Genomic DNA, 72,089 nt, shown 5'->3' on the forward strand with positions numbered 1-72,089 from the left:
GAAGTAACTAGAGAATGATGCCAGAACCACAGGGTCATGAATACCCCTGCCCAGTATTCAAATCTCCTCTAAACTGAATCTCTCCCCCTTTTAAAAAAATAATATTCAGTGATAATTACCTTATCTCCCCTTAACGCAGCCCAACTTTTATTATATTCTAGATTAATATTAATAGCACTAGAATGAACAGCAACCACATCTAACAATCACTGAGTATGTACTACGTATCAAACATTGTGTTGTTAATTTGCATGTATTATTTCATTTTCATCTGTACAAGTGCCCTCTGAGGGCATATTATTCCCACTTTACAGATGAGATCACTGAGGATCAGGACAGTGACGTAATATGAACACAATAATAGTAAATGGCCAAGCTGGGACTCAAACCCAGGCCTATCTAATGTCGAAATCCTTTCTCTGTGATTTTTCTTTTTATGGGATTAAAGTTAGTTTCTCTGGAGCTTCAACTAGTGAATCTGATTCTGTTTTCTGGATTTTTATAAAAGGTGTTCTGATCATACACTTGACACTACAAATATTTTCCCAAGACTACATTGGTCTCTTTTGATTAAATGTCACCATGTCCTTTATTCTGTATTCACTGGATGTGCCATACAAATGGTCTCATGTGTTTCTATCGTTAGAATTCAGTGGCATTCTCCTCAAACTCCCTAGAAGTGGTATATGAGAACTGATCTGACAAGCACCAAGTGGAGTAGAATCACCATCATCATTACCATCCATGGACCGTTGTCCAAGGCCATTATCACCATAGCAAATAATATTAAAATTCAAATTAGAATTTACAAGTATTTAAATACACAATTTCCTACTTGGTTCCAGACACTATTTAATCAACTGAAGAACATTTAAGCTTTTTAAAAAATACATAAAATCCCTCCTTCTCATGAGTTGAATCCTATCCTCCTATAGCTTTCAATCCTTAGTCTCAGTTCTGCCAGAAGATCACAATGATAGTGAATGGAGGAGCTTGGGTTCCAACCCACATCTGCACTTCCCCAAAGCATGTACTCTTAGCCACATTTCAGTAATGCATTTAGTGTCATCTGAAAATGTAGTCAGCATGTCCTGCTCAAATAACGAACAAAATACCACTAGAGTCAGGCTGAGCAAGTAACACTGATAGATAATCTTAATGTACTTTTTTTTTTTTTCACCGAGGGTTGGGCTCTCATACCATGCTCCCTTTGCCTATCCTAGAACTCATGAGAATATTTGAAAAGCTAATTAGAATCTCTCCACACCACATGGCAAATTACATATCGCTGTTGCCAAGAAAGCTACAAAAATGGAGTCCTGCAATATGTTTGATACAGTGAAACAACTCAGGCCTCTGAAGAGCAGCAAATTGATTACCACTCAGGTGAGAGCAGCAACCAATCTTTGAACAAGACGAAATACTGGATTTTAGATGATTTTTAAAAAAATCAGTGCCAGCTTCTTATTTAAAAAGTAATTATTAATCCCTTGGAATTATATTTAGCTCTTTTAATACTAATAACTGAGCACAGCATCTAAAAATTATGTTACCTCTTTAATTTTTATATATCTATGACTCCCTTTTTCTCTCATAAAATAGGTAGGAGAGGTATTATTTCCCTCAAATGGCTATAAAGAAATTGAGACACAGGAACAATATTTATAATATTTATAACGTAAAAAGAGTTTCATAGTAATAATATTAACAAAATTAGGGTGACTTACAACAGGACAGATATTACTTGAACTGAGAGCAATGACAAAATAATAAAATTGATATAATTAGGATATGGAAAAGGGTATTATTGCACCAGAATATTCAGACTAACAAGAGCTACTACTATTTTCCATGAAAATTAACTCCAAGCTTATTGGCAGCCAAAAGGAATGAAGGAAAACCTATGTACTCCATAGGAAACATCATTTAAAGAAGGAAGGACACCAATTCATTGGGCAAGAGAAACACGGACCATAGAAGTCACAGAACTGACTGCATGAAATATAACAAGAAATTTAAATAAATAAAGAACCATACACTTTAAAGTAGAAAGGAAATTGAGATCTTTTTATGTAACCTAATAGTACAAACAGACAGACTTGGGCACAGTGAAGGGAAGTGCATTTCCCAGGGGCGATAAAGGCATGAAATGGATAATGCTAGCATCAGCAGCTCAGAGTCCCTCATGTTTTCCATGCTATTGCATTACTTACTTAACTTTGAAATGCACATCGCTCCTTCCTAAAAGAAGAAGGAAGAACTACACGGGTCTTGATTCCTTGTCCTTTGCTAAAAACTCAAAATATAAAACCAAACTAGCTCAGATTAAGTAAAGGTTCAAATAGCTTCCCCCTTTTCTTCTCTTTTAGAAGTCTAAATTTAGAGAGCTATGTTTAACTAAGTCTTGGTTGAGGAGTAGAAATGAATAAAAATGATAGGGCACAAAGTCTCTGCAATTCTCAAAGGAGAATATGACAAAGGAATGAGAACAAAAATTTTGTTTATACCAGTTTTAACCACAGAAACAGGAATTTCTGGTTAAAACTGGTATAAACAAAAACCAATGGTAGGTGGATTCTGAGTAAGTGCCAGGCACTGTATTAGGTACTTAAATAATTATCTAATTTAATCTTCATAGGATTTTTCTAAAGTAGGATCCCTATTTTACAGATTAAAAAAAAAAAGACAGGCAAAGAGATTATACACATTTTGTAGATAAAGAATTGAAGGCAGAGGTTATATACATTTTGTACACATAACTTAGGGATGAAACCAGAACTTGAACAAAGGTGTACCTGACTCAGAATCCCCACCTTTCTTGCTTTGCTGTGGCATGGCAAGAATCTAATTAATGGGAGATGGAGTCTATTTGTGTGGGGTGGGGGAGGGGTGAGATTGAGTGGGTGGGGAGTGGTAGGAAGAGAATCCCTAAGAAACCATACCAGGATCCTTGGTGTATGCCCTATGTTCACAAATGGGAGTAGGAAAGAAGTAAATTCAAAATTTAATGATTTTTTTTTTTCTGTTTTTACTTTTGGATTATTTTTTAGCTTTTTGTGCTTTCATTGTTTGTTTGTTTTTAATACATTTTTATTTATTTCAGACAGGAAGGGATTGGGAGAGAGAGATAGAAACATTATGATGAGAGAGAATCATTGATCAGCTGCCTCCTGCAAACGCCTTACTGGGAGTGGAGCCTGCAACCTGGGAATGCGCCCTGACCAGAAATGGAACTGTGACCTCTTAGTTCATAGGTCAACACTCAATCACTGAGCCACGCCACTGGGCTAGCTTTCTATTTCTGCTTTTAGTTTTTACTTTTCCTCACATAGAAACTAAGTTTCTGTTTCCGGGAATGAAATGAATCCTTACCCATATGGGAAGTACCTGTTCTTGTAGGGGAACCAACTCAGAAGTCACAGGCCATGCAACTAGAACAGCAGGACTGCTGCTCTGAGAGCATCAGGTGGCCCTGGTTTAGGGACCTCCCACCCATGTACCCACTGCCCATTGCAGTCATAGCCCTCGCACAAACTTTCACCACCAGGAAAGGACACAACGTCTTCCTTATGTCTGTCCTATCTGTTTATGTACCCTGTATATATTTTACATAATCACAAAATGAGATTTTTTTTTTAAATTTCCAAAATCAAGAGCAAAAGGAGACGGATGGATTCAAGTGTATGTCAAGTGCACATAATCGCGCAGAGAGGAATTACTTCAAGTGATTTTGAAGTGCAGTGATTTGACAGTACATCCTTTCGAGACATATCCTAACAACAAAGGAAACTGCAAAGAAGTCTCAGCAGCTTTTAATTATCTTCCTGTTAGTGAAAATACTAGGGCAATGTACTTCTGATACATTCATAAATGAATTATAGGACAGAGCAAAGAACATCCTCAGGAATCAAGAATTTCAGTATGAGAGAGATGAGTATAAATATAAAATCAAAGAAGTTAAAGTCCTGTAATCCTAAATTTGAATTAGAAATAATAGTTTATAGTCAATGATAGATCTTTGGCAAGAATATTCAGAAGTGGATTGTACAGCTCTATCTGGGGGCACATAATAGTGACTTATTTGTGGATAGGTCTTTTCCTGTCCACTGAAAAGACCTATATATGATACATACCTAGTAGCAATGAGCACCCCTAGTGTCCACATTGTAGCTTCCAAAATAATTCCCTAACCAAAAGGAACCAGGGTGATTTTTAAGAAAAGGTCGATTCTAGGTTTGAGATAAGAAATACATAAGACCCTAGAATTTCTTGTCATGTCGTAAATCAAAGAAGTTACTGATTACTATGAGGGGCATGTCAAAAAGATTCAGAAGACAATTTGAATGGGTCCAACTAGGGGCATTATGGGACATTGTTCAATAATATCAAAAATTAATTATAAGAATATCACACTAGGCAAAATCCATTTTGTTAGAAAAATATGAAATATGTAACTCATGAAAACAGCATTTTTTCAGATTTTAAATCTGATTTTTGAGTAGGTAATATATTCACAAGGTTCAGAAAAATTTAAGTACACAGAGTCATATAGTAAAAGTCCTCCTTTCCTCTTTCTTCCTAATCTCCCCACCTGCCTTGTCCCCTATGGAGTCACTGTGATTAGTCTCATGTATCCTTCCAGAGTTTTTCTAGGTGTATACAAGCCAATTTAAATACAGATTTATATCTCCCCTTAATAAAAAGATAGCATGCAATCAGAAATAAAAAATAATAACTGCAATGGCTTTAAACACCTATATATATAAAAGCCTAAGCGATCATCTGACCAGTTGCTATGACACGCAATTACCACCAGGGGGCAGACATTCAATGCAGGAGCTGCTGAGCTGTGGTGACTTGGCAGCTGTGGTTCTCAGGTGACACACCTGGAACCAGAGAGGAGGGAGCCCGATTCCGGGGTGTGTCACCCGAGAACTACCCTCTCGCAATCCGGGACCACTCAGGGTATGTCGGCAGAGAGCTGCTTTGGGCCCGATCCCCACAGGCCAGGCCAAGGGACCCCATCATTGCACGAATTCATGCACTGGGCCTCTAGTCTCGAATAAAATTACAAACATATCTAATAAATGTATAACTTTATAATAAAACAAAACAACAGCATGCAAGAAAAATATATTGGTTAGCTTTAGAGTATGATAAAAACAAACAAAAACACACAACAGTTTACCAGTTTGAAAACTAGTAAGTAAAATAAAAAATGAACCAAGTATCTATCTTGCCTTTTCTATATGAACAGAAACATCAGATAGTCAATGAGTGGAAATTCCAGCTGACCATTTTCAATCTGTTTGATGTATACAGCTATAAAATAAAGTCACTATTATGTACCTCCAGATAGAGCTATACATTCCACTTCTGAAGATTCTTGCCAAAGAACACTGATTGTGAAATCAGCAGAATCAAGAGAATATAAGAAACTTCATACAAAACCAAATTGTTTCCTCAACAAATAAGTTAGAAAAAAAAAAAAAGATGGAGAACCTATCAATCAAGAAACTTAAGAGATATAGCAATCAATTAAAATGTAGAGACCTTAGTTTTATGTTTTGAAGAATTTGTGAAAAACAGAAAAGAGAGACACAGGGACAGCTTTTGGGACAATCAACTAAGACAAGTTAAATATTTTCATAATTATTGTTTGTTTCTATTTAGATGTGATGATGATATTGCAGTGATATCTTTGAAAACAAAAACACAGGCATATTTGTAGATGAGATGATAGGATTTGATTTAAAATTACCCAATATGGGGGTATACAAATAAAACAAGATTGGCCATAGTTGTCTTATAAAAAACAATTTAAGAACTTTTCTTTTTTGTCTAAAATAAGCACTGAGATTATGTGATCTTTATACCTTTGGCATAGTTCCCCTGGGAATCATCTGGATCTGGTGCTTTTTCATATTTTTGAGAATTAGGAGTGGTGTAGTTTTAAGTGTATGCCTTTTGAGGCTATACATGACTTTGATTTTGTCCTGCTACTTCCCAACAGAATGCCTTTGCATTTGTTACTTAAGCTCACCTAGTCTCAGCTCAGTAGTACAATGAAGATAATAATGCCTAAAACCCAGGACTATTGTCAGGATTTTAGTTTTTTTCCATTATCTAGGATATATATGCATAATATTTATTCTTTTCCTCTCCTCTTCGCCTAGTTAATGCCTACTGAGCCTTCCTATGTCAATGCTCATTATTACTTTTTGGAAATCCAGCCCTTTTTCTTCTTTGCATGTTCCCATAAACCATACACCTCTCCTTTGTAGCTCTTATCACAATTTCGAGTTTGTATTTGTTAGTTGATACTTGAATCATATTCCCTGTAGACTCTAAACTCCATGATGTCAAGGAAAGTATCTATCATCAGCCCTGATTCTCCCTGGCAGCTAGCATATTCAGCAAACGTTAGTTGAATAGACAAATGAATGGATAGATAAATAGGCACATGAATAAAGTGCTGAGCATAGTTTCTGAATCAGAGCCAACACTCAATAAATGCTGGTTGTTACTATGACCTCCATTGTTATTGTTTTTGGTATTAGACTTCTGTAGTAGCTGAGAAGAAAGGGATAGGCCTGTTAAGAAAAACATAGGGTGTTAAATGTAGGGCATCGAATATAGGGCAACAAGATTTAGAGCAGTTCTCCAAGCTCAGTAGGAAACAAGAAGTTTATATGGTAGCTGAACAGAAACCCCATTGTTTAACCTTTTTATCATGGAGCTATGGCTTGGACGATCACTAGCCCAGGCACAGATATACTGGGACTATGGTATGACCTTAAAACCCAGTGTTCTCTCATCAGATTAGGTAGAATGGGGCTGGGAAAGGCAGAGAGTACATTCCTCACCTTAGTTACTCTACCCTGAGAAGCATGGTCTCCCCTAAGTTCTCAATGAGTGTGTTGAGTTGATTTTAAATGAGTTGTACTTAGTTGACCAAGAAACAATGACATTTTATCAGAAAATGCTGATCACAAAAGGAACAAAAGGTTAGGCCTCTGGTTTTAAAAGTTTTGTAAAATGAAAATATGTGAAATGAATGGACAGAGCCAGTTTCATGACTATTATTTTACCAAACTTCACCCTCTGCTTTGAGATACAGAGGAGATAAAAAAAATGAATATAATTTTTGTACACTGCTGAGAAAAAAACTAAAATATATCCCTATTCCATCTGCTAAAGGTTTGTTTTAATTCACCTAGTTGGAAATGATTTGTAAATATTTTATAAAGCATATAAGGCAGTGTTCTTAAATTTTGCAGGTTACAGTTCTCTTTGAGATTCTAAAGATAAATAAAGATACTTCTCAGAAAAATTCCAATACAAACACAATTTGCTTTAGGTTGTTCGTGGAATCTTTGGAGCTTACACAGAGATCCCAGGGCAGGAAGAGCTGTTGTGGAGCTATGGCTGTATGTCTGTGTGTGTTCTGTAGATTAAATCTAGCTTTTCACAATGTGATGGCTTTCATATTTGTAGGTCTACTGATTAATGGTCAATGTTCATTGGGAACAAAAACACAAGAAAAATACCTAAATATACTTCTCTATTAACGATTATAACATTTGGTTTAAAATAATCATTTCAATTCCTTGTTATAATGAAAACAAGCTGTATCTATATGTATCAATACAAGTTTTAAAATAATTTAGGTCAAACAGCATATGATTTATTGATTATGGTTTAATGTTATCTTCACACTCTTAGGAATATATATAAAATGCAAAATAATTATATATTTTATGGATATATAAATGTGTAGTAGAAAATAAAACATTCACAGAAATTGCATACACTCAAATTCATAATAATGTTTACTTCTGGGCAGAGAGGAAGGGAATTGAATACAAGTAGAACATAGGGGATTTTAACTGCAATGTTTTCTTCATAAAAAAGGAGAGAGAATTGGAGCAGATATGAAATTAAAACTTGATAAACATGGGCTGGTGGGTACCAAGTGGTTCATAATGTTATTATCCCTCATTGTCTATATAAATATTTTAAAAATAAAAATGACACACTGTCTAGCTCATAGGGATGTCATTAAAAACAAATAAAAAGGTAAGTGAAAGTACTTTGGAAAATACAAATGCCAAGCAAAATTTAGCTGTGTTTCCCCACCAAAATTTTATTCATCTTATTAAGTTCAACCCAACAAATATTAAGCAGAGTTACTATCCAATGATTAGAACCAAAGACTAAAATGAATATAAGATAATAGTCACAAACTCCAGATTCTATGGGGCCTTACTATTCAACGTGCTCAGTAGAATCCAAAGTTTTATCCTCATACTCTTAGGAAGATATATAAATTGGGGTTAAAAAATGTTTAATTTGTTAGATCTCTAGGCACTCATGATGTTTCAACCAGAAGAGCATCTTTTTTGTTATACATATTTTTATTTTGTGAAATATTTTGTTGGATGTTGGTTATACAAACTGTTGGATCCACTGCTAAAAATTTACTGAAAATTGTTGATTGAATCATTTCACTTTTCTAGGACCCAAGTACTATGATGGAAACTTGTTGCTTTTGCTTCCAATATGCCACCAGAGTCCTGATTTTATTTGGGGTAACACCCTTCACACATTGGATACTGTCTGCTGAGATGGCAGTGAAGACACTTCTGGGTGGGAGGGGAAGCTTATCCAGACCTGGAAATCAAGCCATGTTGAAGGTCATGGGACCCAAACTTCTTCAACTCAGAACTAATCCTGAGACTTCTACATGAGCATTTGGCAGAGAGGAGGTTCTTATTTCCTCTGATCTTAAAACTGATCGTGTAGCATGGAAATCTGAATCTTCCAGAAGCCACCTTGCCAATATGAGGGTCCAGAACTTGCTTGGGACAATGGCGCTGACAAATGGAGCTACCAGAGAAGTCAACAGAGTCAAGAAATGGAAAGGCATGAGGTCCTAATGATATTACATGAGCCTTAGATCTAGCTGGGACTGCACTATTGAGCCACCTGAAACAATAAATTCCCTCTTTATTTTATATACACTGAGTGGCCAGATTATGATGATCTCTGAATGTATAATAATCTGGCCACTCAGTGTATTTCTATATAATAAAAGGCTAATATGCAAATTGTCCCCTCGACCAGGAGTTCGACCAGCAGGCAGGCCCGCCAACCGCCCATGTCCCCTCCCCCTGGGCCAGATTTTATATATATATATATATATACTGAGTGGCCAGATTATTATGCATTCAGAGATCATAATAATCTGGCCACTCAGTGTAGAGTCTTGATTTGTTGTTGTTTTCACTTAAAATCAAAAAATGTCCAAATCAAGTGGCTCTCAATGATGCCATACCCCCATTTTACCCAAGTGTTAGGAACTTAGTGTCATATGTTAGTTCCACCTCTGGGCTGACTTTAGAAAGTTCTCCATGATTAGCTAAAAATTATCTCCTCTACTTTACACCCATTGCTCCCGTTCTTTCATTTGAAGTCAGATGTCTCATTGTTCATACAGACCTATAGATATTTGGATATTATACCCTGTCCTCTGGCCAACCACTGTCCAGAGTTTTTTACACATTAAAACTTCAAGCCTAAACTCTGAGCTTACCTTATCCGCAAAATATTTTTAATAGGACCTCTAAAAATGACTATTTTTGTTATGTTGCACAATCGTTGGAATGCAAATTCAATTATCTTTAGATGTCTACACACAAGTTGAGCTTTTTCCTTTCTTGAGCTTCTCAATCTGCTTATAAAATGTGACTACTTGAATGGGGAATGATTAATACATTCCATTTATACAGAATAGTGCAAGCCCACTTATCACAGAGCAACATGGAAACAGCTGCCAAACCTATTCACTTCATTCTTCATGGAAAGGGAACAGCTGCTGAGTGTTTCATAAATTCCTAGGGAAAGATAAAGAAATTGCAATGGAAACCTTTTCAAAGCAGAAAGTATATTTTCCCAAATCCTTGAAAAATAATCTTAAAGAGTAGTAAAACCAGGCAAGGTCTTATAAGTTAGCATACAAGTTCCAGAGAAGAGACTTTGCCAAAGTCAGACAGAGATAGCAATAGATCTCAGATCTGAAGACTTTCCCATTCTGTCTTGATGCTAATTTCACACAGCAGCATATGATCAGTTATCAAAGTCATTCCACTATCAAGTGCATTAGATGGTAAGGAAAGAGATAACAATAACATGTGTTCTGAAAAAGTAAGAAATGGAATCTATAGGCAATTTGTGAGCTTGGCCAATGGTTGAGATTTAGCCAGGAACTCCATCTCCAGTCTGCCTAAATTCCTAATCTGAACAGTAATCTAGGTAAAATGAGATTGTATGAACCAAGGGAAATTCTGAGTCACAGTTGCTCAAACATCCATGCCTGCATAGATTTATCAAACATTTCTGAGTACCAGAGACAAGGCACTGTGTAGAACATGTCATCAATGTTTCAGAGGCAGAAGATGTGAAGGTGGGTGGAATATGCATGGCCTCAAGAAGTTTACAAATTCTGAGAAAGTTCCTAAGATATAAATACATTTTCCAATAAACGTAGAGTTTCATTTACCTCATGGGGAACTCTTTTTGTCCCAAGAACATAGTAAACTACACTGGCCTTATGTATTTGCTAGATATTTATTAGGATGAAAAGTTGAGAATCTTAAATTATGGCTATAAATGCTGTCTCTTCTCCTTTTTTTTAAATCTTCAAATACTACCCATCTTTAAAATCTATCCCAATTCTCTTCTCATCTACAAAGTTTTCTTTGAAGTCTCCTTCACCAACATTAACCTTCCTAAGGAGCCCTTGTAAATGTATTTCTGGCTTTTTTTTTTTTAAAGTATAAAGCATATGCTGCCTAATGCAGTTAACTGCTTTCTACGTTAGGGCTTATTCCCCCAGCTAGATTGAGCATCTGGTAAATAAATGCCTTACTTTTTCTTCCAGTTCCTAGAACAGCAAAATTTAAGTGCTCTATGTATTCAGAGGAAGAAATGAGCCAAGTTGTGTCCCCAGGGCCAATCAAGTCTACTCCAGAAACCTTCTTCTGCTAGCCATCCAACCTCAGTCACGACTGAGTTACTAGATGATGCACCTTAAGGACAGGGGCTAATTTTTATTTTAGTTTTGCCAGTTTTCCTAGATGAGGAAAGGCCCTTGTTTCGCTTACTTTATCCACTATTAGCCTGAGGGATGTGTGGAGAAGAATGAAATTTGGTCATAAGAAATAATTAGCACCAAATTAGTCAAAATGCTATAATTTTTGTCTGATATTGAAGCACAACATATCCCAGGGAAGTATAATCTAAGTTAATAGAGCAGCCACTGAAAACTACAGCCAGCTCATCAACTATCTTACCTGAAATTGTAAGGAATTCCAAAAATCTGGTATGTGCAGGGAACGTGAGAGGTTTTCAGTGTTGTCAATGGATGTGTGGAGGCCCTGCTTCGAGGAATAGTTAAGAGAGCTTAGTCAACTGCAAAAGTGATGTCTCAGTAGTTGAGGAAAAGAGGACTGAACTGTAATGATCCTCAATAGGACCTTAGTAGATTACATAAATGTCAAATATGTCTGTGTGTGTGTATATATTTATGATATCTTACGATACTTTACCCATTAAAAAAAGGTTTTCATGTTTGATCACCTAGGTCCTGTTAGGCAAGGGACCTACCTGGAGATCTCCTCTTAGGCAGAGGCAATTTTTTAAAAAAAGACATTAGCCAAGATTAAATGTTTGTGAACTGCCCTCAAAGGAGCCACCTTTATGGAGAATTTTTATCTTTTTTTGATCTACTTCATCTTTGACATAATTAACATATGTTAACTGAAATAGAGTAAGAGGCAAAACAATACAACAGGGTCCACTTAGACCCAGTGCACAGCTGAAGCCTAGCGGAGGAATGCTAATTCGGTCATTAAATGGCAACATATATTTGTTCTAAATGAGTGGCTGGATCTTATGAAGTGTCAAGTCTTTGCAGACTATCACCTGCTAAAAAGAACTGGCTATAAGGAGGTGCACATTTCAATTTCTCAGGAAAGAGAGACAGTGTAATTTATCTGAAACCTGGGAGTAAGCAAAATCCTCACCAGCCTTCTCTCCAATTCACAAATGTCCTGTTCCTTTCGGCCTCTAACCCTGTGTACACATTGATATGTAGTCAAAGGTACCTTCCCTTCAAGCTTTAACCAGTGTTATCCCAATAAATTCAATTAAAACACACACACACACATGGCTGAGGTCCAAATTCCAACTTCAGTAGGTCTGGGTTGGGGGTCAAAATTTGCATTTTTAACAAATTTATAATAAGAAATCAAGTAAATGTTATTTAATTTTACTCATTCTCACTTGTTTTGCTGTGAATTACAGCAAATGAAACAATAACTGATATTATATGGCCTGTATTAGCATAAAAAAAGCTTTGCAAACAGCTAATGATGCCTGTTTATACACTATTATCATCAGTTGTTTCTAATATAAAATCATTCATTCTGATCATGATTCAATTTGTTATCCACTCATGGAATCAAAATAAAAGTTTTTAAACTATATCTGCCACTGGTGAAATGTGACATTGTTTTGATTAATTCAATTTAAAAATCATCACTTTGGATAATTTTTGTAGTGATAATAAAAATACACATTTTGCTAGGACATCCCATTATATTCTTATTGAATTGAGTTATATTTATGAAGCTGAAATGTACTTGGAGTTAGTTGTGAAACATCCTATATAATAAAGAGGTAATATGCAAATTGACTGTCACTCCAACACACAAGATGGCCACCCCCATGTGGTCAAAGATGGCTGCCCCCATGTGGACACAAGATGGCCGCCACAGATGGCCTGCAGGGGAGGGCAGTTGTGGGCAATCAGGCCTGAAGGGGAGGGCAGTTGGGGGTGACCAGGCCTGCAGGGGAGGGCAGTTGTGGGGGACTGGGCCTGCAGGGGAGAGCAGTTAGCAGCTACCGGGCCAGCAGGGGAGGGCAGTTGGGGGAGACCGGGCCTGAAGGGGAGGGCAGTTGGGGGGTACCAGGCCTGCAGGGGAGGGCAGTTGGGGGGTACTAGGCCTGCAGGGGAGGAAAGTTGGGGGGGACCCAGGCCTGCAGGGGAGGGCAGTTGTGGGGGACCAGGCCTGCAGGGGAGGGCAGTTTGGGGCAATTAGGCCTGCAGGGGAGGGCAGTTTGGGGCAATCAGGCCTGCAGGGGAGGGCAGTTAGGGGTGACCGGGCTGGCAGGGGAGGGCAGTTGTGGGGGACTGGGCCTGTAGGGGAGGGCAGTTGGGGGCAACCAGGCCTGCAGGGGAGGGAAGTTGGGGGGGGGACCAGGCCTGCAGAGGAGGGCAGTTGGGGGTGACCAGGCCAGCAGGGGAGAGCAGTTGGGAGGGACCAGGCCTGCTGGGGGGGGCTTTTAGGGGGGACCAGGCCTGCAAGGGAGGGCAGTTGGGGGTGACAAGGCCTGCAGGGGAGGGCAGTTGGGGGAGGAACAGGCCTGCAGGGGAGGGCAGTTAGGGGTGACCTGGCTGGCAGGGGAGTAGTATGGGAGTGATCAGGCTGGCAGGCAGAAGCAGTTAGGGGCAATCAGGAAGGCAGACAGGGGAGTGGTTGGGAGCTAGCAGTCCTGTATTGTGAGAGGGATGTCCGACTGCCCGTTTAGGCCCAATCTCACTGGGATCGGGCCTAAACGGGCAGTCAGACATCCCTCAAGGGGTCCCAGATTGGAGAGGGTGCAGGCTGGGCTGAGGGACACACCTCCCATGCACAAATTTTGTGCACCGGGCCTCTAGTCCACATTTATAATTGCCTCCAAAAAATGGTTCACAGAGCATGATTAATATTTCTTATAACTATAGCTAGCCCACTACTCTATTTCTTCTGCTAACAAAATGCAAACAAATCTATACTGACAGAGAGCAGATCAGTGGTTGCCTTGGGATAGGGTGAGAGTGGGTGATGGACAAGGAAGGGGTAGGTTGCAAAAGTGCCAAAGAAAACTTCTGGGGAAATGGGTATATTCATTATCTTAGTTGTGGTGATACTTTCACAAGTATACGCATGTGTCAAAGCTCATCATATAAACACTTTAAATATTTGCAGTTTATTGCACTTCAATCATACCTCACTAAAGCTGAAAAAAATCTTAAAAAGAAAAATCTAGTTAAATCAGATGTTATATCAGATGGTATAAACCAGGACTGTCCCAAACAGATAAAGGTGTATGGATAACACAATTTTATGAACACACATACCTACTTACATTGTTAACTTTTAATATTTTCAGCTCTTAGATTAATCCATATCTCCTATTCCTTCAAACAACCCATTCCTAATCATTCATGATTAAATTTCCTTTCCTTATGTTTGCTTTTAGCATCATATACATCTTTTGTTTCAGGACTTATCATATTGTACATTTGCATTTATTTCCATTGAATTAATGTCTATCTTGCTTCACTGGCTTGTAAGAAACATGAGTTCTGGAATACGTTTTTCTTTTTCCCCTCATTATTGTATTCTCAGTGTCTGGTACCTATGCCTAATTAATATTGGTTGAAGAAATAAATGAATCTGGCAACAAAATAAATGTGCTAAAAGGTGAGAAACATATTCTACTCTTCTAATTAATTCATGCAATCAATGAAATAATTATAACATGCTTTACATTGAAAACATTTGCATATGAAGAAATAATTCCCTATTTGCTATTCTATTTGATCTTTGTAAGAATTATATGAAGAATGCAAAAACAAATAAATGCATCTCCTTTTATGAATAAAAGGACTCAAGAGGTCACATGAAGAATCAAGCAGTGAATATAAGTCCGGAACCCAAAGATTTGGCACTAAGGCCTTTGTCTTTTGCACTAAGACACAGCTATTGCTTTAAAGCACTTCATCATCTCATTCCCAAATATTGCAAGTGCCTCCTAACACACTGATTCTCAACCTTAAATATTTGGAATGATATGAACAGTTGTGGGGCGTGTTTTTTTTTTTTTTTTGACAGTTTTTATTTTTTAATACTGATACTTATATCCCAATCTCAGAAATTCTGGTCAATAGATCTGAGATGGCTACTAGTCATGAAGAATTGTCAAACATCTCCACGTGACTCTAACATGCAGTTTAGAGCCACTGGTACATTTGGCCTCAGTCTGGAGAGTCGTACTGCCTCCAACTCATTCTCAACTCTGAGGCAAACAATGATTTCAAACACAAACCTGAGTATGTCACTCACCTACTTAAAAGCCTTTCAAGTTACCATACAACCTATAGGGTGTCCCATGGCCCAAACTCCAGACCAGAAATAAACTCCTGCCCAAATGGAAGAATCAGAAATAACTGATTCCATGGCTGGGATAGTGAAAAGGTAAGATGAGTTCAGAATATCTAGTTCCAGAAAGAAGGGCTTACAGAAAATGTAAAGGTATATCAAAAGGTCACAGGAGACAACTTGAAGGGACTTCCACTGGCTACTTTGAGCCTCGAAATTAATAATGACAGTAACATATTGCCTGAATTCAGAAACCAATTGCCTGAATTAAGAATCCATGATTCCACACTGATAACAAACAAACAAATAAATAAAGGAGGAGAAGGGAAAGCCCTTTAGTGTAATAGAATGCCAATGAATTCATTGAGGAGAAAATATAAAATTGGGGGAAGATCAACATTTTAACCATCACACTCATAAATGACTCAGGACAAAAAAAAAAATGTATCAAGAAAGGCTAAAATCAGTAGGCGGATGGGCAATAGGGAGGTGAAGACCTGGGGGTGGGTAGGTAGGGGCTGGAAGGAGGGGAGCAAAAGTGGGGGGTAATAAGAAGTAGTATTTCACAGAAGTTCTGTAGATATCTGTAATACTATCAAAAATAAAATAAATAAAATCAGCAGGTGAAAGTTTTATAAGGAAAACTGGATACTGACACAGTCTCGCATAAATTAGTTATTATAATATTACATTGTTGTATTTTCACAATGGTTAAAAATAGTAACCTTACAATGGACAGACCTGACTGCCAGCAATTCAACCAAGTGATTACAGTTAAAATCACCAATAAAAGGACATCTGGAGAGCACCATAGCACATATGTAATATTCCTGACCTCCTCCCGTCTCCAAATGTGAAATCTAGTCACAAAAAAAACAGCAGATCAACACAAAGTAAGAGATATTCTACAAAATAACCAGTTGGTACTTTCCAAAAATGTCGAGGAAAGCTGAGGAATCATTATGAATTAATGGAGACTTAAAATACCTGACAATTGAATGCAATGGGTGTCCTGGATTAGTTATTATTGGGTCAATGGCAAAATATGAGTACAAAGTGTGGATTTAATATGAGCATTACATCAATTTTAAATTTCCTGATTTTAGTAATTGTATTGTGGTTATTGGTAAGATAATGTTTTTGTTCTTAGAAATATACCCTTAAGTGTGTGAAGAGTTCAAAGAGCAATATATCTGCAACTTATTTTTAAATGGTCCCAAAATAAAATTACAGGGAGAAGATGGGGGAGGGGAAGGGAGGAGAGGTGAAAGGAAAGAGGGGGAGAACAAACAGGAAAACAATAGAACTTTGGATCATTCTGACAACCTCTCAGTAAGTTGAAATTTTATCAAAATAAAAGTGACAAACATCAAACAAACAAAACAGAGGGTGCCTACCTCTGCACCCTCTACTCTCCCAGACCCCCATATTCATGCGTATGTTCACACTCTACTAAGACCCTGCTGTTCTCTTGTTTATACGCAAACCAACTCAACCACCTGGAATGGGCAAGCCTCCATTTCACTTGAGTAATTCCTACTCATTCTTTCAAACTCACTGCAGCTATTCTCTCCTCTGCTGTTCCCAGGCCACGTCCCTTGCCTCGAATGCTCTCCCCATTCCTCTTAGTTCCAGCTGCCCATCCCTCTACTGGACAGTAAGTGCTTCTTCCTATAGTCTTTCATGATTGATTGATCTCCAATCTCTTAGACAAAAAAACAAAACAAATAAAAGAACACACAACACCACAAATAAACAACAACAACAACCCCACAACAATGCATGCTATCAAAAAATAATGATTTGGTGGTTGAATGAATGCCCTCCATTCAGCAAAGTACCATCAAACACTGTGTATTTTAGCATATATTTTAAGAATGGGAAAAGAAGATTGCTGAATTAGCTTAGTTCTGCGATTTTCATTCAGTATATATTATCAGAGCATTTTTATATGCACTTCACTGTATAGATGCTAATAGGAACCTTAAAAGTTGCTCTCTTCTGACAAAAATAATTATTTTTCCTCTTGGAGTTTCTAAGGCAACAAACTCCTCTAACAACCGAGTGGCATTTATTTGATGAGCATGAATCACCTTTCTGCAAACATCCTCGTATTGAAGCATGTTTCAATGATAGGCACAGGTGAGCTGTGGCAGAGTTGAATTATTCTGCCTTAGAAAACAAGGAGACCAAGAGCTGGGGAGGAACCTCTGGGAGGAGGATGGGGCTGATGGCTGCCCATGGGGAAGGGTGAGAGGGAGAAGGAGAGAGCCAGAGACACACATGCTGAAAAGAGAGCGATTGGGAAGAAGAGGCATTCTAGTGCATTGTAGGTATTCAATAAACATTTGCTAAATGAATACATGGGAGTGTGATATGTTTTTGGAAAGTGAAATTCAATGGACTGTAAAATCTTCATTTATCTTTGCTGCAAAACCTTCAGTGAGATAGCTACTTTTATTAATGTTTGGTTGAGCAAGCTGAGGTGGGGGCATGGATAGATTTGTTGAGCATGGGGGATGCTGGCAGGGGAGAAATGAGGATGCACACAGGATCCTGCTTCCTGCTTCACTTGGGGTACACGACATGGACACTCAGCTAACAGGCACAGATAGGGCCATAGTGACTTTTCCGTTGCTAGCATCCATTCATACTGGTCAGGGCCTGTGTGATATACCCGCGGTTAAATATTGTTAATGTCTCTGGCAATATGATGGAATACATATAATAGCATAATATAATACAAGAAGAAATATCCACAAATTAATTTAAAAGGCGAGATATATATTCGTAGAAAAAGCTATCTGGAAAGAGCAGTCACAAATAAGGAACCAAATTAGAGGCTCAGTCAGTAAGTGCCTCTGGGTTCAAGTATCATGAAATATTGGGACCAGGATGCTGAAGTGGGATCCTCTTATAAACTTTTTTTTTTACAAAGAGTTATTTTAATATATGTTCCAGATTATTATTACACATTCAGTTATGTTAAACACGTGCTAATTAAGTAGATTCAGTATCCTGAGCACTGAGACTCTACCCTCAAGGAGCCTGTAATCTAGAAGAATATATTAATATATAAGAAATAATCTAATAAAAATAGTATATTAAAACTTACAAGTGCAAATGCTTTTGACTCTAAAATTATTCAGACCTTAGACTCCAAAATAAATGGAGTCACGGAAACAAAATCTAAAGAGAAAAGAAAAACTTCACTGATCTTATAAAGACAATAGTGCAAGAATACTAAAATGTAACCATATGGCCAAGTTCTACCTTAATTTGGGGGTCAGATGTCCAGGCAGAGGCTTTGACTTAGTCACTATCTACCTGTGTATCCTTGACTAAGTCACTAAGCCCATCTGAATAGCAATTCTTCTTTTGCATAATGAGTCGCTGGATAAGATCAGGGATTTCAAATATTCTGCAGAAAGGCCCTGTGGGGTGAGAATGTGTCTATTGAACAGGACTCTCTGTCCTCCTCCCCTTTGTCAACCAAAGCAACACCACTTTTCTATATTCTACACATTGAGTTTCTGTGTCATTAAAAAGGTTCTACCACTAAAAGAAGAAATAGATTTCCTCTAAGTCATATTCTAGCTCATAAAAGACTCTGCTATTTCTTAGGGGGAAAGCAGTCAGAACTGAAAACTGGTGAATGTGTCCATAAAAAATTCACTTTGTCTTTAAGATATAATTTGATAAGCTCCCACAGAAATCCTTTCAGGTTGATTTGTGTTATAGTATGTATTTTTAAACCTTCCCCCAATTGTTCACACTAAATTGTTTTTCTCTGCTAGGATGAAAAATCTCTAGGGCTCTTCTCCAAAGTTCTAACCAATTAACAGCCAGGATTTCATGCAAGCAGAATCCAATTAACACACTTGATACATTCATCAACTATTAATTTAATTAGAACATTCAAGCAAATTGCCATCTTTGTTTCCAAACCTGGCTGAGTGCCTTGGATACTTTGGAGAAGTCAGGATTGCAACGTAGATGTGTTTTTTATCTTTAGGAATCTGATATTGTAAGAAAAAAACAAAAACCTGTTTCTTCCTTTTCCCTCTCAGGCAATTTGGAAAAGTTGACTGCCTTTTAAGAAATTCAGACCATCCATTGGGTTTTCCAAGTTGCTAGAACAACTCTCTCCATTTTCAAGCACGCATTTCATATTCAATCATGAGCTTTTGCCTTAAACTAGCCTTGGTTATGTTATGCTATGTTAGATTAGCTTCGTTGTTATTTGAAAATCCCTTCTGGTAAATAACTAATACAAGTTAAACTCTTTGATACCTTGCCCATAGCAGACATTACTAATTGATTACTGCACTGTTTCCCCTGCATGTTCTCTAAGACACCTTCAGCACCAGAGTCCACTCATCATTCTTTTCTAGTCTCCATTGAAACCCCAAGACTGACTACTTTTCCAAAGAGTAGTGATATTCAAACTCCTCCGTGGATGCCATGTCTGGACTCTTCTACTCCTATTTTGTCACTCTCAACTTAACTTAGAAATCATTCATTTTTCGTGATGCTTAACACAAACTTTACAAAGCTAGTTAGAGCAAAAATATCAGCATATTGTCACAGCTCCCAATTAGCAACATGAACTATAATTAAACTCTTTCTTTTTGTACCAAACCCCCTCCTTATATACTCCCCCTTTATCCTTCCTTCTAACTCTCCTTTCTCCAGGGATGCTCTCTTCCTGAAAGCTTAAATGTAGGCAATTACTTTATCCAGAGCAAGCCAACAGTGCAGAAATCACCTCTCCTCAGGCCAGATGTTAATTACAGAGCTGTCAGAGGCAACTAGTAAAGTGACTGTGGTGGGGAACTCTGGGATTGGGTGATTGGCTTATTTGAGCTCAGCAGGTTCTTCTCAGTCCCCATGCTGAAAAGGGGTGAGGAATTTGATTGATTCTAAGGCAAGGAAAACTATCCAGGGAGATGACTTAGCAAACCAGTTAGGAGTACAGGCTTCTCAGTCAGATAAACCTTGGTTCTAATCTCAGTTCTACCTGTGACACCTTCTAGTACAGGACATTGGTCATTTCTCTCTTCTCTTCTTCTCTTCTCTTCTCTTCTCTTTTTTTTCTTTTCTTTCCTTTCCTTTCCTTTCCTTCTCTTCTCTTCTCTTCTCTTCTCTTCTCTTCTCTTCTCTTCTCTTCTCTTCTCTTCTCTTCTCTTCTCTTCTCTTCTCTTCTCTTCTCTTCTCTTCTCTTCTCTCTCTCTCTCTCTCTCTCTCTCTCTCTCTCTCATACAAATCATTGTTAGTAATTATTTCTCACAGCACTGGTACCCAAATTAAATGAGTTAATGAAGGTAGAGCAACTGTATGGCACAGAGCAATTATACAATAAATTCATATCCAATTCTATCAACATGCAACTCCAAATACTAGTAATGATATGACAAGTTTGGTGTTTATTTTTGTTTTGTCTTTTTAAACAGGACTGCTAAACAAACAAACAAAGAAAACCCAACAAAGAATAAAACAAACAAAACAACAACAATCGAGTAATGTTTGACACACTAGCAGAATCACAGTGGTTCTCAAATACTCTCATGTAATATAATAAAGGTGAATGCTTAACACATACCTCACACTCAATCACCTATTTTTCTCCAAGATATTCGTTTTTGTAAAATTTTATTGCTTCTGAATTTGGGATGAGTTTTAAAATCGATGTATACATTTAATGTGGTACTATTAAATGTATTTCCTCTTGAAAGTTTGCATTGAAATCTACAGGGTATTTTATAATCAATGTGTTTTTAATTGCATAATTAAGTAAATAGTGTTATTAAAAATGCATCATCTCTTTCAAGAAATGAGAGCTGAGCAATGCTCTCAGAAGTCTAGTTGATTCTGCAGTATCACCATACTTTCCTTTTAAATTGCTGCTGTCCTGAGTCTCTCACCTTGCCTCTTCACTGCCATAACTATTTTCTGATTACTTACTATGTTCCAAGAACAGTGCCAAATGCCTTATGAACGTCATTTTATTTTACTTCATTCAGCCCTAGAGGTGGATGAAATTAAAGATGAGGATACTGAGACTCTGATGAGACAATGAAGGCAGATAGGTGGAGTGACATGGCTCTGGTTCACAGAGACTGATATTGGGGTCAAGTTCTGGTCTGACTCCAGAGCTGTGATTCTTAATCATGACTAGAGAGCCTTGATTATAAAGAAACTAGAGGCCTGGTGCATGGATTTATGCACTGGTGGGGTCCCTCAGCCTGGCCTGTGCCCTCTCGCAATCTGGGACCCCTAAGGGGATGCTGGACTGCCGGTGGTTTTGGCCCAATGCCTGCAGGCCAGCTGGGGAGATCGGGCCTGTGGGGATCGGGCTGAAACCAGCTGTCCAACATCACCTGAGGGATGTAGTAGTGCGCGAAGCAGCAGGCGGCCAGGGAGGAGCCCAAGTCCAGGTCGGGTGCTGCATTGCTCCCACGCATCCTGGCCCTGCTGCACCTGCCACCACTGCCGCTTGGTAAGCTCACTGAGTGGCGCTCCAGCTGTGGGAGCACACTGCCCACCAGGGGGCAGCTCTTGCATTGAGTGCCTGCCCCCTGGTGGTCAGTGCGCATCATAGCAACCAGTCAAACCGTCAACCGGTTGAACAGTTGGCTGGTCGCTTAGGGTTTATATATATATATATATATATATATATATATATATATATATATACACACACATATATATACATACACACACACACACATACACACACACACACACACACACACATATATATATGGTTTCAACAAGCAAAGCAATAATATAGTTCCCATAGAAATAACCTTAAAGATAGGGCATAGTGGTAAGCAGAGGACTAGGCTTATCAGGAGGAGAATGAGGTGGGCTCTCATGTTTAAGGTGAGATGCTGCTTATAAATTATTAAACTATCAGCAAAATGTTTTTCACCCAAAACCTTTTTGGCCTCCTATAATATCTGACATTTTTTACAATGGAAGCATTCCTTTGGTTTAGTTGTGGCTTGGTAGGAGTTTTCAAGAGTTTTTGTTAGGCATCCAGTATCTACTTCTTTATATATTCTTTATAGAACTCTACATATGTTCAAGTTGCTATGCATCTAGGACTCAAAGAAAGGTGACCTTGTCACAAATTTTTATAATTTTTAAAATATTTTTATTGATTTCAGAGAAGAAGGGAGAAGGAGATAGAAACAGAAACATCAATGAGAGAGAATCATAGATCAGCTGCCTCCTGCACACCCCCTACTGAGGATCGAGCTCACAACCCAGGAATCTGCAAAAGGTGTCTTCCTGGTTCGTAGGTCTATGCTCAACCACTGAACAACACCAACTGTGTTTACAATATTTTTATTTTTCAATTAAATTTTACATTCAATTTTATTCTGTATTAGTTTCAGAGGTACAGCATAGTCATTAGACAATAATATTTTTTTTTTCACAATGTTCGCTCCCTACTTTAAGTACCCGTCTGGCCTCATTCGTAGTTCTTACAATATTATTGACTACACTCCCTGTGCTATAATTTACATCTCTGTGACTATTTTGTAACTACCAATTTGTAGATTGGCCTAGGCCAACATCCCATGGTCCTTTCTGGATGACTGAAATGGTTTAGAAATGACCTTATTTAGTCCAAAATAAAGACCCCAGCCTATGCTTGTTTGACCAACTTCTATCTCAGTCTCAGTGTGTGTCTCTGTCTCTTTTCTGCAGGAGGTTAAATAACAAGCTACATAGACACACATATCTGTTTGTTGAGCCTCTCCACCACATGATCTGGCTTTAAAAACAAAGGCAAGTTGTTTCCTTGGAAATACTCAGAATCTGAGAAATGTGAGTCTTGTCAAGTCTCCTCCCCATCATGCTCAGAACTCTAAGGATCATATTCTTTATGCTGATTTTAATACCCAGAGAAGGAAGAGCTCCTACCCTATTTCCTACTCTGCCTCATACATCCTCATCAGAGGGCAAAAGTGATATTGAATATGGCCTGGTGTTCAGCAATCAATAATTTTTCCAACTGCAGATACATCTGTATTAAGAGGTTTCCAAGGTGGGGATATTTTAACAAAGTCACACAATTAGTTACAAAACCCCGTTTCTGTGGTTCAGTGCCTCTGGCATTACACTGCAGTGCTCTTAGGAATTCTATGCATTAGGAATCCAATGGCTTACAGTTAGAACAGGCTAGAAAAGCTTAAGAAGCAAAAGAAGTGGCAATGATTTTATATGCACAATTTTGCTTCATTTTGCCTATTGGAATTTAAATAAAATTTATTGAGGGAGTTAATATAAAATACAAAAACACTTTTCTCATTGGCTAGCAGATGTATATGGTTCCTTTCAGTATAAAAATGAAAAAAAAAGAGTGATTTTTTTAAAAGTACTATATAACAGAAGTGATTATTACCATTAGTGGTCTGGTGTATCTTTAAAATTCTGCTTTACTTTCAAGGGTCCAGGCAAAGAATCTACTAAAGGTAGATGTTTATTGGGCAAGTAGTCCACATGACCCATTCAGCCAAAAGAAATTTAACTCTAATCAGTCCTCTCCTGTCTGGGGAGAATGAAATTAGAAATTAGAATGCAAGTAAAAGAAAGACATCTGTCATGTGAAGATACTGCAGGTGAAAAGTCTACTACTTCTCTGAGGAGTAGCCCAGCCATCACAGGATAGGCAGGCAGGAGAAAAGGATGAGGCAAATGTCCGATGGTAAGCCATAGATGACATGTCACCATTTCCACCCCCACACATAGCAGAAAAATTAATCATAGTACTCTTTTTGTTAAGAATTGATGTGGTTTCAAAATCCTTTTCCAAAAATATTCTTGGCTGCTATAATGGCGAAACAGACTTGACACATGAAATGAGACTATTTGTAGAAAGTTGGGCACTAATAATGAGCTGAAAAGTCCATTATATCTGTGTTCCAGTCCCCTAGCTTGGCCACTGTACTGTGGACAAATTTCTTCCCCTCTTTTGGTATCAGTTGTCCCATCAGTAAATTGCAGACAAAAATCCCAATACTCTATTAAGTGAGGAAAGGATGATGAAGGAGTGCCTTGGACTAAGAGTTCTCTAAAGTCACATTCGTGAACCTATACCTGTTTGTTTCCATTATGATGAACCCAGTTTCTACTCTGAAGTTAACTAGATATCAACTAACCAATTTCTTGTGAGAACTTTCTTTGTCCACAACCTCATCTTTTTGTCTAGTCAATTTTTCAGAGTACAATTAAGTGTTGTGTGAACCCTCACCTTGTCAGTCATTATGAGGTTCCCTTTGATCTGACGTTTCCCAGAATCAATCTTCTCTATGCCTGCCTTTTTAATCTCTCTGCTGCCCTATCCTAGAATCTTTCCCTAACAAATTTATGAATGAAAACTTAACCTTCATGCACTGAAAACCGACAAATTTCTGTGCCATGCCAGCACAACCAAGGGTTCAGCGAGCCTGAGGGAGGGCGGTGAAGGATTGAAGAAAAGACAAAGAGAATAGGCTGGGTCTAGGTGGATTTCCTGTGCCTGGCTGAGGCCACAGAGAGAGATCCAGATGGAAAGCTGAGCCTTTATTTTATAGCCAGAGGTAAACAAGGTAGTGGTCACCATAGTTACAATGTTCTTGTGAGTTTCACTTGTTTTGGCAGCACTTGCTGCACCTCCCACAGCCCATTAGCTACCCAGATAGGATCTAGAGGGCATCATAAGGTCAAGCTTAATTATGCTAAGAGGGCTGTGCCCTCTAAGCTGGGACTTGTTTGTGGCTTTGCCAACAGGTCAGTCTGAGGCTTAACCCTATAGCCACTCCCTACAATTTCTAAGAATCCCTCCAAATGTAATGATCTCATCTCTTTTAATGTAGCTATCTCAAGCAGTTTCCCCAAATTAAAAAAAAAAAAAAGATTAAGAAAAGAGTTACCATATGACCCAGCAATCTCTCTTCTGGGCATCAACCTTGAAAATATTTATTCACAGAGATATATGCACCCCTATGTTCATTGCAGCACTATTCATGGTGTCCAAGATATGGACACAACCAAAGTGTCCTTTGATAGATTATAAAGATCAACGACAAAGAAGATGTGGTACATATACACTATAGAATACTATCCAGCCATAAGAAAAGATAAAATATTGCCATTTGCAACAACATGGATGTACTTTGAGAAAAAGCTAAGAACCATAAGATTTTACTCATAGTGAGATATAAAACTGCAACTTATAGACACAGACCAAAGTATGGTGGTTACCAGAAGGAAGGAGGGTGGAGACAGTAAAAAGTAAAGGGGGCCAAATACATGGCGATGGAAGATTATTGATTTTGAGTAGTGGGCATGCAATGCAATATACAGATCATGTATCATCAAAATATACACTTGAAACCTCTATAATCTCATTAACCAATGTCACCCCAATAAATTAAATTATAAACAAACAAACAAAAACACAGGGTTTGGGTTTGAATCCCAGATCTACCAATTATTGGATATGCAACTACAGAAGTTACTTAAGCTTCCTGAACCTCAGTGCCTTCATATTCAAAAGGAAGTTTTTGAATATGAAGGCACATGCATAATTCCTTGGATATAATAGTTACTCAATAAATTTCACCATTGTTCTTGTCATCATCACTATTCTTAACTCAGTCTGCCCCTGCCCTGCTTCTACTGCCTACTCACAGGTTACAATGCAACTCAATCATTGCCTCCTCCAGGAAACCTTCCTTACCTTTTCTACATCCTCCTTTATTAATGTGATTATACCATTTAACATGAAAAGTGATACTTTATTTATATGTTTTATATGCATGTAGAATATTTTGTACTTTATATAGCCCCCCCCCCCCCAAGATCTTAGAAACATGAGCCACCCAGGGTCACCCTGATGTAAGCCTAGAATCGAGGGATCCTTAGCTCACAGTTTAACAGCTTCAAAGACTCCCATCATCATGAGGCGCCATTTTTTAGTTGGATAATTCTATTTACTATATAACCCGCCACCTTTTACTGAGTGCAAGTCCACTTTTCAACAACTATACAGTTGGTAGTTCAAATTCTTAAACCATTCAGGATAAGTCTCATGTTTCATCCTCCCGACATCCCTCCAAACACTTGAAGTCAATGATCTTATTTCTATTTATTCTTCCTCTCAACTTGAGCAACACCACCAGGTTTAGCAGATTGCAGTAAAATAACTAGAATGGCTGGGGAATTGTAACAGGGAGGATTCCAGGCAAGGACAAAGAGTCCATCTCTTCAGGGGGGAATGGGTGGAGCTAAGTATTACTTGATATGATAGTAGAATCTAAACAAAATGTCGTAGGGCATCTAATTGAGTGTTCCTGACTACTTGGTCTCATTGCTTACCCAGAAGGGGACAGTAAGTGAAATTAGTGGAGTCTAAATTTAGAGAAGATAAAAGAAAATCCTTCTCTACACAATGTGCAATTATCCTGTACTGCAGGATATTATTGAGGCAAATTAAAGCAAGAAGAATTTGGAAAAGGATTAGGTGCTTGTATGAATGAGAACAGCTTGTGCGGTTACCAGCAAGGATAACAATTACATGGCCAATTAGTTCCCCGGTGTCGGGCATGCACTGAGCTCAAGCTGGGGTCAGAGAATAAACCACCTATAGAATTGTGCAGCAGCATCCAATTTTCTAGGTGCATTATTGGATTTTCCTTTGACTGATTCTTCTGAAGAATCTCAGGGAAAACACTTCAGCTGGTAAAGTGTGAGTTGCTTCCATTTACCTTTCAGCCCTGGGTCAGAAATAGAAATGGCCTCTGAGGAACCTCCTTACAAAGAAGGGACATCAAAATTCTGAAATAACTTTTTAAAAATGGTGGGACGAGGAGGACAGCATACTAGTCATCTGAAGACGTGGATTTCTGGTCATATTACACATGAGCTGACTGACATGGAGAGATGGGCTACCTTTGGGAGGACTGGTTTCCTCTTAATTAGAATGGTGGGCATTTCCTAGACTGTTCTGTGTAAATGCGACCCTAGTTCCTCAGGCCTCATACCCTAGATGGGCATAATTAAGAATGCAATGATTTTTAAATTAATAGAGAATCAAGAGGTGAGTTGATATAAATTACATATTAACTAAAATGTAAAAATATTTTTGCTCCTGTCTTCTGTAAGGAGATCCTCTGACTCTCACACAATTAACTTTGGGACCCAGGTTACCTCATGGTTAACCATCACTCCCCCCCTGCCCCCGACACCTTCTTCACATGCCATGGGGTCATCTAGCTAGATCTTTGCTCCAAAAGCTTCCATAAAAAACTTAGTCTCAAGTCTGTAAAATAGGAAAGGCCTGCCCTTAGATTCATGTGAAATCTATTTGAGAAAACTTTCCTGTTTGTCATGTTCCCTCAGGATGAAGTCAAAGGACAATGTGTACCTAATAGTAAAGGTCGGTAACTGGGGACATGCTCTTAGCTTCATTGAGCACTTCCCTCCATCCTGCCTTCCCACTCAAATGAGCAAAGGAATATAGCAATGGTGGAAATCCACACCAGTCATGGAAATGAGGGTAAGATTGCACCTTTTACAAAAATAAAAAGTGGAAATATTTTTAAAGAAAAAACACAGAGATCACCAGATTGAAGATGGACAAACTGACCCATGATGAACTACTTATAAAAGATCCACCGGCTTAGAGAATAATGGAATCTCCAGTGGATACCCACCTGTCTATATTCTCTAATTTATAAAGGGACTAGAGGAAAAGAATAGTTAACAATTGATGTTTTACTCTAGCAGTGTATCTGGGAAGCACCCATGTGGCATATTGATGCTTATTCTATGTTCTAACTAAAGAATATGGGCACAATAGTAGCACATTTCCTCCAAATATCACTTTTCTATTAGTAACATATTGGCTCAGTTAATTTGGGATGACCACAGCACATACAGAGAAGGAATCTCTGACCATGTCAAAGCTTCCTGGCTCAACTACCACCCAACAACCTCTTCCCACACAGGCTCCCAATTGTCAAGTAAAACTACAGTTAGAAGTCTGTGGATTTGTTTTGTTTTGAAGTCTGGATTTAGAAGAGTCAAATGCAGAACCCACACACAGCTTAAGGAAGCTAACGTCAAGTAGCTGAGTATAAGACTCACTTTGGAAAGATGAAAAAAGAATTTCTAAACAACTGGAAAGCTATCATGGCCCAAGTGAAAAAGTACAATCTAGAGATATAGAGAAAGTGTCTCCATTTCTTACATGTTGTTTCAGAAGTACATCCTCAAAATAGATGGCTCTTAAAAAAAGGAATATAGACAGTAGCTCATATATGAAAAGTGGGAAGGAGATGAAATTGTTGACACAAGATGTTTTATTTTTCATACCCTGGCTCAAAAGCATTACAAAGTAAGAAATATTCCCATTTATTCTCACAAGCTAACATAATTCTGATTTTAAAAAACATATTAATATATAAAAAAAATAAATACCTCTAAGTATCAACCTCACCTTTTAATAAAATGTAGAAATACTAAATAAATTGAAAACAAATCTAATCTGAAGTCATTTTAAAAGAATAATATACCATGAACAAAAAAGGATCATTTAGGCATGCAACAGTAATTAGGAAACCTGTGAATGTAATTTGCCAATAATCAGATAACAGAAGAAATAACATTATCTCAATGAAGGCCAAAATTCAATCAACAAAATTCAACACACATCATAGCTAAAATTTCTTGCTGATCTATGAAAAGAATGCCACTACCCTTAACCTGGAAAGAAAGTGTTATCTAAAATCAACTGTCAACATTACACTGAAGATAAAATTCCAAGTAAAATCTAAAAAAGAAATAATGCTATCACCTCAATGTTCTGGCAATTCTAGACATTAAGGTAGAGTGAACTCATATAAGATAAATGGACTTTCGTGAACTACTGGGGTGCTCAGAATAAGATGAATTGTTTAATGAGCCTAAAGGAAAATGAAATAATTATTAAATCTTATTAGAGTCTGTTAAGATGATTATATATACAAAACTTGCCTAGTATCCATGTAAAAAACAGTGAGAAATATGATTTTTTAAAATCTTATGTATGGAGCAATCAAAAATAGAATATTCATTATTTTAAGCTTAACTAGAAATGTGTAGGACCTATTTGAAACAAATATTTAATTAGAAATTATGAGATGACTTGTAGAAGTAAAAAGAATTACCATGTTTTGAATAGGAAAGTTAAACTTTTCACGTTTAATTTTCTCCAAATTAATTTTAAAATTCTGTATAAATATCATTGAATCTTAATGGAAATTGTTTTATTCATATCTGAACAAAACAACTAAAAAGAAATAAATGAGAAAGAATAGCTAAGAAAACGTTCAGAGACAGACAATGGTGGGTGACATATTTCCAGCCACTCAAAATCTGCATAATAAGTTAGTTGTTAAAATACTGATAATGGCTACTAAAGAGGCAGGCAGAGGAATGAAACAGAAGTGAAATTCCAAAAATAGACACACATATATAACAGAATTTAGTTTGAGATATATGTGACATTTTAAGTCACCACTTAATGGATGAATTGTTCAATAAATTGTGCTGAGAGAAAAGGAAAGTTGATACTTTGCCTCAAATGACATCCTAAGACACTCTTGGACTAATTGAATAGATAAATGTTAAAAGAAACTAAAAACATTTTTTTTAAATAATGAAGGTATAAGGAATTTCTAAACACCAAATGCAGAAACTATAATTGAAAAAAACAAGATAAGTAGGCTACATAGGAATTTAAAATCACAAGATTAAAGTTTATCTTTAAGAATGCTAAAAGGTAACTGAAAAAGTAGAATTTTTGCAGCATCAGTGACAGAAAAAGGCTAACACCATAAATAAAACAACTTATAACTTGAAAAGAAAAAAAATAGCTAAACCAATAAAAAAAATGATTACATTGCATGCAATTTGCAAAAGATAAAATAAAAATGCTAATAGAACAAGTCATTCACCTTAATAATGTAAAGCAAATAATAAAATATTATTTTTCATCTGTTTAAACCAGGAGGGATTAAAATATATTGATACAGTGAGCTGGCACAGATATAGTGAAAGATACAGGCTCATGTGAGATACGGGCATTGTAAACTGTATCAAGAACTTCTAAAATAAGTGTAATCTTTAACCCACTATTCCAACTGTGCAGGATTCTCCTAAGACAAGTATTGTTTCTGCCCTTATACAATATCTACTGCCAGAAAATGATGAGCAGCTCTTCAAAAGAACATTTACGAAGCATTGCTTAAAATAATGAAAAAATGGAATAAACTAAGGAATAACAGAAGATTGAGAAAATATATACTGATACATTACTATTACCATTTTTATTGATTTTGAAGACAGAACAGGGTAATGTTTGCAGTAACTTTAAAACCATCTTATGAGTCAAAACATATATGGTTTGAATCATATGAAGTTGATAAAATTCTACTGTTTTGTCCTACAAATATGGCAATTTTATAAGCTTTAGCCTACTAATAAATTATTTTGTTGTTTTCATAAATTATACATGCACAGAAAATACAATTCTAGAAGGAAAATATTCAACAGAATATTTCTCTTACTGGTTAGCAGATAAACCCCCCCTTTAAGTTTTTTTCTATAGCTTATAATCCTACATAATAAAATGGTAATATGTAAATTACCATCACTCCGCTACGCCCATGATTGGGCCAGCAGGAGGCGCAGGGGGCGGGACTCAGGGTGGCCGGGATAGCTGATTGGGCCAGCAGGACGCTGAGCTTGCGGCGCGCGAGCTCAGCGTCTGTGCCATGGCTGCGCCGGAGGCTTTCGAAAGGCCTGGTGCACCAGCAGATAGACAGCCAGCTCCCCCGTGATCAAAAGCCAAAGTGGGGGAGCTGGCTGTCTGTCTGCTCCAGCACAAGGCCTTTCGAAAGCCTCCGGCGCGCCGGAGGCTTTCGGAAGGCCTGGTGCACCAGGTGCATGATTAAATCATGCACTGGGCCTCTAGTTTTCTATAAGTTTTAATCCCATTTTAAAATATTTATAAAATAAACATGGAGAGAAAGATAATACTAAAATACTTCCAAATTGTCCTTCCCTACCCAAATCCATGGACTGAAAGTCCCACACATTTTCCTTTTACTGGAGTGACACTTAGCCCAACTGATACCACAGGCAGTTGAAGGGGGTTGTCTTTTTCAATTGTGACACTAGCTTCAATCTGTTTAGCTTATCTTTTCACAGTAACAGAACACAGTGGCTGGAAGAACAGCAAATCGTGGATGCCAAAATGAACTCCTACCAGAGTCCCTTACTATACACTCACAGAGGTTGCCACTGTTAAACCTGAATGATGAAAATCTTATTGATAAGGAGATTTAAATATGACCTAATGCAAGAAATTTCAAGAGTAGGCATTAACCGAGAAAATGCCCATCTCAAAGAATCTGGCACGATAGATGTTTGCAGGAAGCAGCGTTGAGGAGATAACAGTCAGGCAGTATTTCTTTATTTTTTATTTTTTGGACAGCTAAGGCCATAAGGAGAGTGCATTGAACTGTAGAATCATCATTTTCTGACAGTAGATATTATATGAGTGCATCTGCAGAAACTATTTTACTTTTTGTAGGATTAAACTAAAGCAAGATTTTATCACTTAAGTCCAGGGATAAAGGACGCATAGTAATGAAGTGTCCCATTCCCCAAAGTGTAACGCAGGACCAGCCAGCAGCATCACATCACCCGGGAACTTGACAGAAAGAAAGAGTATCAGGCTTGGCCCCTGACTTCCTGAATCAGAATCTTCATTCTAACAAGATCCACAGGTGATTCACGAGCATATTCAAGTGAGAAGCACTGATGCAGTGGGCATACTGTCTTCATCTCTGGTTTTACAATAGAGTGGAGACAATGGTCATCCATGGATGAGAGCTATTTTAATGGAGAAGGGATGTAATGCATTGATGAGGATGTCCGGCCGTTCCAATACCACAGACTCAGGACCATGGTCATTTCATATGGGTAAGTGTTGAAGGAACAGATCTAGAGAAAAGGAGAATTGAGTGGAGGTGGAGTAGACCTTAAATACTTGAACAGGCCTCTCACACTGAATAAAGAAGTCCAAGGACTCTGTCATTAAGAAGGGCAGAGTTTGGCTCAGTGGATGATTTAGGGGTTGATTCTGGTCAAGGGCATGTACCTTGGTGGCAGGTTCCATCCCCAGCCCCCAGCGGTTTTGGGTGTGTGGGAGGCAACCAATTGATGTGCCTCTCACATCTCTCTCTCTCTCTCTCTCTCTCTCTCTCTCTCTCTCTCTCTCTCTCTCTCCCCCCTCCCTCCCTCCCTCCCTCCCTCCCTCCCTCCCTCCATTTCATTCTCTCTCGAAATCAATGGAAAAATATCCTAGGGTGAGAATTAACATAACAAAAAAGGGCATGCCTAATGCTGATGGAAACTGAAGTCAGAAGTAGTTCACTCAACATAAGTAGGAATTTTCTAACAAATACATACAAATGGCATTAACTATCACAGAGCCAAGATTACCGCTGCCACCATCAGCACCACCATCTCTACCAGCAGAAACTATCACCTGCATCCTTATCCTGCTCTGGTTTGTTTGTTTGTTTGAAGATGTTTTACTTTATATCACTAATCTTTTCAACCTACTGACAACTCACATGAAACAGAGATAGTAGGTAATTTGTTTAGGGTCACCCGGTCAGCAAGGGGCAGAACTAGCATTCGAATCCAAGCCACGGGACTTCCACAATGAAGCTGAGATACTGAAGAGGGTTTTCAGGTGAACCAGGGACAACCTCATACTTCCCAAACCTTCCTTGCTGAGCATCAGAGCCACCCTAAATGCTTTTTGTAAAACTATAGATTCTAGATGCCTCATTCCTAAGAAGTCTGTGATAGTAGTAGCCTGGCCGGGGGGGCGGGGGGAGGGGGACAGAGAAGATTGGAAAATATGCATTTTTTTTTTTAATGAATCTTTATTGTTCAGATTACAATTGTTTCTCCTTTTTCCCCCCATATCTCCCCACCACCCAGTTCCCACCCCCCCTCTGCCCTTACCTCCCCCCCGCTGTCCTTATCCATAGGTATATGATTTTTGTCCAGTCTCTTCCCATACTCCCCACACAGACACCCCTTTCCCCCTCAGAATTATCAATCCACTCCCATTCTATGCCTCTGATTCTATTAAGTTCACCAGTTTATTCTGTTCCTCAGATTTTTAATTCACTTGTTGATAGATATGTATTTGTTGTTCATAATTTTTATCTTTCTTCTTCTTTTTCCTCTTTTTAAAGAATACCTTTCAGCATTTCATATAATACTGGTTTGGTGGTGATGAACTCCTTTAGCTTTTTCTTATCTGTGAAGCTCTTTATCTGACCTTCAATTCTGAATGATAGCTTGGCTGGGTAGAGTAGTCTTGGTTGTAGGTTGTTGCTATTCATCACTTTGAATATTTCTTGCCACTCCCGTCTGGCCTGCACGGTTTCTGTTGAGAAATTAGCTGATAATCGTATGGGAGCTCCCTTGTAGGTAACTAACTGTTTTTCTCTTGCTGCTTGTAAGATTCTCTCTTTGTCTTTTGCCCTTGGCATTTTAATTATGATGTGTCTTGGTGTGGTCCTCTTTGGATTCCTTTTGTTTGGGGTTCTGTGAGCTTCCTGGACTTGTAAGTCTATTTCTTTCATCAGGTGGGGGAAGTTTTCGTTCATTATTTCTTCAAATACACAAAACTACCCTACCAATTCAGGGAAGCAGAGAAAATGAGAAGGCAAGGAAACAGATCACAAACCAAAGAAATGGAGGAGAACAAGCGACTGGACATAGAGTTCAAAACCACGGTTATAAGGTTTTTCAAGAATTTCATGGAAAAGGCCGATAAATTCAATGAGACCCTTGAGGATATGAAAAAGGACCAACTAGAAATTAAACATACACTGACTGAGATAAAAAATATTATACAGAGACCCAACAGCAGACTAGAGGATCGCAAGAATCAACTCAAAGATTTGGAATACAAAGAGGCCAAGGACACTCCTCCAGAGAAGCATGAAGAGAAAAGAATTCAGAAAGTTGAAGATAGTGTAAGAAGCCTCTGGGACAACTTCAAGCGAACCAACATCAGAATTATGGGGGTACCAGAAGAAGAGAGAGAGCAAGATGCGGAAAATATGCATATTTTGAAAGGATTTTTGATGTTAGGGATAATCTATTATCCTGTGTTTCCCCTGGTCTAACTTAACACAGGTGTGGGGTATGGGAATGGGATATGTTACACAGCTCAAAGTTCTTCCCATATCCCCCACTTCCCCCAGCTCATTACTAATAGAAGAGCATCCAAGGTTGAGCTATGGCTTTCCCACCATCCCAAAATAGAGTAGTAGAACTCAGAAGGGCCCCCATATTCTAGATTTTCTGTGAAATTGGCCATCTAACCCAAGAGTCCTAGTAACCTGCTCCCTGCCTCTTTATCTGAAAAATGAGAATACATGTGCCTCGGAATTCTTTAGTGATATTATGAGGCACTTTCAGAACATGAAACAGTTTTATCTTCCCATAGAGAAGCAGGAGATGTTTTGAATAATAATGGCAACAAAAATAAAAATAAATGCTCAGGGCTGAACAATTTCTCTAAGGAAACAGGTTCTTAAATGCATCAGCAGTCCAAAAAGAAACAGATAGAGTTGCTTTCAATTTTCCAGTTTTCTTTATTCTCATAAAGCTCATTAGCCAGCAATTATGCAACAAATACACACAAAAAATAGCTATAGTATTTTTATATAGTCTCTTAATTCTGTTTGACTGCTGAGATGTCTCAACATACTAATGAAGAAGGAATAAAAATTCATATGAATTTAAAACTACAGTCAGGTTGAAGCCATAATGAACAAATCAGCTCAGTGTACTATGCTGAAATACTTCCTGAGGGAGAAAGCACATCTAATATATTTTTAAAATGAATAATGATTTAATATTCCAAATAATCACCACCTATGACTAGTTTCATTTTCTTCTCAAAGGAAGATTGTATCTCTCTAGATAAGTGTTATCTTTTTCTTGGGGGGGGGGGAGGGCGGGAGCGGGGTTATGGCGCAGAATCAACAGCATCACTACCCTGAATAACTTTTTATTGAAAACAGGTACAGTGGAAAGAATATGCTGACCTCTGTTAAATCTCAGTTCTATCACCTATTAACTATTTAAACTTGGACAAGTTCCTTAACTTCTCTGGGGAGGCAGGATAATAGTTCTTCCTCAAATAAATGTTGTAAGCCTCATAGAGAATTTATGTAAATTATCTGGCACAGCACTTGGTACATCAGAACCATTCAGCAAATGTTGTTTTTCTAATTCTCCCTTTTTATTATATTGGTGGAAGAATGGGAGGGGCTCTCTCGTGTATGGAACTCAGACCTTCCAAATAAATGCTACTTTTTAAAGAGGCTTCCTGACTGGTCCTGAGGTCCTGGAAATACAGGCAAGATGCTGCACATGATGGTTTGAATTTTGGTACAAATGCTATTTGAATTACAAGTGTGCTTGATGTTTAAGGCGTGGGAAGAATTGCAGAATACTTGTACACATGAGGTCTAACATGCCTGCCTTCACATGGTATATATACCTTTAGCTTCACAAGAGAAAGAGTTTTGCCCCTCCAGCATCCTGATAGAGCAAGGTAAATGCTTCCGTCTGTGGCAAGCCACCAAATGGAACCTGTGTACAGGACTCCCACCTTAGCCCCGGCTGGATGAGGCCCCGGCAGCCTGATGGATCCGAGTTTTATAAAATGATGCCTAGTCCCTCCACCTCCTGCTCACTGTACATATGGCTCCACCTGGCGTGGTAAGAACAAGACCTTTCCCCTCCCTGAGCTCAGTGCCATCCCTCTTCCCCACTGGGTCTGCAACTACTAGGTAGTGTCCTTAAACTTCTCCCTCTTGCTCCCTCTCTCTTAGCAATCTTCTATATTTTTATCATTTTGTCTCTCTCTGCTGCATTCTGGTTAATTTCTTTGCACACAACTACCCTTAATTCTTTCTTCTGCTGCATCTAATCTGCTGTCAATCCCATCCATTGTGTTTTGTTTTGTTTTTTTTGGTGTCAGATATAGTTTCTATTTTTAGCTTTTATTTAATTTAAAAAGTCTACAATAACATGAGTTTTGTTTTTAAATATAGAGATATTTTAAAGCTTGCCTTTTTTTTCATTAACTACACTAAGCCTAGTGTTGTATAATCCACATTTGGTAATTTTACCACCTGAAGTCATGGAGAGTTACTCTCTACCGCTATTGTTTCTGCTGGGTTCTCTCTTTGGTGCCTTACTGTTTTGGGTATTTGTTTATTTGGGACTGTGGGATGATTATTGGCTTTGGAATATCATTTTCAGGGATTTATTAGGACCTAGAATGAAGGAAAATTCCTCCAGAGAGAATTTTCATGTCCTTTTGTCTGGAACCTGGAGAATGATAACGTGAAACCACTTTAAACTAAATACAAGCTTTGCGGGTTTGGGAGTCATATTTATAATGTAAAATTGTACTGAAATTTCACTAGAGGACCAAAACATAACATCCTACCTACCAGAGATGTGTTATCTTCCTGCTCAGACCCATCCCAAATCTGTTCATCCAAGTCAGTGGCCACCAGGCCCATGAGGGTCAGTGGAGGAGAACAGTTGAGTCTGGCTTGCCCTCACCTAGATTCACCTGCAAGTGGTGTTGATCAGACTGTCCACCTTAGGCTGGCCTTGAGTTTCCAGTTGCTTGCCCCTAGAGGTGTCATACACAAGCTCCTTTTCGTTAGCTCTGCTATTTCTTCTGAATGGCTGAATGCCCTCAATGTAAAATGAGTTTACAGCAGTTTCTGACTATTCTAAAATCTTGCCATTTCCTGGATCTTGGTCTGGCAATTCCTCACTATATCTCAGCTTTACAATGGTTTTAAAGATAACTTAAAAATATATTTTGTCCAGTATTTTTAGTGGTCCTCTGGTGAGAGATGTGGTCTGAAGGATCTAGTCCATTATTACTAGAAGGATGATGAAAGGTCAGTGGAAATAGAGAAGATTTTTCTCCATCCTGCCCAAAAGGCTCATTATTACAAAGACAGTTATGGAAAGCATTTGTACTAGTATTGGTTCCATTTTATAGATGAGGCCATGGAGGCACAGAGAACTTAAGCAAAGTTCATAGTAAAGCCAGAATGGAGATCTAGGCAGAGTATATACTGAGCCCACATTCTTAACCATGACAAAGCCATGATAATTTTTTGGTCCTATTCAGGCAGTGGTATGGAAATTGCTTTATTACACAGAATGTCTTTATTATCTGGTCCTAAGTTATTTTTTAAGTTTTTTAGTATTCCCTTGACAAACCGTCTGTTTCTAACATTCTCATTACAATGCCATGGCTGTCTGTGTTTTCCTTAGTTTCTTCTACTTCTACCTATACATCATTTTGGTATATCCAAATTTTCTAAGAATCAGTGTAAACACCACCTCCCTCAGCCTTCCAACATGTGAAGCACCAGACACTTGGCTAATTTCATCCATCATGTCAGTGTTATTCTTTCCCAGGACAGAAACTCATGAGTTAAACAATTTGATTATCTCAAAAATGGTGTATGGTCCAGGCAAGATTTTACTCCTAATTTGTTTCCCTCTAAAGCCTATGTTCCTTACCACTATCCCATATTTATCTCCTGCTTCTGAATATAAATGTACTTTGTATCAAATTCCCGAAGCTCTCCCACTGTACAACAAACACGGTGGGACACGGGATTATATCCCATACAATGAGACTACCCTGATAGTCAGTGCATAGTCTGTCTTCCGATAGCTGGATAGACTGAATGAATACAAGGAGGAGAATTTTCCCAACGACTTAAATTTGGCTTTTTTTTTTTTAGAGTCTTCATCAATGTTTAATATCTCCTGTGCTTAAGTACTTCATGTTCTTTATTACTTTTGGTGAGATGTTCCATATTAGCTTGATGTCCATTGATTTTTAAAAGGACCTTCAGTGGTATTTTAATTACTGATTGTGAGATAAGCCCTGATCAGTAAATAATGATCTAAAAATTGCCAAGACACTGGTACTTGGAAAGAGCCCATGAAACTTATAAAAAATTGTTGGTGTTGAATACAAAATGGAAAAACAATTTAAAGTTGTCCTCTCATATATCAATTAGTTGTAAACTTAAAGTCTTAAAAAACGTTTAGTTACTGCCCAAATCACATGCTTTTGTGATGGGCGAATGCTCCAGGAAATCACATAGCTAACAAGCAAATTGGGAAAGAATGTAGGTAAGAATAATAGACTGGGAGAAATGCAGAAAGATCATTATGATCTGTTGCTGCAATAGCTATATTATATACATCATTATGTTAATCCTGCTGGGAGTTCTCATCATAAATGGGTGAAACTAATTACTCAGTAGGGGAACATAGAGCACTGGCCTCTCCACTTATTTATAAAACCTGATGAGGCATCCTTTGAAACAGGAACTTGGTCTCTAATTAGCACATGATAGCGATGCTCCTATTAAATTGGAAATATAGCCATTCGGAGGGACATTTAGATTAACACACTGCCTCTTTTCTTAGATGCAAAGGAAACCACCACCTTTAATTTTTAAATCCCCCAGGGAGACTCTGGAGGAGGAAAGGGTTTATGTGCTATGGTTGCCCTGCAGGGTAACAGGTCCCCAGTGATGTGCCCAACAAGTGAGCTGCCCTGCTCCTTCTCCTATGAGGGTGTGGGGGCTGTGCTCTTCTCTATTCTGGGCCTTAATTTCCTCATCTTTAAAAAGAATGATTCAGACCCAATAATCTCGACATTTCGTTCCAGCTCTAAAATTTGTGACAAGATTGTTCATGGCACATTTTCATCAGCAGGCTGTTCTTTTGTTGCTCTACTTATAATAAACTTCCGATCCCTTTTGTGACCAAGCAAAATGGCCTCGAGGCAGAGCTGAAAATGTGGGAAAATAATGTATCTATGAAAAATGTAATATGACAAGGCTAACTGCTGAGGACTTTGATGATATTATAAGTGATATGCTTAGGGAGGAGGGGGAGGAGACTGAGGAGGGGAAAGAAGAGGAGGGGGGAGAAGAAAAAAAAGAAGAGGAGGTGGAGGAGAAGGAGGAGAAAGAGGAAGAGGAAGAAAGAAAGAAGAGAAAGAATACAAATAATAAGAAAACACAACTTACATTTGCTGAATGTTTATTATGCTCTAGCCACTGCTTTCAGCATTTTGGAGATATTGTTCTAATTAATTTCCCAGACAATTCTAAAAGGCTAGCACTATATCTACCCTCACAATACCGAGCTGGGAACGGAAGCTGAGACAAGTTAGATAACTGTCTTAATATCACACAGCTGTAGAGTGTCAGAGCCTGGGCTTGAATCCAGGGAGTCAAACTTCCATTAATTCTCTCATCACCAGGTCAATTTTCTGCCCCCTCAAAGGTGGGTGGTGTTTACAACAAGGTGAAGGCTTTGTTGGTATTAAAAAAATATGGAGAACAAATTACCACTTGCACAGAGCCCCTGAGGGGGAGAGATATACAGGGACATTAGCAAACACTCTGTTGAGTGGTTTTGGAAAGCTATCCATGAGGCAAGGAAGTTCTGCTAAGTGGGGCTGGAACACATGCACAGAGATGGCGGCCTAAGGACCTACCACTACTCCCACATTATACCCCGTAGACCTAACCACCTCAGATACATAATCTCAACTCATGCAAGGAATGGCTCAAGACAAAAGAGAAAGGATTCCTGGAAAGCCAGTTGGTTGTTTTTTTCCAGGAAAGCAGACCTAATTCCATCCACTCCTCTTTCTGTAAGAATAAGACAGTGTAGAGAAGCAGGCACATCTAGACACATACATTTGTAAATAAAGTGATTCTACCCTCAGCAAGAGTTGTCCAATAAGTCTCCTAGAATTTGGCCAGATTTATGTATTTTCTTGAGGATAGGAGAGAGGATGAAAGATTGAAATATGGAGAATAAGAATTTCCTTTGCTCCCTAGAAGCTTGGAGATCGCAATGCAATGGGAAAATCCAGAGAGGCTTCTTGGTAGAGAACATTTAAAATGAGCCCAGGATTTGTGCAGGTTGAAGTGCAGGGTATTCCAGATAGAAAAGGCAACATGAAAAGAAAACAAACAAACTAACAAACAAACAAAACACTGTAGGGCAAATGAGAGGAATAGAGAGCACATAGAGGCTAGTATTACAACATAACACAGGAAGAAAAATAGAGGATGGGATGAAGAAATGACGACATAAACTCTATTTCTACAAATCCAATTGGAAGTTTGTGACAACTGGAGAGCCTGTGATTCAGAGCAACAGCATTGTCAGAATTTTCCTGTTTCATTCCATTTGACCAGCTACTGTAGACAGTTAATACAGAATCAACCTGACCGCTTCAAGGCAGCCCTTTGGCTGGTGCTAAATGTTGTGCTCTGGTCCCCGGCAGTGTTTCTCCTTTCACACTGCTCTTTATCATGGTGAGAGCACAGCCCCAAGAGGTCAGCTCGAGTTGGCTTCCCTCCCTCACCTTCCCTGATCATAAACTGCCTTATTAAGAAGCTATTCTCTGAGTGCTTGCCTCCTTTCCTTAGGCCTGAATAATCAATTGTTGCCTTAGGGTGGTTCAGAAAGCAGCCCCCCAAGCACCCAGCACTTATCATCAGCGAGTGATGTTAGGAAAAACCTTAAGACTTGTTATTTCTCGACTCTAATGAGCAGTAGGACCAGTATTTGCACAGGAGGGAGCAATTAAACAGAATGAGTAGTAAGAAGACATTTCAAACGTCAGATGGAAGACTTGGAGGGTCTCCATTATCAGTCAGCAGACAGCAATTTAGGGAGAGGCTGAAATTTCCAACTGAGGCAAAGCAGTTATCCTGTGGACAAGGGACAGGAACAAGGAGTGGGTGTTACCTTCCCTGACTGGCCTTTCCTTACTGTAGCCTCCGGATGATCTATATACCAGTCTTCGCAATGGGCACCATTAGGCGCGAGAGGTACATCTTTTGGTCCTTTCAACCCAAGAGAGTTATAGAGATGAATACACTTGTGACATTAAAGCCAGGTGTCACAGAAAGACAAGGTAAGTCCCTTGGGCTAGAATTTATAAACCACTACTTAGCAGAAATTCAGGAGTCTCAAACTGGCAACTTATGGGCCAAATGCAGCCTGAAGGTATATATTACTTAAGTCACACAGAATTAAAAAAAAATTGCATTAGATGCCAAAACTTAAATACTGAGAAAATTCACCTACTAATCTAGTTTTTTAGCTTCTTTTGGCAGCAATTGTCTGGATCTGAGCACAAACTTTCAAGTCTTCTTTCCATGGTCCTCATCACTCTCTATTGTTCTCAAATAAGTCAAGGTCACTTACATTTATTGTGCTTGCAATGGGCTTTTTTCTCTTCATAGTTGAAAAAATGTTCTTTATCTTCTTGTTTTTAATACAATGTGGGAAAATTAAAGATGGACCAAAAGAGCTTCATTTTTTATACCTGACTCATTTATATGCTCTGCTTAGACCCTGTAGGCATTGGAGTTTATGTCCCTCATGGTAATAATTTGCATTATTGAACACTCTGTATGCATCAGGGATTCTTCTAGTCTCTACATATTAATTCACTCAACAAAGAACCTAGCTACTTTATAGTACTACTATTATCGTCACTTTATAGATGAGGAAACAAAGGTGCTAAGATATTAAGTAATGACCAAGGTCACACAGCTATCATGAGTCAGGGCTTAAACCTAGATATTCTGGCTCCAGAATCTAATATACTGCTCTCTCTAATATAATGTTTCTATCACAGTGACCCAACAGGAACAGAAAGAGAAACAACCACAAGGAACATTGAACCTATCCCACCATCAGAAAGCAGTATGGCTTATTCTCATTATGGGACATTTTAAGCATCTTACATTATGAAGAAGTTTACAGCAAGCAAGGTGCCCTTAGCACAAACAGGCATGCAACAGAAGAAAGATACAGGTAATAAAGTACATTTTTCCCGAGCTCTAAAGTTATAGCTCATTTGCATCCTATTATTTATGCTCAATTTCCCTAATTTTGTGCAATCAATTTTTACTGTTATCATCAGACAAAATAAGAAGTTACACCAAGAAAATATTGTTACTGATGTATCTCAGAAGATTAATTCCTCCATGTCTCTCCATCCGAGTGTGCTAAAGACTAGCAAGAAGGATGAAGGTACCTACCCACAAGTCTCTGAAAAAGTTGCTCAGATACCTGGAATTTATTTGTTTTCCAGGCAAATAGTTGGAGGGAAATGAATTGCATGTATCGGTAATATTGAGGGCTAAGACTAAGAATTATGGCAATGACTGCCAGAAAAATCCATGTATCTCTGGATATGTAATTACCCCTGGCTTCTTTCTCTAGCACAAATAATTGTAACCACTCAGTCTACAACTGAATAAAGAATGGACCTTTATTTGGGTCTCTGAGACATAGTTCAGATTTGCTTTCTGGGAAGTGTTCTCTCTATCCAGAAAATAGCCTTATGGGTCCTATTCTCAGAAACTCCTCAAGCAAGTCAGAAATGATCATGCTGATTTTTCCCATTCTATACCCTTTTCTCTACCCCACCAAATTTTGCCATGTTATAATATATGTTCCAAGTCTGATTCCTTAGTGCCAAACTTTACATCTATTAAATGTGTAATAAATACACTTGTGTGAAGGAGAAAAAAAAAGGAAGATGTTGACTGTGCTTTGCAAGGTAAGAAAGAACCTTCCCTATATGCCTTTGCCTTTAATGAGAGTAATCATGTGATTTTGGGGTGGCAACTAAAAAGAGGCTAAAAGTTTCTGGGTTCTAATATAGCTACAAATCTTAGACAATGTTTAACTATTGAAAGTGTTTGGAATTTACATGTTCTAATGCAAATAAAATCATGCCACCGCATGGGAGGTTGTAAGAGGAAATATAAACCAGAATGATCAAATATCAGATGAGACCATACCTGATCCTGAATTGGAGAGGGAGGCAAAGTGGGGCGCAGGGAGGTGGGGACATCTATAATACTGTCAACAATAAAAATAATTTTTAAAAATATCCTCTAACCTTACAGACAATTCTAAAGAAAAGGAAGAAGACAGGACATTAGTTCAGAGGAATCTGGATATATTTTGATTGCTAAAAGTGTAAACAATAAACAAATGCAAAACAAAACAAAACAGAAGAATACCACACCTCCCACATTTGACCGAGACTTCCTCCATGAAGCCTTCTGAGACCACACATTTAGATTTTGTCTGTCTCCTACCCTCACAGACTTTTCAAACTCTGCCATAGTAGCTCTATTATATGCACTTTTCTATCCCTACCATTAGTTTGTAAGCTCTATGATTCTATTGTCAAATGCATATCTTCAAAAGTGACATATGCCACAAACTGAGAGATTAAAGAAAGATTGAAGAGCTGAGCTTGTGCTTTGAGAACTGCAGGGTTGAAGGAAACAGCAGTATTATCTCTCCAGTCCAGATGTCCACGCAGCTTTGAAATGCTCACTTGGCTCGGAAATGTGGGAGGAAGCCACACGCAGGACGAAGGCTGTTCTGGAGGACGCTGGTCTTCTAACTGTGCATCATCTGACAGCTGCGTCTTGCTCTGCTGGCAGGACGCTTGTTTGCAGTAGGCTGATGACTGCCATGCCAACCTGGCCACGCATTACTTTCCCCTCACGTATTAGGCTCCAGGAACCTGGCCTTCTGTCTACTTCTCTAACACTCCTAGTGTTTTACCTTAGTGCACTTCAACTTGCAGTTCCCTTTGCCTGCAAAGCATGTACCCAGATCTTTGCACCTGAGGCTCCATTTCTTATTCGTGTTCCAACTTCAGTGTCACTTCCTTCAAGGGGAACACCTCATCACCCTACCACACTGGCTCTCCCTTCGAGGCACCTGCTTTGCATCGTTGTTTTTATCTCTGTGACATTCACCACTACCAGGAATTGCATTGTTTATTATATACTCGTTTATTTTCTGTTGCCCTCAGCGAATGTAAACTAGATCTGTTCCTAGCCGGTGTCTAAACAAGAAAGAACCCAATAAATGTTTATATAACAATGAGTGAAAATAGGGAATATGCTTATTGGGTACCTACCATAGAGTGGCTGGCACTCTATTGAGTGCTTTCAAACATAGCATCTCATTTGACTCTTACCATAAATTTTGAAAGAGTCATGACTGTCCCACACTTTGGAAGTGAGGGAAAAGCTTCAGAGAGGTGGAGTAATGTGTCCAATGTTGCACAGCAAGTGCTCAATAAATATTTATGGAAAGAAGTTAGGCAGACAAGCAGGCCAGCAGGCATCTAGAATGTGGCAGCTCTACCCAACTGATATAGCTCCAAACTCCCTGTTCATTTCATTTCATCATAGTTGTAATGTACATCAACTTCTGTTTTGACAAGGAGAGCAGAACATTCTGTGACTCCCAAGTCTGACCTTTTGAAAGTATCTTGCTGACAGTTGGAATCAATACCTTTGTGTGTCAAGCTGTAATTTCACCACCAATCTGACATACTCTTCCCAAGTAATGCTGTTGCCTTTGATCCATGCCACAGGCTGTCATCTTTTATTTGGGAGAGAACAGAATTTAGGGTGAAGATTATTTCCATTAATTCCCTATTATAGTCCAGAGTTTACTGTCTACATTAGGAGAGGACATACACCTTCAATGAGAATTTTTTTAAATGCAAAAAACAGCTCCCTCTCTTTTGGCAATCTGACATTTGCAAAGTCTTCTTTTCACAATCACCTCACAGTCGACAATGTTCTCTGGTTTGATTCTGGATGGGAACTTACATTGCTTCACATGTCTACATGGTCCATCATAGTCTGGTCCCTCCCTACCTCTCCAGCCCCACCTCTTGCTACTACTTCTCACATTATGTCTCACCAATTCATTTCTATTTTTTTTCAGTTAGTGCTCCATGATCTCTAACTAATCTTTCTGCCTTTGCTTTCTGTCAAAATACTCCCCAACTACTTCTTTATCTAGAGTAATTCCACTTTATTTTTAAAGATTTTTTCCTAAGTGTGGCTTTCTCTGTAAAGCTTTCTCTGATAATCCGTATTCTCTTGGCCAACTTTGATATCTCTTCATATGTAATTACAGTGTACCTTATAACATCTTTAAAATAATTACATTGCATTTTGATGAATACTTGTTTTCCTCTACTTGTTTATCAGCAATTTGAGACACATTATCTGTCTTATGATAGAATTATTAGCACAAAAATTGACATTTATATAGTGCTAGGCATTGTATCAGACACTTTACATATATTGTCTCATTGAATTCAAACAATGATAGTATTGGTGTATATAGAGCATATTATGTGCTCAGTTGAGTATATTACTTTGGAGATATTATACAGACACTTAACTTTGAATTCTCATGAAACTATGTAATATGAATCATTATTTCAATTCCACAGGTGAAAAACTAAAGTCCACAGATGTTAAATCATTCACTCAAGGCAGATAACTATCAAATAGCACAGCCACATTCAAACCCAAATGTGATGCTCATTCTCTATCAGGCTATGTGCACATGGAAACATCTGTGTTTCATTTCTGTCAATGTCTGGAGAATGGATGAGCTTATTTATATTTACTGAGGGTGGAATTTGAGGCCATCCATAACCCAGTGTCATCCTCTATTCAATGTCATTTACTCAAAGACCCTCTGAGCAAGCCAAACTAATGTTTTGATGTTCCCCAGACTCATCCTGTTCACTCCTGACACATATCTGACCTTGGCTTACCCAACCTGGAAGGTTGGCACTCTTTTTTGTTGCCTATACAAATATTCCCCATAATCCTGGGTTCATATTTTAGAACCTATAGTTAAAAAACTATATCCAACTTTTTTTAACCTCAATATCACTATCTGTCAAATTTTGGCATATCTTTAGCATGAAATCAAGCAATAGATTATATACAAAGACAACAAGTACCAGAGCTACCTTTCACTGGCTATATGACTTCGGACCAATACATAAACCTCAATTTCCTGATCTATAAAATGAGGATAGCAGTAGTACCTAACTTCATAGAGTAGCTGTGAGAATTCACTTCTGTCATTAATGTGGCTTCAGCTTCATATTAAGGGATCAATATATTATTATCTAATAATACAAGAGATTGTAAATACTAAAAAAGGGACTAAATTCTTGATTTACAAATGGAAAAAAAAATCACGAAACAGTCCAAACAAGAGAAAGCTACTGACTCAAAGTCACACTACTCAACTAAGAATCACATCCAAGTCTTTATGACTTCCAATTTCCAATTTGTAGCTGTTTATATCTGACAAGTGTGCGACTTCAAGGTATGAACATTTACTTAATTTTACTTTTCATTCTTCATTGTTCCTAACCAAGTACTTATTACAATTTTGCCAAGCAATGAATTACAGAGTTTCTAGAAGAATATTATTTAGCTAAGTCTTAACATTCAGTGGTAATTTTCTCCACCATGGAGTTAGCTTCCTTTGAGATGGAGAATAGGGCTAATAAGTAACAGCAGTATATTCAGAAAGAAAGAGAAAGAAAGAAGTAGGAAATGAGGAAACATTATGAACAATCCTAGAAATAGAATCACCAGGCTTGCAAATTCCAAGCATCTGGGAAAGGAATCAGACTTGTTACAGGAAATGGCTATTTACTGAGAGATGAAGGGACTTTGTTTCCCTAATCCAGGGCCTGCTAAGCCTTATGTTTCTAAGTTTCAAAGAAAATGCAAATCAAAGAGAGAACAAAATTAATTTTCTTTGTCAAAGTATCTCTTATTTAACACAAGACAAATTCCCCAGAGTTACAAACCATGATAAATGGTTTCCTTTTTAAAGTCTAAAGACAGAGGGTTTGATGAATCCATTGGTATTCGATGGCCCCAATTTACAGCTCTTCTTTAATGGGACTACCATTAGTTAGCAACATTACAAAGAAAGTGAAGCTTACCATCCTGTATTTATATATCATTTATACTTTCCCACCCATCTCAGACATTCATTTATCATCCCATCAGGGCTCTCAAGCCATATCTACCTCATGGTTGGCCAAAGCCTTCACCAGAGTGCAATATCCCACCCCATTCAGTCTCCTAGAGCACAACCCTCAAAATTTGATTCTCTTAATGTGAGAACTATAACTCTATGTTTCTTGAAAGTGGAGCCTTGCATTAAGCATGTATCTTGCCTAGAGTAGCAAAAAAAGTGCACATAGTAAGATAGTCAATACATATTTGGTAGATGTTAGAGGGATGGAAAAATGAAGAAGAGATTCACTAAATGTGAGAAAGGAAGAATCTGTACAACATGGCTTGTGTCGTGGCCAATATAGTGGCTCTTTCATTTGTTCTTTCATTTTAGCAGAATATTGATTTTCTCCCCCAAATGCAGTATTTCTAGGGAAGACATGTGGAGCAAGTGTGTTTCTTTACATTCTCCAGCAATAGTCTATGCACAGCCACACACTTGACATATTTGGGAGGACTGGATGTGTGATGTGTAAATATCTGACAATCTCCTTCTCATATATAAATTGGGAGTGGGTATTAGAACCCACTTTGATTTTAATGAGCTCAAGCTATCTTCCCTCTGCCACACCTAATGAATACAGAAAAACAATAACAACAATTATAAAATAAATCCAAATATTAGGTGTAGAGGAAAGAAGCTTAGATATCTTGATAAGCTAGAAAATTTGAGTTTGAAATAACTTTGTCCAGAACCAACTGATTATGCTCATTCTGTGAGAAATTAGAATTGAAGACTTTAGGAGGTGGTGGGGAGCTAAGATATACCCATGTTAAATGGATACTGAGTAATTTCACTCTAGGGTCCAGGGTCATTCATGTCATTACTTAGTCTAAATCATTGATATCATCTACAAAATGAGAGAGTCAACTGCAAAGTGCTGGAATTTTTCATTTTAATGGGAAGGTGGCCGTATTCCCACTAAAGGAATGTTATTCCTAGAGCAGATAATCAGAACCCAAGGTGAACAGCCATTCTCTCCTCTGATCCCACAGAGGGAAGGACCGGGGAGCCAGATGAAGCTCCCTCCTCATAGCTCAGGCCAAGCTTTCTTTCATCAATTCTCTGCCTTTGGAATTTTGCAATACCCAGAATTTTTTGGAGAACCGTGATTCACCCTCTTTCTGCAGCCAGCCAACAGATCACACGGTGACCGTGGCTTTATGGTGACATGAGCAGTCGTTCAAAGTCAGAACTATTCCAACTCACCTCTTCCTTTTCAATTTAAGCTTCTTTCCAAAGGGCCATAAAGTATTCTGTTTGAAGGTAGTTCTTTTCATCAAGGCTTGTTCAGATGAAAGACAAGGGAAACATCAGCCAGTATGACAATGGCATTTGGGTGCTTTGTTCCCTTTCTTGTTGCAAAAGAATATGACATTCTGACCTGGAGACCATCCAATAGGACAACCAGGCTGGCCTTGTATAGTCTTAATTTTTATATTATAAAAATCTCTAGAGCATCACTGTCCAATAGAAATATAATGTGAGCCACGTTATTTAAATTTTCTAGTAGCCACATTAGCATATTATACTGAATCCAATATATTTACAATATTATCATTTCAAAAGGCAATCAATATAAAATTTATCCTTGAGTTTTTATTTTCTGAGTCTATAAAATCAATATGTGTTTCATACTTAGAGCATATGTCAATTCAGACTAATTATTATTCAATGTCCGGTAGTTACACGTGTCTACAGTAGTGGCTGCCTTACTGGACAGTGTATCTCCAGATCTTGGCTGCATTTATTTGTTCAACATACATTTCTGGGTTCACAGAGCTTTACCCAGAAGGAATAAAACAATTAACACAGAGTAGGTGATCAATAAATGTTTGCTGCTTTGAATTTTTTTAAAAAGCATGTTAGTCACTTATTTAAAAATATGTTATAATTTCTTAAATTATTTGGGGGATACAAAATGATATTAGACCGAAAGGGCACTGAACTACAAAGGAAAGAAGGTAAGAGCCCATGACAGAGGTAACTGTTAAAAATTGAAATAATAATGTCTTAAGGATTTATATTTTAATAGGGAAGATAAAACAAATGTTTTCAAAGATCTTTAAATGTCAGTGCAAAACTATAAATATCTAAATTCCCAAATAAGAGAACCAACCAACATATTTTATAGAAACTGGAGAGACAACATTCTACCTCTCAGATAACTGAATATTGTAAAGATTGCTAATATGCATGGTTGCTGGGGGGAGGGGGGCGGGGAGGGAAGCCTACACTCCCATATGCTACTGGAAGTAAAAAGTGACATTTATGAAAAAAAATGTTAAATATCCTTCAAAATTGCATCTTTCAACACAGCTGTTTTAATTCTGTATCCTGAGGAAATTACTGGATAAAGACATAAAATGCATGGAAAGAATGCTTACTTCACTGACATGGAACTATAGAAAATTAAATGAGAAAATCCAAGTTTTGGAGCAATATATAGAAGACACCATTTAAAATATACACATAGCAGTGGGAATATTTAAGTTCTGCTTTGTACTTTTTGGAAATAACTATTTTAATTAGCATAAAATCTTTTAATCAAAGCCAACAACAATTTGTTACCTTTTGAAAAAGAACTATACCCTGGAAACTTTCAGAATAACAAAAAGAAAAAAAAATAATGAAGAAAAGATTGTAGCTTGTAATAATTACGGAAAACTTCTTCAAAGAAGATTCACATAAGAAGAGAATATAAGGAGAATATTCTTCATCAAAACACTACATTTCCCTATGACTCATTTATCTTGTAAGTGATTTAGCTGAAAGCCCTTGATCTTCTTTAACTTGAAATGTAGGAGAAAAAAGCCCATATCAAAATAGGGCTATAAAATGATTTCTTATTTGACAAGTTTAAAGACTACAACGTTACCTGGACGTGCACTCAAGTTTCCCTGGGGGCAGATTGGAAGTGCTGAACTGGGAAATAAAATTATAGCAAAGCAATTAGAACACAAATTCAGCTCTGAGAAAGGTCAGCGGAGGGTGTGTAATGGGGCAAAATACAGGCAGTGCCTTTCAGCGGGGAAAAACAGCACACAAGTCATTTCTGGGCTATCTGAGAAAGTTCAGATCTTTCCTGCACTTTCCTCTATAGCACGGTGCGCAATCTACCTGCTTCTTGCACTTCTCACTTCCAGAAGCGAGGGTCAAGTTCACATGATCTGCACCCACCTGGACTTCCCCAATAGACTCTCCATCTCAGTCCCTCTTAGTTGCTCTCCTTCCCGGAATCCAAACTGACAAATGTTCTGTGCTTTTTGGATAACCCAGAGGACACAGCCTCTATACACATGCAGACAACAGATCACACTCTTAAATGTTTGGGGTTTTTTTGTTGTTTGTTTGTTTTGCTTCCTATAGTGATTACAAAATGATTAGCTGCCCATCCTTGAAATGTAAAATATTTCTCATAAAGTCCCAGATTCTCCACTCCTCCTGAAAAATTATATGATGAGCTCACATGCTTGGGACACAAAATGTCCTTGAATAAATGCCAGCTGTCCTTTTTCAGCAGAGGCAGAGTGACTTGATTTCTTTCTTGCTTCCTTTCCCTTTTTCTCTCTTTCTCGGTCTCCCTCTCTTATTCTCTTCCTCCCTTGGCTCCCTCCCCTGAGCTTGCTTCAGTCATCATCTACTTTGTCACTGCAGAGACAGAACCTACAAGCCTTTCATGGTGTAACTTGGGGCCCTTCCCAACATAAGCTAACCTATTGTCCCAGAATTATTTCCCATTTGATGCCTTCGTCTATTCTCTGTGTACCCTCAATAGGCTTTTCTCTTTTCCATTCCCTATATCCTGCCTTCATATCTTGAAGACAACTCATAAGTTTTATGTATAAAATTCCTACTTGGTCTTCTGAATTTTTTCAAACATCTGCAAAAGTCAACTCTTCCTCTAGATTTAGTCAGAAAATTAGCACCCTTATCTTTCATTTGTCAATTATGAATTACCGTGTGTGTGTGTGTGTGTGTGTGTGTGTGTGTGTGTGTGTGTGTATTCTGCCATTCAGGAAGTGCTTTGCCCAGTAACTCCGTGTTTCCCAGAAAAAAAGAGTATAATGCTCAAAAAGCTTTTGTTGATTGATCCATATACAAATTGGGCAATATGTTTCATCCACATATCACCTGGGAAGTAGAGAGCAGTCAAATCTAGCAAATACAATCTCAGTGATGAATGGATTAACTGGATAGCTGCCATCAAGTCACTCAAGTTATACCCAGTGGACAAATTCTTGGTAATATAGGAAGGATTGCTTTGGTTATAGCCCAGTCCTTTTTAAATAAATGAATGCTATGATTACAAAACAGCTTTGCTTATTATACTTTCCCATTAAATCTTAAAAAACCAACACCTTAGTTCCAGGGCCAATTTGTAGTCTTACATTTTCTCTAGCTTTCTTGCTTACGGAAGAGAAGTTCTCATGATTTGTGCTATCAATGGAGACAGGTTTGTCTGTTTTTTTTGGTTTTTTTTTTTTGTTTTTCTGAGAAACAGACACATCAATTTTATCTTGCACAGATCGGCTCTAAGTCTTTAGTAGTTCTGATTTGCATCTCATGCACTATGTATTGGTGTTCACTAAACTTCCACTCTGCTCATTTACCCCATAACTAAGATTTAAGTATATCTTATTTTGACCAGTCATTGAATTTGTTCTCAGGAATCACTGAGTCCAGGAAAAAGAAACCCAGGTTAAGATATAGAAGCAGCTCAGCCAGCATGGTTCAGTGGATTGTGCATCACCTCATGCACCAAGAGGTCACCAGTTTGATTCCTGATCAGGTCACAAGCCTGGGTTTCAGGCTCAATCCCCAAAAGAAGCATGCAAAAGGCAGCCAATCTATGATTCTCACTCATCAATGTTTCCATCTCTCTTTCCTTCTCCCTTTCTCTCTCTCTCTATTCAATAAAAACATAATTTTAAAAAAGATATAGAAGCAGAAAGAGGTACTGTTGAGCACAAAGGAAGGAGAAGGATTTGAAGGAAAGTTTTCCAGTACAATATAAATTAATTTGGTATTAATTCAAACAAGGTTGATGGTAACATGTTAACCGCTCCAGAACAGCCACAAAGAAAAAAGAAACACTAATATACAGTAAAAAACCAAAAACAATAAAAAATTAAAATGGTATACCTCAAAATAACTATTTAACACAATAGAATACAGTAATGGAGAAATGCTAGGGGGAAAGATAGATATTTATAGAACACAGCAAAATGGCAAACAATTACATTAAATTTAAATTGACTAAACACTTCAATTGAAATATAAAAATTGGCGAAATAAATTTAAAGAAAAATATTACCTACCTTTATGTTGTCATCAAGAGACACTTTAAACTCAAAGACATGAGTTAAAAGCCAAAGATTAAATAAAGATATAACATGCAACATGCAAGCAGAACTCAAAAGAGATCAGAATAGCTATACTAATATTAAAAGTAGCATACTTTAAACAAAATTGTTTTTAGATACAAAAATAGACATTTTAAAATGATAAAATGCCAATGTAGGAGGATGACTTAACCATTATAACATGACCTTTTAAACCAAGAGGCCTAACAGAAATCTATAGAACAGGATCCCCAACAATAGCAAAATAGCAACATTCTCCTAAAGAGCACATAAAATATTCTCCAAGTTAATCATGTCAGGCAATAAAGCAAATTTCAATAAATATTAAGAGATTCAAATTATACTTATAGTTCTTATATGTCCTTTGACTAAAATGAATTGAAATTACAAATTAATACAGAAGGAATTTTGGTAAACTCTCAAAGGCATGAGAATTAAACAACAAACTTCTAGATAACAAATGTGTCCATGAAAAATCACAAAACAAATAAGAAAACATTTTGAGGTGAATCAAAATGAAAACATAACTTACCAAGTTTCATGCAATGTAGCTAACACAGTGCTTAGAGGGAAATTTATAGCTGAAAATGCCTATAATAACAAAGAAGAAAGAAGTCAAATTAATATCCCAATCCTTCACCATAGGTAAAATTAAAATTAAACTAAATCCAAAGAAAACAGAAAGATTGAAATATTAAAAGTTGAGGAGAGCCCTATCTGGTTTTGGCTCAGTGGTTGGTCTGCTGATCAAAGGGTCCCGAGTTTGATTGCGATCTAGGACATGTACCTTGGTTGCAGGCTCCTCCCGGTCAGGCCTCATACAGGAGGCAACAAGTCTATGTGTTTCTCTCACATTGATGTTTCTATTTGTCCCTCTTCCTTCTACTCTCCCTAAAAATCAATGAAAAAATATCCTCAGGTGAGGATTAAAAAACAAAAAACAACTGAAGAGAAAATAAATGAAACAGAAAAACAATAGAGAAAATAAGAAATAAGAAAACCAAAAGTTATTTTTTAATCAACAAAATTGATCAACCTTTAGCTAACCTGACCAAGTGGGCAGGGGGAAAATAGGGGAAAAACTTAGTTTACTAAAATCAGAAATTAAACTAGAGGGCATCGCTACCAAAAAGTGTAACCAATTCAACTGTCTGTCAGTTGATGAATAAACAAAATGTGGTACCCATACAATCAAATATTATTCTGTTGTATGAAGGAATGATACACTAACATATGCTACAAAATAGATAAACCTTGAAAACTGGTGAAAGAATCCACACACAAATGGCCATATGATTTATTATTACATTTAAATGAAATATCCAGAATAAACAAGTCACAAATTAGTGGTTATCAGGAGGAGAGGTAGAGGAGACAGAATGGGGAGTGACCACTAATGAATAAGGGTTACTTTTCTGAGGTAATGAAAATAGTCTGAACATAGATGGTGGTGATGGATGCACATCTGAGTATTGTAAAAGCTACAGAATGGTACACTTTTAAAAGGTAAACTTGTGGTACAGGAATCATATCTCAATTAAGCTGTTATTTAAGAAATGAATGAGAAGTGCAAAAGCTGAGTCATATGGTAGTTCCATTCTAAGGAGGGGTGGATGGGGTTAACTGTATGCTGACGGATGGAAACTAGATTTCTGGGAGTGAGCACAATGTAGTACATACAGAGGTTGAATACTATCTAATAAAAGAGCAATATGCAAATTGACCATCACTCCAACATACAACATGGCCGCCCCCATGTGGTCAAAGAGGGCTGCTCCCATGTGGACACAAGATGGCCATCACAAGATGGCCTGCAGGGGAGGGCAGCTGTGGGTGATCAGGCCTGCAGGGGAGGGCAGTTGGGGGGGACCAGGCCTGCAGGGGAGGGTAGTTGGGGGGGACCAGGCCTGCAGGGGAGGGTAGTTGGGGGGGACCAGGCCTGCAGGGGAGGGCAGTTGGGGGGGGGCAGGCATGCAGGGGAGGGGAGTTGGGGGGAACCAGGCCGGCAGGGGAGGGCAGTTGGGGGGGACCAAGCCTGTAGGGGAGGGCAGTTGGGGGGGACCGGGCCAGCAAGGGAGGGAAGTTGGGGGTGACCAGGCTGGCAGGGGAGGCCAGTTGGGGGGAAATAGGCCTGCAGGGGAGGTTAGTTGGGGGGGACCAGGCCTGCAGGGGAGGGCAGTTGTGGGGACCAGGCTGGCAGGGGATGGCAGTTGGGGGTTACTGGCCAGCAGGGGAGGGCAGTTGGGGGTGACCAGGCTGGCAGGGGTGGGCAGTTAGGGGCAATCGGGCCGGCAGGGGAGCAGTTAGGTATCAATCAGGCTGGCAGGGGAGTGGTTAGGGGGTGATCAGGCTGGAAGACAGAAGCAATTAGGGGCAATCAGGCAGGGCGGCAGGCGAGCGGTTGGGAGCCAGCAGTCCTGGATTGTGAGGGGGATGTCCAACTGCCCGTTTAGGCCCAATCCTGGTGGCAGTCGAACATCCCTCGAGGGGTCCCAGATTGGAGAGGGTGCAGGCTGGGCTGAGGGACACCCCCTCCCCCTCCCCCATGCATGAATTTCGTGCACCAGGCCTCTAGTTACCATATAATGTCATATACCTAAAACTTACCTAATGCTATAAACCCATGTTAGTTCAACAACAACAACAACAACAAAAAAGAATAACACTCTCTCAAGAACATAAAACTGGTGGTAAAGATTCATCTTGGATTTGAAACAAGTTTATATGACTCCAAATCCTGTGATTATTATATCATTGTACTTCCTAAATTTGTTAACTCTGCCTAGGAGACTCGGGTAGGATACAGTACTTAGTGTGATCATTCTACACTTTGCTTTCAGCCTTCATGCACTTTTAAAGAAAATGGTGCTTTATGGAAGGAAGAAGCCTCAGAGAATTGTAAGAGATGCTCAGAAATTCCAGGTCATGAATCTCTGAAACACAAAGCAGAAGAGAGAGAGAAGATAGGCTCACCCAAGGGTACACTTTCCTTCTGAGAAGTCAGGAAACTGCAGCATGGAGACCACAGTCAGGCTTGGTTGTGGAAATCCAAGTTCACAAAACCAGGAAAGAGTAGTAACATGCTCTATTAAAGTGTGGAAGGTCAAGTTATGCCCTCACACTATCTGATGACAAGGAAGAAAGAAATGAAGCTTTAGGCTGAAAGCCAAGTGACTGGGGACAAAGAATCTGAGTGTTTCCTGGCTGCTCTCCTAAATTGGAGCTCTTTCATTGAAAAAGCAAGAACATTAGCCATTGTTGAGTTTTCTAAAGGTAGGTGAGAAGTTTGACAGCTCCGGATAGAAAGAATAAGAGGTGCAGGGAACTGGTAATTATCTGCTATTTGGAGACAAAGGCATGCCTGTGCACACGCACAGGTGTGTGCTCGCCACTCTCTGGTTTCAGTTCATTATTTAATTCCTTCCTGCCTGCCAATGGAGGAGGCAGCTTTCTCCATGACACTGGCAAAGGGAAGTTACACAAGAGAAAAGATATCAAAGTTCACTGGGGGATCAGGGGTGGGGGGGAGATGTACCAATTGTAGAGAACATCTAGTGTCTAAAGATAAAAAAAAATTATTTTCCCCCCCAAAGTAGTATTCATGTTGTTTTAGGTATATATTAGGTATTTTTCCTCCCTCAAGCCCATATTCTTCCTCTGTCCATGCTGTTCCATATAGTTGATTGATGCATCTATAAATGTTTCACATCATAAATGAACTGCTAGTTTTAATTTTCTGTGGATGGAGTAATGTTCAGAGCATGGTCTTGAAGCAGAGAAAAAGAAAAGAAAAAGTCAAAGAGAAGCATGGGCGAGCACCACTAAAGTCACCATAATTTCTTCATAGGAAAATACTTAGCTCTAGGTACACGTAGTTTAGATACATTATATGACATCTGGCATAGTAGTCACGTGGAAGTAAAAGGGGTTATACTAGAAGACAATGTGAAACTTTCCCCAGCTCTTGAATCTTGTATCATGGAGCTAGAATTATATTTTTATCACGTATTGACTGTGTGGTCTTAGGAATGTTTCTTAAACTCTCCGTGGCTTAGTTTTCTCAAATATAAAGTGAAGATAATAGCATATATATAGGCGCATATGTATCTATATACACACGCACACACACACACATCCCTAAGGTAGACTGGGGAACACAGAGGCATTTAATATATGAATAAATCATAGCCATTATCATTCTAATTCAATGGCACTCGCAACTTAAAAGTTATGAAACACTTTCTATGGATATTCCAGATAACAAAGATAAGCTAGGATAGGCCGGTTAAAGTATGTTGGGAGAGAACATAAATGGCCAGGAGCCCTTCCTTGGGCCCCTGTCCCCATCTAAGGTAGTCCCTGAAGAGTTTGAAAACCATACATCATCACCTCCAGGCAACTTTTCTACTGAGAAACCTGGAAACTGAGGAAGAAAGCAACTTTCTCAAGATTATACAGTCCGTTTGTTGGTAAAGTTGTTAATAAAAACCAGTTCATGACTCATAGCCAGCAGCCCTTTTCTCCAATCCAGTCCCCATTTATTTTTACAGGTAAGGGCGCACAGAAGTAACAGTTTAGGAGAGAAAGTCGATTTTTAGAAATAGATACTCAAAACATAGGAATCTATAACAAGACACAGTGATAAAGGAGACAGGGAAAGTTAAAAGATGGGAGAAATTAATCTGTATTGCCGTTGAGGGAAATTTAGTCTAAGGACAAACAGCTATTCAACTGTGCAGAGAACAAGAACACATATTTCTTCTAATAATCGTAGTCACTAGGAGAAGTTTGAAAATTGTGTGATAAATTCTCTGTAAAAAGTTAGGGGAGACTAAATGTATTATACTAGGATTTATATCCAAAATGGGTAAAATCATTTAAAAACACACACACACAAAAAAAAAAAAAAACACCAGTTTTGACTTTTAAAGGGTAAGCTTCAGTAGTCTGAAAAATTCATTTTTATCAAACACTGCATGCTTCAATGATGTTAATTCTTTAGGGAGGTTTTATCTATTTGTGTAGTGTATTTATTGACAACTTTCTATCGAATAATTGTCATTGTTTGGAAAGATTGAAGTTGTGGCAAAGCAGAAATACATAGAGAGAAAAGAAAATTCTTTTAAAGAACAGATGGGGAGAGAAAAGTCATTGTTTCTCACAAATGCTAGCTTATATGTATTAATATATCTTGCCATCAAATGCCCTTCACCATCTGCTCAATATCTAGCCAAACAAAAGAGTCATCTCCTCCTTAGGACTCTAACTTCTCCTCACCCACACTGACTTCACTTTATCTACTTGACTCATGTAGCTTTGAAGTGCCTTGTAACATTCCTTGAATTAGTTGTCTCATACTTTATGCAAAATATAGATTATTTATTAATATCCCATATGAATGTATCTTACATATATTTTTAAATTAGAAATCATTTGAATGCAGATTGAATGTTGGCTATTTTATCACATTGATCAGAACACATAAGGTTCAATAAATGCAATGCATCAATAAAGGAATAAGTGTATGAAAAAAAAATGGATAAATTTAGGAGCAGTGTTGAAAATACTGAGTGAAAATAAGACACTTTTCGAAAGAGGACATACAGAAGGTCGAGAGACATATGAAAACATGCTCAAAGTCACTAATCATCCGAGAGATGCAAATCAAAACAACAATGAGATACCATCTCACACCTGTCAGAATGGCTATCACCAACAAATCAACAAAGGACAAGTGCTGGCGAGGATGTGCAGAAAGAGGAAACCTTGTGCACTGCTGGTGGGAATGCAGACTGGTGCAGCCACTGTGGAGAACAGTATGGAGTTTCCTCAAAAAGTTAAAAATGGAACTCCCATTTGACCCAGTGATCCCACTTCTAGGAATATATCCCAAGAAACCAGAAACACCAATCAGAAAGGATATATGCACCCCTATGTTCATAGCAGCACAACTTACAATAGCTAAGATTTGGAAACAACCTAAGTGTCCATCAGCAGATGAGTAGATTAAAAAACTGTGGTACATCTACACAATGGAATACTATGCCGCTATAAAAAAGGAGGAACTTTTACCATTTGCAACAGCATAGATGGAACTAGAGAGTGATTATGCTAAGCGAAATAAGCCAGTCGGAGAAAGATAAGTATCACATGATCTCACTAATATGTGGGATATAATGATCAACATAAACAGATGAACAAAAATAGATCCAGAGTCAAATGGTAGGAGAGGTGGCGAGGGGGGCGTTTAGAGAGCAACTAAAGGACTTGTATGCATGCATATTAGCATAAGCAATGGACACAGACACTGGGGTGGTGAGGGCTTGCCCGGGGTGGAAATGGCTGGGGAAGGGGGTCAATTGGGGAAAAAGGAGACATATGTAAAACTTTAGACAATGAAAGAAAGAAAGAGAGAAAGAAAGAAAGAAAGAAAGAAAGAAAGAAAGAAAGAAAGAAAGAAAGAAAGAAAGAAAGAAAGAAAGAAAGAAAGAAAGAAAGAAAGAAAGAAGAGGGAGAGGGAGGGAGGGAGGGAGGGAGGGAGGGAGGGAGGGAGGGAGGGAGGGAGGGAGGGAAGGAAGGAAGGAAGGAAGGAAGGAAGGAAGGAAGGAAGGAAGGAAGGAAGGAAGGAAGGAAGGAAGGAAGAAAACGAACTGAGTGAAAGCAACTCAAGCCAATGAATTATTTAAAAATGTTTACATGTGAATGAAATTCATTTTACACATTTCAATCATGAGATACTGGCTTATTCAATGAAGTCTCTGCATGGTATAATAAGAAAAAAGTATAATGGAACTGAAAATAAATGCCTAGTTCCTGACCAAATAAGCCACTGACTTAATTTTAAGCAGCTCGTGTCACATCTACGCTTATGTTTTTCGGTAAATTAAGTAAGCAGACTGGATGAGGAGCTGTGAGGCCACTTCCAATTTGGGCAATAATTGATTTATGACATGATGGCAACTAAGGGAGAAATGACCAAACATTCTCCATCCATGTAGAAAGAGGACCTGGTTTGTTGGTTTTACTCCTCAAACTGGGGTGTGAAAACAGCCCCGATCTAGGAGTCACCAGACCTAGATGTTAGTCCAAAACTCTGCTAATTACTCTCTGCAGTACCCAAGGAAGTCTTAGCCCTCTCGGTCCCTCAGTGTCTCATCTGTCAACAGTTGCCTCTTCCAACTCTACTTTGCCATCATTTCTATGTCAGAATACCTTTCACTCATTAGAGTGAAAAGCAAAATGATTATATGGTCAAATTTGGGAAATAGAAACTGAGGTCCAACACGAGTATGGGACTCAGGCAGTTAGTGGCAGAACAATTGCTTTTAGGATTAAGACCCAAATCTGAAGGCTTCTCCACGATGATCTAGTCCAGTGGTCGGCAAACCGTGGCTTGAAAGCCACATGCGGCTCTTTGGCCCCTTGAGTGTTCTAATGCCACTTCTTCAAAATAGACTCGCCCAGGCCAAAAACTGACTTCTGCGCATGGGCCACGAAGTTTCAATCGCACTGTACGTGCGCGCCCGCACATGGTATTTTGTGGAAGAGCCACACTCAAGGGTCCAAAGAGCCGCATGTGGCTCGCGAGCTGCGGTTTGCCGACCACTGATCTAGTCTCATCTCTCACCACTGTTCTAACTCACTAAATTCCACATTTTAAGTTTCCCTGATGTAGTACTTCCCAACCTTTTTCACAGCACAGAGAATATTTTGTGCTACACAGGGGAGAAAATAATACAAGGCCTTGTATATATTTTTTATAATTATGAAAATATAAATTGGAGGAAAAGTGTTTCCTCCAATTTATACCTTCTCTCCCTGGTACGTAGTATCTATGTACTTCCTTCTGAATGTGTCAATTGGGCCTGTCTGGTCCCAGCATTCCCCAGATTCCTCTCCCTTTCAAAACTGACTTATCCCATTTACTTGGAGATTCTGATTTCTCCTTCAGTTACTCCATTCAAGTCATTCATGTTTAGCTAAAGTGGCAGCTAGTGGCTGGCTGAGTATTGCATAGGGAAGCATTATCATTTTAATAAGTGCTTTTGGTTTCTTAATCTAAATTAGAATATTCAAGCACCACAGCAGGGTCAGTAGATCAAATATTTTGGACCAGGCAAGACCTTTCAATGATTTAAGAGGCATTTCATTCAGGCTTCTCTGTCTACACGCTGAGAACAGGTACCACCGGAAGTGAATGAATGAAATAGAGTTAGTGAGCAGCTCTGTGAGCTCTCCGAGTCAGAACTCAAACTCGGCCATTCCCCCAGGGGTAGAAAGGCACCCAGAGGGCAAGCCCACTGTGTCAGCAGGAGGACCGTTTGGGCTGGGGTGGGTCTGGCAAAGCCTGCAAGGGCACTGCAGAGGGGAATATAGATGCCAATTCAGTTCGGAACACACAGCAGGAACATCAAGACTACTGCAGCAAAGAGGAGAGGAGGGATCCAAGCCAGATGCCTCACAGCTGGAAGAGAAAGCTCTGTTCATTGCTCCAATGCCATAAAGCAAATGCCACACAGGAGTGGAAATTCACCAGTCCCTAGAGGAAGAAGTGCTCTTTCTATCACTGAACACCCATTCGGTAGTCTCAAGGAGAAGCCCCCTTGGGGTTTAATGAACTGGAAAGACGCTCCTTCGAACATCTTATATGAAGCAAAGCCTTACAGAGCTCAGGAAACCCCTCAGCTCTGTAGTAACTAAGGCTCTAGACCCACCTATGTGAAACTCCTACAGACCCCATCCTTAAGAGTACTTTCCAGATTGCAAAGCACAATCTACTCTAAGATCCATTCTCAGTAACTCTCCCTCAATAGCATAAGTTGGCAAACTTTTTCTGTAGGTACGTTAAGCTTTGCAGGCCATATTCTCTCTGTTGTAAGTACTCAACTTTGCCATTGTATCATAAAAGCAGCCACAAGCAACCTGTACATGTATGAGAACAGCTGTGTTCCGATAAAACTTTCTTTACAAAGGCAGGCAGTGAGTTGCATTTGATCCATTTGGGGTGCAGTTTACTAGCCCCTGCTCTACAGCAGTGCTGAGGAGAAAGGCAATACTCGCCTCTTCTCATGTGCTTATACCTAGTGCTCCAGCAGGAAAGACCTCTGAAGTCTCCAAACTCAAGGAGCTGGATTGCCTTTCCCACAACCATGAGTTCTTCACTCCTCTAGGTCACACCTAACCTTTTCCTCCCTCATTGAACCCAAATCCTTGGGCTTGAGTCATTCAGTGTCCTAATTTTAGGAGGTAAGACAACAGATATCATGGCACGGGCGTCGGGGAGGGGGAAGAGCACAGCAGACTAACCAGCAGATTATCAATGGTTCAAATAGTTCTGCAATGATTTCTACTGAGGAAATTAGACTCAGGAGTTTTACTTCTCAGCTTTATGTCCCATTATACTAGGGGTTAATGACAAACACAACATGATTGCAACTGAGGGAATTACCAGCAGCCTTTACTGATTAGAAGATGTAAATTAAAAACACAAAACAAAAAAACAGAGGAAGCTGCCAATGCCTTGGGCCAGAAGTCAGAAGGCCAGAGGCCAAGGGATGGGTATGACTAATTGTCTGATATCTTCAATTAGTGATTAAGCCTCTCAGAGCAATTTTCCTCACTATTAGATTAGGACAACACTTTCTCTGACTCATCTTGTCAGCACTCTGAATGAAACCCTCTAAAGACTCTCCCTAAGCTTCAGATAAAATCCAAATTCCTTGCTCACCTCTCTGGCCTCATGTCTTATCACTTGACCCCTCAGCCATGAGTGCAAGACACAACTCCCCTACTCACATAGTTTTTCTCTCCCAGTAGATCATAAACTATTTCCCACCCCTAACCTCCTTATTCCTTAATCTTGTTTATCCTTCTAGTCTCTATTTAGACGTCTGTCTTCTATCACACCTTTCTTAACCCTCTAAGACTGGATTAGGTATATCTTTTTTACAATCTCATATAACTCTATCATTACTCTCATCACACATTCCTTTAGAGAGGACACACAAACTTTGAAGTTACTCAGAGAAGAGGACTTTGAATCTTTTCATTTCAAGAACATTTAAAAAACTAAGTTCTTTACCCCACAGAAGAGATGACTCAGTCAAGCAAGTAATATTTTACCTTCCCTGTGCAGCAGCCTTCAATGGCATTGCTAATCTAATTCTCCATTGGCAGACCATCCCGCCTCACTGTCAGTCTAGGTTTTTAAAGTGAGACTGACCTCACCCATTACCTACAGAAATGGAGGGGACACAGGGCTGGCCAATCAGGGTATTAAATCTCCTTGTTTCATTGAATGGATCAGGAATAGCCCCAAGCCCACTCAAACCAACAATAATTTTGGGTCTCGTCTGGATCTGTTGGGAAAGGTAAGCCAACACAGGAAAACAAGCACAGAGAAGGACAGAGACATCCTAGCAAGAATAGCAAACCTACATCCACGTGTACCTGAAGCTCCTCACTATGAAACTTTTTATTTATATGGGCCAATACATTTCCTTTTTTTTTGTAAGCCAATTTGAGTTGGCATTTGGCTTTTCTTTTAAGCAAAAAGAGTCTTGACTAATCCAGTGGACATGAAAGCTGCCTTTATGGGCATAAAGTAATACATAATTGAACTGAGTTTATTCACTGGAAAAATGCCTCTCTCATGTCCATGCTTTATCACCGTGTTAAAGATTTCTGAAATACTCTGGTTGTGACAGATGACTAATTTATAAATTGACCTTGGCCTACATAATAAAGAAACATTCTGTTTGGCTCAACACTTGAAAAGCTATTCTGTGAGGAGAGATAGGATTAAGTCAGGGATAATCTCTTCTATTCATAGAAATATTTACAGTCATTCATTTCTTATTTTTTCCAGTAAGGTAGCTGCTATAAAATATCTACCTCCTTGTGATAGCTTAACAAACATTTAATTAGAAAAAATTTCACTTGTCCAAGAAACTCAAGAGTACAGCAAAGAAAAAAGACAGTAGAGTGTACGGCCATAGGCCCTGAAATCTGACTGTTCAGATTTTTAATCTTGGCTCTGACACTTATTGGCTGTACACTCTTGAAAAATTTACATAAAACCCCTTATGTTTTAGGTTCCTTGGTTGGAAATTATCAACAATTGTCACAATTCACAGATAGTTGTGAGGATCAAATGAGATATCATATATAAAGTATTTAGCATGTTTTCTGGCACAGATTAATACTAATATCATCACCAATATAGGTAAATCTTCATGGCATTGAATTAGTCAACTGTTTCTTAGATATAACACTAATAACACAAGCAACAATAACAACAAAAATATGAATTGGGCTTTACCAAAATCTTTTTTTAAAAGCATTTTTGACATAGGAGAATGGAACAGGTGGTCTAATCTCAGAGGGATGGTGGGAGAGGGTGGTGGGTGGGAAGAGATCCAAGATTTTGTATGCATATATGCATAACTCTTGGACATACAATAGGGTGGTGAAGGCTTGGGGTGAGGGTCAAGGGCAGGCTTGAAGGAGTCAATGAAGGTTAAAAAGGGGACATATGTAATATTTTTAACAATAAAGATTTTAAAAATAATATTTTGGCATAGACCATGTGATTTATATATGCATACATAAATTAGTTCTAGTATATTTTGAATGATACTATAATAATGAATACATCATAATTTGTCTAAACTTATGAAATGTATGGTACAAAGAGTGAACCCTAATGTAAACTATGGACTTCAGTTAATAATAATGTAACAATATTGGCTCATCAATTGTGACAAATGTGCCACACTAATGCAAGGTGTTAATAATAGGGGAAACTTGTCTATGTGGGGTGAGAGGGGTGAGACCATATATTAAAAACCTCTGTACTTTCTACTCAATTTTTCTGTAAACCTAAACTGCTCTAAAAAACAATGTTTATTAATTATAACATTTTGTAAGTTAAAAAAATAAGGAATTAGTTCCAATATACAACCTGAAAATAGCTAGTTAACATTTTCGGTATCTTAATCAAGATGCTCACTTTAGGAATAGAAGCTCACATGGGGTTTGGACACCTTTATCTCTAATCAATATCAACGATTTAGGATTTGGTTAATTAGCATATGAGATATTAGAAACACCCTTGTAGAAAAAGATGCAAGAATCTGGCAAGCCTGGAGACACGTTTCAGAATGGTGCCTGGAATTAGGATTCAGAAGAGCTTTAGTTCAGATATTGATATGGAAGAAATGAGTCACGTGACTTTGTCAAAAGGTTACAGATTCCTAGGATTCACGTAGTCTTATTGACCTCTATGAACTTGTAATATGGCCAGGACTTGTCTATTTGCTTATATTTGTGGCAGATACCAGTCTGTGAATTGCTTTTCAATAGCATCCAGCTCATGGAAGAAGGACCTACAAGCCTTCACTTACCTCTAAATTATGGAGGCGACTGATATTAACAAGAAGCACAAAATAATCATAAATAATCAAAGTAGCTAGGTTAGAGTGTAAGAGCACTCTCTGGAATATTTTGGTATTTGAACAGGAGCTGTTTGAGCACTCTTGGGATGTTCTGGGGCTAGACTCTAGATCAAATTATAGAATAGACTCTATTGCAATGGTTCCTGGGTCTAGCTGGGCTGGAATTATATGAAGAGGTTTTAAAAACATAGGTGACAATCTAGCTCCAGAGCTACTGAATCAGAATCTCCAAGGAAGAGACCTGTGTATTGATATTTCTCATAGTTCCCTAGGTGGTTCTCAAAAAGGCACCCTGACACTAATTCAGGAACCAGCTGGTCTTTGGAAATCACAGAGCAAAATGTCCCTTAAAGAATCTGTGATCCTCTATCTATATGAGTCCTGGGTAACGAAGCCTTTATAAGGTCAATTGAAATATCCATAGTAGAGAAGGCAATGTGAAGAGACAGGAAATAAATCAAATGATGAGAGAGAAAGTAAGAGAGAGAGAGAGAGAGAGAGAGAGAGAGAGAGAGAGAGAGAGAGAGAGAGAGAGAGAGAGAATATTGAGGGGTGGGGATGTGCTATGCGAATTCTAATTAAGGATCTTATAATCTGGGATAATTGGAATTGCCACTAGACAGACACCATTCTTCCCTTGGAACTGAGAAATCAATCATAAGCTAACAGCTTACTTTTGCCAACTCTCAGTTACATTCCTGGCTAGAGTTTGTCTCAAGCAAATGAATTCTAGTTATTCCTCCTAACTCTTGTTGGCAGAACACAGGACATTTACCATCTGCTCAGCTTTGCCTTGGCAATAGGTAAACACTGTCTACTTCTCCAAGGCAATGAGCAGAAAGAGATAACAAATCACAATAGAGCTGAGGGTGGGGCTCCAATGTCACCTCTGTGTTCTGTGTGACTCCCCTGTAAAGGGTTTCTGCTGCTGCTGGGGCTTACTTACCCAGCTGGAGGCAAGGATCTGGCTCCCAGACACCACACCAATGCAACTGAAGAATTCCATGACGGTGGAAATTCAGAAATCACTCTTACATTATTTTTTCATCCTTTACAATTTCTGCAAGCTTTTGCACTTTAAGCCTAAGGTTTGCTGGGATGTTACTTTTTCTCAAGTCATTTGTTGTGGTGACTAAGACCCAAGGTTCCCTGCTCTCATGAAGCTTACCTTATGGCATGGGAAACAATTAAATAGGTAACTGATAGTGTTGTAAGCATTATATCATGGATGACTAGGAAGTACTTCTTAGTGGGACTGGGATGCATGTTGTCAGGAAAGAAATTTCTAGGAAGTTTTATTTTAAAATTACCCAAGGATGAGTATGAGTTAGCTGGTAGAAAGAAGAGATATTATCGGAGAAAGCCAAAATATACTCAACAAAGCCAATATGCCTAAAGCATAGAGGCAAAGGTAGAGAGTGGCAAGAGTTGAAGCTAACAAGATACTCAGAGTTAGAGGTTAAGAAAGGTGTCTTGGGCCATGCTAAGGAGTTGACATTTTATCTTGATGACAAAAGAAGATCCTGCAGGATCTTAAATCTGGGAATAATAAGATGAGACTCATTATTGGGCCAGTTTGCCATCCTAAATCTCTTCATTCATTATTCATTTGACAAAGATTAATAACATATTTTCCATTTGGTAGAACTGCTGTAGGCAGAGAGGTATGATGATAAACATACAGAAAAGGCCTGTGTTCTCACAAAGCAAGAAAAACAAGAAAAAAAACACACAGAGGATTCATTTCTGATGATAATATGTACTGTGAGGATAATAAAAAAAATGGAAGAATGTGATTGAGACTGACTGATGCGGTAAGTGCCAGGCTGTTTTGTGTGTGTGTGTGTGTGTGTGTGTGTGTGTGTGTGTGTGTGTGTGTGTTTACCTTGGAATCAAAAAAGACCTCTCTGAGGAAGTGGTATATGAGATAAGACAGAGTGTTGTGATTAATTAGCCATGTTTATTGCATGTGTTGGTGGAGAGCAGGTGATCTATCTGCTGTGGACCTTTAAACTAATACAGATATTTAATTTAAATTCACCTTGGATATGACCCTTATCACCCTCTGCTTTGTGTTTTGATTATGAGTACTCACACCTTCTCTCCCCATTTGACAGGCAGTTTTTTAAGGCTAGGAATCATGTGTCTGTGCCTTAGTTTCCTCATCTATAAAACAGAACTAGTTGATCATGGAACCTTCAGATTATAATTTCAGAATTATAAGAGATAATGCATTTTCATCACTGAGATTAGCACCTGGCTCCCAGAATATGTTCAAAAATGTTACTTGTTTTTATTACAATAACTGCAATAATAATAAGTATTTTTTAATACCTATGGCTAAATAGCAAACCTCACACACAGTATGTAAAGTAACTATTAAATAAAATCAGTTAAAAGTGGTTTCTGAGGCTAAGACCAGTGAGTGAGTTGCTCTGAGATGTGTTAGTGTTTTATAGGGACACCATTCAAAAATGTGAGCAGCTGTTCTCTCAGTTGAATGAGATGAGATCTGAGCAAAAACTGGAGCAGCTATTTGAGAAGTTTATTGGACAAAACTCTGACAGTGACTTTATCCATGTTAAGAAAGTGCCTGACAAAAAAGATGAGCTATCATCACCTCAAATGTATGCAGTGGATGCCTAAGGACAGAAGGAGGAAAACCTATCACCACTTGCACCTAGATTAGCGCTGTCCCTCTTCCTCACCCTAAATCCCACAGAGCACTGCGACAATGTGTGCCAGTGGCCGCTGCTGGCTGAGCGCCTCCCTTCTGCAGGCTCTCCGGACAGTGGGAGCAGATCCATGACCTTTGAGGAGAAGCATCAAATGTCCATTTTCTCTCTGTCAGAAACACTGCAGACATAACAATGCACCTTTCTTCACCCAGCATTGCAAGTAAAGCTGTTTCACCTCTCTCCACCAGCCTGTCCCCAGCTGGTGACAGCCCCAGGTTAATTAAATAGGAGCCCTCTGCTCCCTCCAAGCCCTTGAGGTACCACCTGTAATTACTCTGCTATTTAGAAATGCCAAGTCTCTGTATTTAAAGTATTCAAAGTGCATTGAGTCCCTGAGGACGGGGGAAATGGTATTGCAATAGGACTATAAGCAACTCCACTTGGAGAAAGATAGAAATCCCGTGAGGTACCAAAACACACAGGAAAGAATTCCTTCAGAGCCAGTCAGGTAATGAGCAAAATAATAATAATAATCTCCACAATGTGCTAAGCATAATGCTAGGCAATGGGCAATAAAAAGAAATGAGAAATGCCCTCCTCCCTTCAGGAGTCACCCTCCATTGGAGCAAATAAAACATATTCAGAAGCAAATGAGAAAGCAAGTGTTTTTGACCAAGAAAGAACCATACATGGAAGCTAATAAAAGAGCAAAGAATCTAGGCTTGGGCCAGAGTTTGATTCTGGCTCAGCAATGTGACTTTGGGCATTACTTACCTTACCTGTTTTTTTAGTTTCCCCATCTGCAAATGGCAGGACCGACCGCAGAGAGGTGTTATTAGAACTCAATAAGAAAATATATGTAAAATACTTTAGTGTAATGTCTGGCACAGAATAGGCACTCAATGCACCCATTTCCTCAACAAATATTTAATGTACACACTGTGCAAGCTTTCATGCAGCTTACATTCTAGAAGAATAGATGATTTGGAAGAAGATTATAACCCTCACAGTACCTGAGATCCTACTCTGTGCCAGGTACACCAATAAAGCAAATAAAAGCAGGTAAGCTCAATATTATTTCATCAGGAAGATTGATACGAAAATTAAGAGGTGCAGTGTTAAGGACTTGGTTGCCTGTTTGAGGAAGGCACTATCTGAGCTGAGGCCTGAATATCCTGCCATGCAAAGATCTGAAGAAAGAACTTTCTAAGCAGAGTGAATTCAATAAATGCTAGACATAACTACTAATGCTACAACTAGGTTCCCAGTAGGCTATTTGATCTGGGGTCGTTTGGGAGAGTAATATGCCAGAATGGGATGGAGATAACACAGACTTCTGCATGGAGGAGGGTCTTTGGCTGGATATTGAGAGTGAGGTTTAGTTAGCAAAGACGATCAAATAAAAACATTGGCATTGCACATTCATACAACATTTACGACAGGGGATCAGATGAACTTAAAATCACTTTCATTCATTTTGTGTTGTCTATGACTGCTTTTTCTCTAGAATGGCAGAGGTGAATAGTTGAAATGAAGACCATGACCATCTAGCTCACAATGCCTAAATATTTACCATCTGTCCCTTTACAGAGAAAGCTTTCAAGCCCTATGTTAGAGGTTACAAAGCACATTTAAATAAAAAATACTGTGGAGACAACCTGAGGAAATTTGAGATGGGCTTACTAAAAAGCCTACTTATGGCACAGAAGTCCATAGACAGCCACCTTGGTCTCTCTCCAAACTTAGAGTGTAGCTGAAGGCACCTGGTTGGTACTTATTCAATCTTGGTTGAATGTGAATGAATGAATGAATGAATCAAATGTCCCAGAGGGCTCTTTAATATAAAAATAGTGGAGAATGTCTTCCTTCCTCACTTTACAAACAAGAAAATTAAAGTAGATACAGTAAAAGCTCAGACAAAACCAGGTGTCTCCTAACTCCCAGTTTACTGCTCTTTTCCACCAAGATGCATACTCAGATCCAGAGTGCCAGCTCATAACAACCTAAAGTAAGAAGGTTGCCTTCTTTCCCTGCCATCAGCAAAGCCTTAGCCAAACCTCAGGTCTCCAATCACACTGACACCTGGTCCAGTTAATCACCATATGGCACTACTTCTGCGGGACCAACTGCTCTCACTCATCCAAAACTCTGTTCAGTCCTGGGAAGACACGTGGGAAGGTTCATGGGTGTTTGCTAATGATCATTCCCAGCCAGCTGTCAGAGGAAGCCCCATGGTCAGATACAATGTTAAGCCCTCTGGAAACTTCCTAAATATGTGCCTCTTCTACCTAGTCTATACCATGGGGAAGGTAAAGTCCTACTATTTAGGAGTTAATTGCTTCTTCATGCGTATTAGGAAACTTTAGCAAGAAAAGAATATTCTCAAACCCTGCACATGTTAGAGAGAGAGAGAGAGAGAGTGAAGACACATCACTATGAACATGACATTAGGAGTCAGAAGTCAGTTAGCCCAAGGATGCTGTGGAATAGGTAGTTCAGAGTTTGAGCTCTGAAGACCCTGCTATCCAAGTTTAAGTCCTGCCTCTGCCACTCACCAGCTTTATGACCTTGGATAAGTCACTTGATCTTTCTGAGCTATAGTCCCTTCTCCTGTGAAATGGGGACAATGCTCTTACATATTTCACTGTGTTCTCATGAGAGTGAGGTTTAGAAAGATTTGAACAGAGCACTCATGAGGGTCCTTGTTGACAGTAAGCACTTGCTAATAGAAGAAAACAATGATGCCGATCTGAGTGGTGTGGCAGGGGTCTGACTCTGACCACTGTCAACCAGACGACTCTGTGCAAAGCATTGAACTTCTCCAAACCTCAGCCTCTCCATCTATAAAACAAGAAAAAAATATTCTCTAGCTTACAGAGCTTCTGTGAGGACGAAATAGCATAAGAAAGATAAAGTACTTAGCAAAGATCATGGCATTTATTATTGGGTCATTAAATGTCACCAGATTAAAAAACAAACAAACAAATAAGATGTTAATACCTGCCTGGGAAAGCTCTACAACTCTTTGGAAGATGAAAGATTATGAATATAAAAGTGCCTATGTTACACTAAACTGCTCTGCATGCACTGTGGGTTGTCAGGGTTAGTACCCAGCTGAGGAAGCCTGCTTAATGTCTGTTTACTTTGGCCTGTGATTTGAAGGTCATTCATGGGAGTTGAATGCTTTGGTGGCCAGGTGCTATGTGAGGCCAGGGATTAATTAACCTGTGATCTATGACTTTTAATTATTGTTCTCAAGTCTCACCTAATATTTGCCAGTGACTCTTAAAGAGCCATATGGCCTAGCAAAGCACTTGGGACTGAAACATTGGCAGAGACTCATCTGTGTTATTCCACTCCCCTGATTAGGTTTATGAGAGAGAAGACACTTGCTGAGCTGAGGGTTGGCCAGTTTCCAGACTCGAATATTTAAACTTTTGTGTTTAAATACACACAAGCACACCTGTGTGCATACTACACCTATGTGAGCATAAGTTCACACCTGGGCAACATGCCAGGGAGCATGGCATACTAGAGATAACATGGGCTCTGAGGTCGAATATACTCCAGGTTTCATCACTCACTAGCTACATGAACTTGGGCAAGTCACTGGGCCCCCACGTGCCTCAAAGTCTTCACTTAATAGGAATAATAAAAATCTACCTGGTAGGGTTATAGACATCTTGCCATAACTGACCATAAATATAAAGTTATAGCTGGGTCAATGCTATGAGCTTTTTAATAAGCCCCGATATTTTTACGTTACCTTTAATTATTTAACTGAATCTCAAATTCATCATTAATAAAATGGGGATAATATCATCTACCCTATGAATTAATTCTCTTAACCCATATTTATGGGAATCTTTTCTGTTGCAGACACAGTGGTAATTACTGGGAATACAATGACAAACAATAAAAGCACTGTCCTTCCCTTAATGGAGGTTAAGGTCCAAAGTGAGAGAAGCATTAAATAAGTGAAAATATAGATGATTACTTCCTCTTATGTTTTATATAATAAGGGTAATATGCTAATTAGACCGGATGTCCTTCCGGACGTCATTCCGGACATCCTTCCTGATGAAGCCAGGGTCAGAGGGAAGGCTGCCCATGTCCCGGATGCCTGCAGGTGGCCAGAGGGAAGCCAGCCCGGGTCCCGGGTGCCAGAGGAAAGCCGTTGCCGGCAGC

The sequence above is a fragment of the Cnephaeus nilssonii genome, assembly GCF_951640355.1.
Source record: "Cnephaeus nilssonii genome assembly, chromosome: 5".
NCBI lineage: Eukaryota > Metazoa > Chordata > Mammalia > Chiroptera > Vespertilionidae > Cnephaeus > Cnephaeus nilssonii.